The 72089-nt window shown below is 31.4% G+C and overlaps 3 protein-coding genes across 3 annotated transcripts; 2 read left to right on the top strand and 1 right to left on the bottom strand.

Moving 5' to 3' along the window:
• Nucleotides 1-19553: 19553 nt before the first annotated feature.
• Nucleotides 19554-42188, top strand: LOC127736060 (uncharacterized). The gene is made up of 4 exons (XM_052246560.1): nucleotides 19554-19752; nucleotides 23789-23858; nucleotides 31941-32044; nucleotides 40228-42188. The coding sequence occupies exons 2-4, from the start codon at nucleotides 23835-23837 to the stop codon at nucleotides 40619-40621; spliced, it is 522 nt and encodes a 173-aa protein (XP_052102520.1). The 5' UTR covers nucleotides 19554-19752; nucleotides 23789-23834; the 3' UTR covers nucleotides 40622-42188.
• A 4312-nt stretch (nucleotides 42189-46500) lies between these two features.
• On the bottom strand, nucleotides 46501-64132 carry LOC127736059 (uncharacterized). Its single transcript, XM_052246558.1, has 2 exons — nucleotides 63685-64132; nucleotides 46501-48657 (listed from the first exon to the last, which is right to left on the bottom strand). Exon 2 carries the CDS (start codon nucleotides 48646-48648, stop codon nucleotides 47797-47799), a length of 852 nt encoding a protein of 283 aa, XP_052102518.1. The 5' UTR covers nucleotides 48649-48657; nucleotides 63685-64132; the 3' UTR covers nucleotides 46501-47796.
• Nucleotides 64133-68283: 4151 nt separating this feature from the next.
• On the top strand, nucleotides 68284-70266 carry LOC127733745 (uncharacterized; the record flags this gene model as incomplete). The annotated part of the gene is made up of 1 exon (XM_052243060.1): nucleotides 68284-70266. A coding segment is annotated over one exon (1632 nt), but the record flags the coding sequence as incomplete, so codon positions are not given.
• Nucleotides 70267-72089: the final 1823 nt, after the last annotated feature.

Here is a 72089-nt window from a genome sequence, read left to right as displayed (position 1 = left end):
AGGTAATCTATTCCTTTTTTTATTTATCTTTATTAATATTACTTTTACTGTTAAGTCTGTTTTTTTTTTTAGATATCCATTTGACGTGACTCTGTGCTTATGTATCTCGTCATACTTTGAACGACAAAATTATTTTATTTATTAATATTACTTTTACTGTTGAGTCTGTTTTTTGTGATATACATTTGACGTGACTCTGTATTTATGTATCCCCTCATACTTTGAACGACAAAATTATTTTATGTCTACCTGTGCGAATTTCAAACGCGCAATTTTATGCCAGTACTTAAAACCTTCCATCCTTTATGGGTGGATTTTATATAGATAAATAAAATCGTATAATATAAGCAAAACGAGGATTTTAAATTTGATGTATGCCTTTTTGTGCTTCTTCGTTACATTTGTTTGTTTTTATAGTGATTAAGATGATAACACAATGTTGACTGCTGTACCCCTATTTTTGACATTTTTACCTATTGTGTCTGTTTGTTTTGTTCACGCATCGTTGTCAATATAATGGAATTTGATGCGACTGTCATACAAGTGAGAGGTTTAGATAGCTATAAAACCAGGTTCAATCCACCATTTTCTACATAAGAAAATGCCTGTACCAAGTCAGCAATATGACAGTTGTTATCCATTCGTTTGATGTGTTTGTTTTTTTGATTTTGCTATTTGATTGGGGACTTTCCTTTTTTAATTTTCCTCGGAGTTCAGTATTTTTGTGATTTTACTTTTTTTCTAGGGTACAAAATCCTTTCGAAAAATGTAAAGTTTTGTAAATAGTTGATATATAATTAAAACCATATAAATAATTTTCATGTCAATATAGTAGTTATACAAGGCTCCGAGAAAACAACGACCTGATTCAAGCTAATATCCTTAAACGAAAAATAACAGTGGTGGTCAGAAAAGTATATTAACATATGAAAATAACTGAATCACTGGCATTTGTTTTTGGACTACATTTTACAGTAACCATCATGAATTTATTAAGCGATATGATGTGTCGCCATCGACCTCACTAGCGGTTTGTTTTCGCGGTCTTATATCTGTAGATACCAATATAGTCCCTGCTTTGGAATTTCACCGATTGTGACATTATGACTTAGTGTGGATTAGCATGGCGGATGATACATACTTAGTCTTGTTCCTTTTTTGAGTTCATGCGATTTCCTCAGTTTTTATTCATTGTTTCCTTGATTTGTCTTTTCTAAAAAAAGGTTTACGAGATTTGAACATTGCATGTTAAACTACCTTCGTCCTTATTTGGACAAGTCAAAATGAACCTGGTGCGATCAATCAAGTTATTAGCTTTCAAAGATCCCCCTAAGCTGGGCAAGTGTTCATTCAGTACATGAAACTTATGTTTTAAGGAGTGGACGCATATCATCGATCTGAGAGTAATCGTAGTAACTGAAAACTCGAGCGAATCACAATTGTATCTAAACGAACAAAGCGTTAAACAAACTTACTAAAAAAACAGGTTATAGTTTGGTACGCCAGATGTGCGTTTTGTAGACGCAAGACTCATCAGCAGCGCTCGAATTAAAAGGCCAAATTAAATTCAAAGCTGAAAATAATTAAAAGACGTCATAAAAAACCTGGGAAAAGTAATGACAAGATATAAGTATCGACCGGATGCAAGAAAATTAGTCTCGATAGCAATACAAGTGTAATTATTGTACATCAAACAATGTATAATAAACGAATTATAATAAAATATATATTATATCTATAGTACCGATCAGACAATATTCAAGATCTTACTACAATGTTGATTTGATAATCTCTTAAGAAGGATTTTAATGACCTATATGCTTACACAGATTGTAACTCAATTTACGGTGTCTATAACCATGTCTTAATAACTCACCAGTTAAACATAGATTTTGCAATTAAAAAGGTCAAGGACGTCATTACTTACATGGGCATAGCGAACTAGTTTAGAAATACATCGTAAGAAGTTGCCAAAGAAAAATAACCGTCACACAATTTACATAATAGACACTTACAACATGAAACGAAATGGCTTCTCTTTTGTCGTAGATTTTAGTTAGGAGTTTCCTTTCTAAAACAGAATAATATTATCAAGAAAAGGCAAGTACTGCTAATCATATAAGATGTATTTATAATCAGTTCTCTGGGGGTAAATATCTTCAGTATAGTTCGATACCAATTTGCTTAATGTCTAACTTGTTGACATTCCAGTACCAACATCAGAAATGTTATTCTCAAACCTTACTATAAATATAATCAGTGTGACAAAAAAAGCATCCCTGAAATAGACCGTTTCTATACATGTATGTACCTGGTCCAAACATATATCGAAATAGAACAAGTTTAGTCCATATATTGCAGATTTTTTCGAGATATAATTAAGGAAAATCTCTTGTGTATATTTAATGTATGAGCCTTACATGTAACATGTATATCACTACGTATAAGGCATTTATATGATTATTTAATCTTTTAAGTACCAGTCAGCCACAAATTGTAATTCAATATGCTCAAAGGGAACGCGCTACCACATGACTTAATATTGAATTTAAGTTATTAAAGGTTGACGCGTATTCAGTCGAATACCAAACTGAGTTTCTTTTGAGTACATCACAAAACATTTCAGAAAATAATTCATATTACTGACCTCAAAGAAAAGAGTTTTTTTCCCATACATGTTTTTAATTCATCGTGTAGATCTAAAATGGAAAATATTGTTCAACCTTTTAGCCAAAACGAAGTCTTACTTTGTTATCATAATTGACACGACAAATGTGTCATATGAATACCTTCAAGATGTTGATTAAATGTGTGATGTCCGATGATATTTTATAATAAAATCTCGTCAAATTTTATTTTGTAATGGACCAGAGACTCGAAGAGTCGAGGGTTACTATAGGTGATCTATAATCTATACCATCTATACCAGGACCAATACATAAACAGCCAGTCCATAAACTTATATAAAGAATTTTAATTATTTGATTAAACCAAGAAACTTACCGTGAAGCAGATAGTTATTTTTTAACTTATCTTTCTGCAAAAATATTGATAATATTTCTGAGTTATCATACGAGTACTTAATCTATGCTAATGCAATTCTTTTTATCTAGCAAATATAAAGTAGCTGGGAAGAACAATCAGACGCTTTACCATTTTTATTGTTTAATATCGTTTGCGATCTGATGATTGATCGTTGGAAATGAAACAGTCATATCAATTGAAAGTTATAGATAGAAAGGCTGTAATTATTTCCGTTTTAATTCGTTACAAATACATAACATAATTTTTAACTTTCCTATTTCATAAGTCTCAAAATATAAAAGAAAAAAATCAATCTTATATATCAATACGGCCAATATTTGGTGAGGCGTAAAACATTTACAACTGGAAGTGAATATCCGTACAAGCCCATAAGCGAAAATGATTTTTTTTTTTTTTTTTTTTTTTTTTGCATTCGAACGATAAGATATTTCGACAGTAGTTTACAAGTGTTCAAATCCCGTAAATCAATTTAAAAAGAGACAAATCAAGATACTAAACAAAAACAGAGAAGATTGCATTTACTTCAAAAGGAGTGAGACCGGGTTCGTTGACAAGGAAAGCGTCTCCTCCTTTATATGTATCACCGACTATGTGAATCAATATTAAGTCAAAATGTCAAATCGGGAATAGGACACATTCTGTAAAATAACAGATCGTACGACTTTATTAGAATCTTAAGATCTAAGACCATGAAAGTCCTGTTAACGTTAAGAGCTGATTTGATCATTATAGAATAAGTAATCCTTTAATTAAAATAAAGAAAATATCAAATTGACCATGGACATTTTAATCGAAATTAAGTAGAAAGTATAAGGAACTATATCCTTTTTTACGCATTTTCAATTGCTGCTTTGATTCAACGTCATTGGCCACGTCTTGACAACACCTATTGTTGTGTGACGTCAAAGGAGTGCAATTATCAGATTTATTTCACATGTGAATGTATCGGTTTTTATTTCACTGGGAAATCTCGGTAATTCATTGCAACCAATGTAATAATATCATTTAATGATTAACATTATTTGTACTTATATGCCTTGTCTCATTATACGAAGCTCTGTTAATAACAACACGTGTTCACTTTTATTTCCCTAACATGTTACTATAGTGAGGAATCTCAAAAAATCTCATAAAACATCTAAATCAGATATTTGTAAGCTATTTCAAATTTCAAATACAGGTTTTTCTACAACATTTTACTGCCCTTTTTTCAAATGTGAATTCCCATTCACACATATAGTTTTTGACAGATTAATTTTTGCAGTAAACACACTTTTTTTACCAGTAATATCAAACTAAACTGGAGCATTTGATACAACTTACAAAAAATAAAAAACATTTTGAAGGACAATAAAGACCGACACTGACACTGATTAATACGGCAATTTCGTTAGCAACTAAGACTACGAAGGAAAAAATTGATTTTGGTACTGCCAAAAGAGTTTGTATCCCGTGTAAAAAGAGGCAGAAGATACCACAGCTACATAAAAAAGCAAAAGACGAAGAAAAACAAACAAAATCTCGAGAAAAAAGTAGAAGGTATGGCTTCAATTTTACAAATAATAACCTTGGTTTAATAGAATACTCATAGAAAGCATCAACGCGCAATCAAGGAAATGATAATAGGAAGCGTTTATTTTTTGTATCAACTGGAAGATATATACAGCCGAAACTGGAATGTTGTTGCATGGAAATGAAAAATCCATAATGGGAAGCTAAAAACTTCTGTTGGTCGAAAATTTTAGTTCTCAACTGACCCTCATCGTTAAGTTTAAGAAGTAATTCTTCAAGCAAGCTAAACTGTATTTGCTAACACCGAAAACTGGATCTCGTTAAAGTTTGGCACGTTCTCCGCCCTTGATTATAAATTCAAAAAAAAAGTTCCGGTAAATAGTAATGATAAAAACAAATATAATAAAAACATAACAATCGCACAATGGTTATCATTTTCCTCTTAAAATAACACACAATGAGAGAAGCAGACTATAGGTATTGTATGTAAAACTGGTCCAAAACGTTGCTATACGTATAAAATCCTCCGTACCAACCTCAATTTAATTTTATACTTGCTGTAAACCTCATGATCACTGAACATGTCAATTATCCGTACATGGTAGCAGCTTAATCAGAGAAGCTCAGGGAAAATAATTCAACAAAATCGGTTGATATGCAGTAAATATTAACAATTTTGAAATAAAGTTGCTAGATAAATTCGAACTGACCTTATTACGATGTGAACATTAACTGCGAATACATCAAAAAGACAGCACATACCAGGCTGATTTTCAGTTCAAAATAAACAAAATAATGTAACTCATATAAGAGAAGGTAAAATTGGTATATTTATATTGTTTACATCTGAGTATATGGCCTTCAAAAGTTTAATGTAAGTGAATAATTAAGGATGTTGTGCATCTTATAATAGTGTTCATACTATTGTATTGAGCTTAGAAATATTTGTAAATTTTTAAATTAAAGACAATTTTGTATTACACAGTTATGGTGGGTGCAAATAAATTATGCTCTTTAATATGTATAAAGAGTTTTGTGGAATAAACAATCTTTGTATACATAAATTCCCCAAAACGAGAAACAAAATATCATCTTTTTAAAGCATTAATTTGAATCTCTGCACTCCTCCACCCCCTCAAAACAGTTTAAAATCTTTAAAATGGACAATGATATTATCAAAAAGAAAATTTAAGGTACACCTTTTTACGTTCCTGAGATGAAGGCGTGTTTTAGTTGACCAAAACAGTGATTTGAAAGCAAAACCATTTGATGCATCTTCTTGCTTCGGATTCCATTATGTTTATATAATTAGGCTACAAATTGACATAATAACATTAAAAATTCACAGTACCAATTAAAAATATATAGATAAGTGATATACCTTTTATGAGCCAAAACAACACAGTATGTGTGTTTGAGCTTCATCTACTAAAAATATTAAAACATGAGATGAATTTTTTACTTGTTTATTTTTTAAATGTTCTTTCACTCATTTTTTTAATTGAAATTCAGGCATATTAATTATTCATTCATGAAATGTACTAACAACAAAGAAAAATAGGACACACCGTTCTATAACACGCTCTTATTTTTTATTGGAAATATCTTTAGATTCTGTATGTAAATGATTATTTGCCAATTTTTTTTAAATATGCAGCAAATAGTAACATTTTCTTTAACTTCAGTTTAACAAGCTTCTTATGCAGTTATTTCGATAAATATTGAAAATGATACATCATGTATTTGTATTCATGTCTCAAATAACATAGTTAATGAGATAATGTCTTTAAAACTTACGGTTGTGGTTTAGCAGTAACTTTTAATCAGTATGGTTTCTTGTGTAATGTGTAAACAAACTATTGATTGGGTCGCCTTTATCATATGAACAGTCACTTTTTATTGTTCTCGCGTCATCGGTTTTCTTGCTGATATGGTTTCCTATATTTCAATTTCGATGTGATAGATGCGTTAAACATTGTCATTTAACTTTGAATTATTTAGTTAGATTACATCATCTATATAACAGAACCTTAAGTTAAAGGTCAAGGATAGTGCTAGATTCTTTTGGTTCATTCTGAAAAGCTCGTCTGAAGTCAGCCTCGTATAAATAAAAAAACATGAAGGTAGGGAGGGTATCACAGTTAGTTCCCATAGGAATGCCGATTGTTTGTTGAAAAGTCCTTCAAACGCTAAAAAATATGTTGCCAATAAAATATTTTTTTATAAATCTCGATTATGTCAGATTCAGATATATTTTATCTAATTAGAGCGGGGTTTTTTTTTACAAAGTATGATAAATCACTTCCTAAAACAAAATATTTGTTTTTTTCGTTGGCTATTCTTTCTTATGGAACAAATTTGGGGCAAATATTTTAATCTTTCTTCCTAGTAACCCAATTTGAACTGAAACGATCTGAACAGCTCTTAAAAGATTGAATAATAAATTATGAAGTCCTGTTCAGTATTTCAGTCAATTTTCAGGCTTAACCACTGTGGTAAATTAGTACTGTTCAGACATTTCTCTTGTAGTCAATTAAAATCTGTTCAGTCTTAGTTCAGACTGTTCAATAGCTGTTATTTATCTGTATACAACAACATCATACTGAATTGTCTAAAAAGCGTCGAACAGCAGTGAATTTAATGAAAACATGAAAATTAACTTAAATTCTTAACAAGACTTTTAAAAAAATGATGATAAGATCAGAATCACCACCATTTAAGACTGAATGAACTAGTGTCTAAAGTTTATGATGAGAAATAATAGTGTAAATGTACCTATTGCAAGCTGAAAGAGACTTTGCTTATGTGTTCTCTAACAGATCTTTGGTAATTTTTTAGTATCAACATCTGATTCATACCGTCCCAGAATATGTTGTTTCGCTGTTACCATGAAGCCCGGTTTGGATTACTGATAATACAGATGTTAATAATTTGAAAGTAGATTTTTTATGGTATTTGTCAGATTATTCAATATAATGTTGTTTGCAAGGACTTTGGATATCAATTACAGTGAAGGAATATTTGATTCTGTATGTTTTTCTTGAAATTCCAAACGAACTTAAAAAGACCTATGACTGTTCAGGATTGATTTCCTCTTCTTTTGGTGAGTGTCGTGGGAGTATGTTTAGCTTCTCCAAGTTAATTGTCAACACAATTTGTATACCTTTATCAAATAGTTGTGTGATTTACAACGATATTGTTAGGGACTTTGTTTGCAGGTACAACGACATTTTTGTCGTGGCTGTAGGATAGGTACTTAGCGACATTTGAATGTTTGAAGACAGATGTAGGATGACCCTTCTTAGATATAGACCAATGTAAAAGAGAGGCAAAAAGATACAAAGGAAGCAAACAAAATTCATTAGTAGAAGACAAAAACAAAACCATTAAAAAATTAACGAATAACGACAAAAAGAAAAACAACAGCCAATCAGTCTATTTCAACTCAGTAAATATGAATTTTATGAGTAATTTAGAAGTTAAAATGTAAATCTTTATTACTATCGAAATTATGCTAAAATGGTAATAAATGTTTTAAAGTAATTTCAAAAATGCATCATAGAAAAGGATATAAAAGGAAAAAGGTTTAAATATTAATAAGATAGTCAGATATTACATTTTGTGTTGTAACACGTCATTAAACTGTTGAGATAATGTTACCAAATTACAACATCATTTCAACAAATGAATAAAAATCTCCTATTTGTAATTAACTTATATTTAATTAACTTTAACTATGATATAACTATTGTGATATTCCATATACAGTGATAACATAAGACAACTTTTTTTTATCAAAGTTGACCATGGTGTTTCTGATACAAATATACACAAATAAATATTTTTTTTTAAACTATACTTGAATTTAATTGATTACTCCCCTTGCCATTCAGTATATGACTTACATGGATAATACAGAATCGTGATTTGTTTCTGAATTGTTTTATCGATGTTCCAAGACTCAGTTGTCTTAAGTGTTATATCTTAATTGCATTCTGAAGAATGATAGAATTTCAAATAAAGTAATTTGGTGTATTTTTATATTTTGTTATTTTTTATTTTGCAAAAACTAGTATATATTGTCAACATACTTGCAAACATTTCAACTATTTGTAAGATGAAGCAAATGTTGAATTTGTTTAAATAATATTTCAGATTAAGAAACCTAATAAATGTATATCATAAAGTTGTACAAGTATGCTAAAATTGTACGTGCTTCTTATGTTTCCGATCGTCTGTAGTCAAACATTCATTAATGTTTGTATACTAAACGCAAGATTCAATTTATTGGTACACATGGATGATGGAAATTATTCTCATATATAATACTGAATCCATATCAACTGTATATATAAAGAGACGTCTTTATCTTATTTTTGTCAACATTTGCCCTTTATTTTATTTCTTCTCTATATAAAGAATTAATGACTCTCTTTAATGGCATATGGCATTAATGAATGCAATCAGAATTTATCTTAGGAGTTGTTCCATGTGAAAATAAAGAAATAATATAATCACTTGTGTGGGGTTCCTGGGGATAGAAAAAAGAATTGAGAAAGAGTTAAGAATTGCATTGTTCAAACTAACCCGGAGTCGTTATATTCCGCTGCTGTGCTTTGGTTTCATTATCGCGATTTAGAGATATAGATCACGTGGACGGCCTGATTTATTAAGGTTATGTATTAACATATATAATTTAATAGATGTCTCTATTAATCACGTTTAAAAAACCTTATCTTGTCTGCTGTATATTATTACAATATTTTCGCTTGCATTAATCAATTGGAATATTCATTTGATGATTGAATATGATTCGAGTATTGTTCGGAACAAAGTATTCCAGTTTATGACAAATTTTAGCCGAAATAAACACAGTGTGCTTCTTTTAATATGCTGCATCGCCTACATTGTTATTTCGTTATTATGAATCAACAGATACCCTCAAAAGCCTCATTGTTAGAAATAACAAAAAAAAACTCTTACAAATGCACAATACCAATAAAGGTAATTAAAATATAGGCAATTAATTATTTATTATCAGAGACTAGCTTAATAGTTCATTAGCGGGGGAGTATATGAATTAGATTTATTGCTTTGTTACCAATATTGATCAAACATTCTTTTTCCAATTATTTAGTTGTAAATTTCCTGATATTAATGGAATTGCTGCATAAAGAATCAAACGAACACTGTTGTTTTTCTATTTATATTTACACACAAAAGTTCATAGGTTGTAGTTCTTAGTTGATTATTCAACTTATATAAAATTGTATACATGGGTGACTTTTTTGGTATATTTGAAAGTAATTCAAGAAACTCGTTTCAAACGCGTGCACTTAGACATTTGTATCATCAGTTAATCTTACACATGTTCTATATTTTTTTCCGTAAAATGAGCAGTTCTATTGGAATTTTTACGATATTGGTTAGTATAAAATTATCATAACATACAGAGTACACTAAATCTAATATTTACCTTTACAAGATAATTCACTTTAATAGTTGTATTGTTTTATCTTGAGATTCAGTCAATGGTTCGTATGTAGAACTTTAAATATCAGGAGTAAATGTCATATGAATCATTCTTGTTGAATGCATTTCCTGGTTCAGAAAATACATTTCCAGTCATGCAAAAATTCATTGCCTCATATCTGGAATGCTGATTCTTTTTTTATGTAAACGAATACAAAGTGTGTCTGCTTGGTGTAATATCATAAGCCATAATATGCTTTATGCGTCCGATTGGCTTTTTTCGAGATTAAAAATACGCTGTAAAGTAAGATCTCACATGTTTATACCCGGAAGCAGGATAGCAATGTCATATTAGAAGAGCATAATATCCTGTATTCAGAATGGAACCAAAACGTCAGTATTGCTACATTTTTATGCACTTGAAGTACATACAATGTATACTAACAACCCACCAAACAATGATTTATATAATTGCAACAATAATTTATCACTGACAAATAAAAACATCACAGGTACATTTTAAGGATTGAGCTATGAAAATGAGTTCATGGTTGATGCTTACAAGGGGAAAGATATATAAACTTATTCCGAAATATTTTTTTAGGGATTACAATAAATCTCTAGACTGACAAATAATTACACGTTCTCTCTGAATGAACCTGGGATTAATTGTTTCCACTCATTTTGCTAATTTACTGTAACATATATACATATATAATTTTATTTGGTTCTAATTGAAAGTTAGTAAATTTGTCGCAGTTCTATTTTATGTTTATGCATAAATGGAAAGGTGTAGCTGTTCTTGTTCTAAATCTAAAAAATAATGATATGCCCTTTTGTTAAAATTGAAGTTTTTGTCAATTAATATACGAAAACAATTATCAAATTTTAAGCAACCAATCAAGATATAAAAGATCGTTAAAATTTACATGACCAAAATCAATGTAATTCTCTGTTTGTTACCATGTTATTTAAAGTACACATGAGTCTTAGGATACACCATTTATTCCTCGTATCCAGGAACGGTCCATGATGTATCATATTATCAAAAGGTACCTCAAATAAAATCTATTTTCAAAAGATAACTGCTTAAATTGAAAATTGCACTTTCATCAATGGGTTTATTATCAGTGTTTAAGTGCCATACTCAAAAGTCATTCATGATGCATGATGAAAATGAATAGACCGTCTGTTCAAAAACAAAAATAACAGTAAAAACAATGTGAAATGTTTGTTTTCATTAATAAAGTTGTTACATGTTACAGTACTTTGGGACAGACAGGAGTAATAACAAACCTTTCTTATATTGTCCGTTTATAAATTCAGAAGTTATTAAGAAACTAAGCTTTCAACTCCTTCGGGCAAAGTTGATCTTAGAAGGATTTGGCTGTCATTTTATGCCCCCTTTTTGATCATACAGCTTTTCAACTGTTTTTTTTTTATTCTTATACATCCTTGCCTTTCAAATATTTGGCATTTAGCGTTCATAATGAAGTAAAATCGAGAAAAGCGCTTCGGACGCATAAAATTTAAAATGTGTTGTTTTAAATTTTTGAGTTAATTTGAAAATATTCAGTAAACTGAAACAGGTTAAAGCCCTTTTTCCATCAGGAAATGAAGTGAAAATAAAATTGCAAAAAAGTCCTTTCCTGTGCTATATGAAAACAAGGGTGAATTATCGCACCAGTATTGCCTCGCACATAATGATACGGGTCAGTTTGTCAGTGTGCCAACTAAAACTATGAAATGTTTAAATTATCCTATATAACCTTGAATAACAGAAAAAGTGAAACCGCTAAATGTATATGCATTTGATGGCTGTAAAAGATCATTCATATAAATATTTAATCTCTATAATAAAAGTTTTACATTCGGTGACGTAGGAAGTATCGATAAATATTTTATAACCGTATCGATAGGGAATATTCTTCAAGTCATAATAATAAAATTTAAATGATGATCGACCTGGAGACGGAAAAGGGCATATGATTCCTGCATTTGACTCATTGATATATCTGCATCAGGAACGTTCATACCCAAAAAGTGATGTATAACTAGATAAACACTAACAGATTTATTTGATGAAAAGGAGCCTGCAAAAATGACAAACCATATCTAAGGTTACCTTTACCTAAGGTTTCGTTCTTTTTAAATTATGTCTCAATTTGTCATTTAGAATTTAATTGCAAATTCTGTTATACTAAGCTGATGATACCATCAGGAACTTTCAGTCCAACAGCAGCGGTATCGACCCGCTGTAAACGTGTAAAAGAGTTGAGACATGAGTGAGAATTTATCACCTAACCTTTAATTCAATATATCTAACTCCGTGAATTCGTGAAAAGTCAAGTTATGTGATAAAAAAAAAAGCCTTATATAAAAACATTTTGACGCCAGATACTGTTTTGGGGACAATAACTCATATTTAAAACATCGGCTTTACATCAAGGGACAACCCTTACATTATCAACTTCAAACAGGGTTTCAAATGAGATAACCTCATCAATCAAATCAAGAAGTCAGATGTTTACAAATGTAATTTTTTTAGATCTTGATTTGAAGAAAGCATTTCTTGTTTGAAATCTTATTGGAGATGGAATCATTTATTGAGTTAAAGCCTTGTTGATCCTTTACTCTTAGTTCTACAAAAATAAACCAGTCGTGAAGATGAATTGACTTAGGAGGTCATGTTTCTGTTCCTAGGTACATAAAAGAATCTTAACTATTTCATTCGTTCAGATCAATGTTCTTGTTTTCTTTTTTCTTTTTCTTTTTTAATTGAACGCCTACATATATTCGAAATCTTATTGTAAATGGCAACATATACAGTGTTGATTTTCATCAATGGTCAGTATTATACAAATATAGTTTTAAAAATGTACTTTGATAATCAATTATTCATTAGGGTAACAGAGCGTATGTCTGATGTGAAAACCCACAAATAAAACCTCATTTATCTTAAGAACTATCATGTATATGGTTGAATGTATAAATAACCAGTATTATAAGGTGATTAAATTATTTCAATTAAACTTCAATTATACGTTTGATGACCTTTTAAATGATGGTAGACGTTTTCCTGCGGATATTTATATTGACCTGTGACATTTTTATTCACCAAGTTACTAACTTTATACAACAATTTTGAAAAGTATGGAAGTCCTGTCTTTGAATTTAGTACAATGAAACCCACATGATATCAACAGATTTGAATTGTATTATTTAAATAGACATGACAGAAATAGCATCACGTGGCTTGCACGTAGCTTGAACATTCCGCGTCTCAACTGGATAAGTGCCAAATGGGGAATATATACTGAAGGTTTCAAAAGACGGTTACCCGGACTTAAGCATAAAATACATTTTTTTATCGAAAAATATTAACTTTGTGATATTATTTGATTTAAACATAGACGTTCGAGAAAACAAACTTTCAGATATAGGAATTCTCTATTTTTTACTAGTTGTTTAGTAAACATTGTACATGCTGAAAGTTAAAGCAAAATCTTACAGTCACATTGCATTGTAGTAAAACTTGACTTTTTTAATTTGCCTTGCTAATGCAAGTAACAGAGATACTTTCACTTTTCGAGTATTTTATCTACCCATTTATAACGTAATTAAAAAAGTAAAACAGAAATACCAACAACAAGGTCAACTGAAAAAGGGATAGTCTGTAAACACTGACAAAATCATACGTTCGACTTTATCAACCAATGATTGAGTATTTTCTTATATTTATAAGAAATATATTATCTTTTGATCGTTATCAAAGAACGTAAGCTTCAAATAGAATGAGTGTGGAGCTACAATACAATATATTTATCGAGCATCAATCTTGTTAAATTGTACAAATTGAATGCATTTTGGATTGCACAATGTGATTTAAACCAAATTTGAAACGTCTGAACATAATTATTACGATTATAAAACATTTTTTGGTCGATTTCTTGGGGTGAATTTTGTAGAGTTAAAACATCTTTCCTGCAATCAATGCGGATCTGTTTCGTCTCTTTTCGGGCAATATTCAACATTTATCTTCAAATCGACACAAGTAAAATACGTCTACTGAACACTCTGAAAATGGACCATACATATCGCATTGCCCGCAAGCCTAGTCTCTGTTTAGTACAGAATTATCTATATACTTGCAAACACCAGAACAATACTTTATAACTACCTGATCAGATGTATAAGATAAAACCTGATAAAAATGGGGAAAATAAAAGTCATAAATCTAATAAAAACCAAGACCAAAAAGAAGACAACGAAAAGACAAACAAACAGTCTAGAAAACACTACACAGAAAATAAGAGAGTAAGCAGCACGAACCAAACCAAAACTCATCGTACCGGAAGGGTTAGCAATTGCAAAATCTATTTGACAAGTGCTGTTGATTGTATGTAACAAAAGGTGAATTGGTAAAGATAAGTTATTAAAAATTGCAACCAGACTTTTAAGCGAAACCATGTAGGATATCGGGAGAAGAACTGATTTTGATTTTGTATATAGATAGATACACTAAGTAGTATTTGTATTGTGGTCCTGTCATGTGATGTTGTCGTTTTGATGTTTTGTTTGACGTTGCCATAAAAGCGGGAGGTTTGGCATGCCACAAAACCAGGTTCAACCAACCATTTTTTTCTTAAAATGTCCTGTACCAAGTCAGGAAAATGGCCATTTTTATATTATAGTTCGTTTCTGTGTGTGTTACATTTTAATGTTGTGTTCTTGTTGTGTCGTTGTTCTCCTCTTATATTTGATGCGTTTCCCTCAGTTTTAGTTTGTAACCCGGATTTGTTTTTATCTCTATCGATTTATACTACTGTTGCCTTTATTTAGTACCTCTTCTAAAGAAGCAATTAAACCTAATAGTCAGTCATCTTTCTCAAAGGTAATTGCATATCAAACTTTGTATGACTATTAATTGGTATAGCTATTTACAGAAAGCTTGAACAATGGCTTTACAGGGGTTTCCATTGTATTCGCACTTTTCATTGACAATAGACTATTTTCATATAACCGACTTATGACTTTGGATTATATAATTTTTTGACAGGTTACCTACTATGTGGTAATCCAATATATAATCGGTGCAATTTTGGGGGAAAGTTGACTGTTTTCCCATGGTTTTGTCATGTATAGATAACATTAAACAGGTAATCCCCCCCCACCAAATTGTACCGATTATATGTTGGATTTTACTTCTTTTGGTTGCTCTTACCTGACAGAGTACCAGGATGTCCTACCACAGATCAGGTAACCTGTCGAAAAATATTAAATTCTGGAGTCAAAAGTCGGTAATATGAAAATAGTCTCTTAATACATTAGAATACGTATATGTATATTATGTATGCTTATACCATAAAGTGATCAATTATTCTTATATCCGCTGGACTATATGTATTATATAAAGAATGAGAAAGCGTCAAAGGGCAACTAAAAGCTATAAGTCCAATACAAGCAGGCAACACCATGTCCAAAAACAAATACGACGAAAAGACAAAATGTATGCACAAAACACTACACACAAACCTTAACCTAGTGAGTAACACTGAAAACACCAATAGCCGGTGATGAACTCGCGTGCTTTGGAACGGTCAGTTATCTTAGCCCTCTAATTACACTAGCCGTGTTACATTTTACATTGATGGGTCATATCCAGTTGATAGGCTTCTTACAATAATTAAAGATGCATTTATTTTCGTCGTTACCAATTTTCGTGAATTAGGGTAAAATTGTATTTTCTTAAGTATTTGATTTCATGATTTTGTCAAAGTCTGCATACAAGACCATAGACAATGTGTACTTCGTTAAACATTCAAATTCATGGTTTATCTCTACCGACAAAATCCACGAAAGATATCGAATCCACAGTAAAGCGGATTGGTAAATAAGAATAAATAAATATCTAAAATAATTTTGTACAATTTGGTCGTGTGTTTGTTACAAAGTCATGCCTGTTTTCCTTTTCAATTGTCCTGTTTCAATTAACCTTTCGAAAATGGTTCCATTTTATTTATTACTCGACATTTTCAGGAACTCAAAACGTCTGAAAGCAGAAACCAGACGTCTTGTATAAAGTGAAGTTTTTGGTCTTCCTTGTTATCAGTTAATTTATCATTAACTTGTGTTTATTTTAGAGACCTCCTAGAAATAAATCCTTAAGGAGATGGAAGAGTCTGAGCTAATTACCCTTAATCAATACGGAGAATGTTGATGAGACTTTTATAGTTAAAATATTATTACTTCAGCCGTATTTTATAAGTTTGTTATAATTGTTTTGCTAATGATAATCTGTTTTATTCTTATTTTACTATTAGCTCAGTATGATTATCTTATAATTACAATTAATTTTAATTGTAAGCTGTTACACATCTACTTTAAATTAATGATGCATGATAATTATGTTGTCAAAACAATTTGTTACTGTTTACTTAGGCTATAAATGAATATATATTATAAAATTGATTTGCCTAAGTTTTTTTTCTTAACATTCTGAAGGAGATATAAATGTACTAAGTATTCATTTAAATGTATAGGTTATGGTATCATTTGTGGGATACATGAGGGTTCCATAGAGGGTAAAGATACAACATAGTTGACCCCTTAAAATTGCAAAAATAGTAAAACACTATCAAAATCATTTCAGTTCTGATAATACAATCAAGCCATCTAGGAAATGTCGGTTTTAAGTGTATTGTGACGTCATATACATGTTGAAATGACCATTAAAGCCACGTTGTGTTACCACGTTTTCGTCGGTATCAAAATTTTGTGAAATAAGTTTACTTTCAATTTTTTTAATCAACACTGTCTTTTTCGTTTGTACTTGCATAAACAACAAGACGGTTACCACATGTGGAGCAGGATCTGCTGACCATTCCAGAGGACCTGGTTTTTAGTTGTATTCGTTTTGGTCATTCTTTAGTTTTCTATGTTGTGTTTTGTAAACTGTTGTTTGTCTTTTGGTCATGTTTGTTTTGTTTTTGTTTTTGTTTTTTTATGAGTTCGATTATCCCTTTGGTATCTTCCGCCTCACGTATTTTTATAAGTTTGTCTACATCAGTGTTGTCGATAACATGTAAGTGTCTGCTTGTAGAAGCATGGTTGCAAAATGACCTTTGCAAATAATTTAAATTCCGGGAAGACTTTCTTGGTATCATATATAATGATTCGATAATTCTTTCAAATACTTCTTTTATCGTGCAACACAAATTGTTTATTTGGAATATTAAATAAGTGCAGATGTGAGATCTCTCTTAGAATTTGTTTTAAGGTATACTAAGAGACTCTGATTTCCCCTTCATTACGAAAATCTATCACTTAAAATCCTTCAGCTGTTCCAAAGACGTAATTCTGTAAGATATTGATTATTTTGAATTGTGTGTAACTTTTAATTTAGGATTTCAATTTTTTTTTAAAGTCTATTAAGAAAATAACTACGAAAACAGTCTAAAGAGCCTAATTTTATGTATAGACATCAACATGATATGAACCAAATCCTAATTCAAACAAACAGTTTGCTCCAAAACAATGACGTCAATTAAACATTTGTTTGGTTAACCGTGACTTATACATGTTATATTTTGTTAAGTAGAAAAACTAGGTAAAAAATAAGCCAATTTTGACCCAATAGCACAAAATTCTGACATTTCATTGTTGAAGTGTCTGTCCAAAATAATATCAGATCCATTTATCATGTTATTGTGCTATTGTAATTTTTTTTTTCTGTAGAGTGTCTATATCCCATTTTGTTTTTCTTTGTTGACAAAGTTGTTTGTTTTATAGTGATTAAGATTAAAAACACAGTATTGATAAATTTTTGACATTTTAACCTATTATGTCTGTTTGTTTTGTTCGCACATTGTTGTCAATATAATGGAATTTTATGTGACTGTCATAAAAGGGAGAGGTTTTGCTAGCTATAACACCAGGTTTAGTCCACTATTTTCTACACAAGGAATGAATATGACAGTTGTTTTCCATTCGTTTGATGTGTTTGATATTTTGATTTTTCCATTTGATAAGGGACTTACCGTTTTGAATGTTCCTTGAAGTTTGGTTTTTTGTTATTTTACTTTTTATCAATATTATTTATATAAAACTGAACAGATTGAAGAGTGTTAATACTTTTGCAATGTAAGGGGCCAAATGACATGTCTCTTATCGTCAATCATAAGGAGCTGTTTAAACTATTGCCAGCCGTCGTCTTGGAATTTCTACTATATAGAGAAAAATTAAAACACTAACAGTCTAAAGTTGGCATTTCTCATTCGTAATTATATAATCTATCTAAACTTATGTCTCATGTTTTCTTTAAAAATACCGTTACTTTCTGTTCTACCCTGTTCAAATCTATACTAAGACTTGTTGTCTATATTGCGCTATCATTTTAGTAAATAAAAAACAAAAATACTTAAAGAACTTTCAAATGGCAGTACTATTGTCTGTAATTGAACTATGAATAACTTATCGGTCGTATCGAGGTTATATTTATATTGGAACTGATACATTTTATGTCATTAGAAGAAGACAAATTACATCCTTCACTTCTATATAAAGAAAGTAGTATATATTGATGAATCGTGGAACATGCATGCCTACATGCGTGTATAGTATACGATAGGAATTGCATAAAGTCCATGTTAACAATATTCAGTTTTAGCAAAGATTTTGGAGTAATAATTCATGACGTAAAAATGAAAAGCAATTGTTTATCAATTGTATTGCTGTTCTTTATCTTGAAATCAAAGTAAGACTTGAACATTAAGCACTGTAAAGCTCATACCACCTCATTGCAAATTCAAGGCGGCCCTAAATTTTATCACTAATGCGGAGTAAAACTCTGCTGAGTATCGATAATGCTACTTGTGTGTACTGTACAAAAACTACAAATATAGGTTATATCAATAAATTGGAGATAACAGGAAGGAAACTTTTTTTTAAAATCTGTAATAATTGACTGACTCGTAGTTACGTGTACCTACTGTTATCATTCTGGAATAATTTATATCTTTGTTATCTGTCCGTTCTTAAATTACATGCATTACATAGAGTTTAAGGAATAGGCTGTTTTTTAAACATACTGTATCTACCCTACGCGTAAATTGGAAAATTTGCAGAATTGGCTTTACGAAGAACCCATCCTAGTTACTCTATACTTTATTGTGCTTTATTGTATTTTCTTGTTTGACAAAACTATGTAATAACAAGAAAGCCATTACCCTTTCACTGCAATCAAAGCTTAAAGGCATTTGGCTACCTGCAGAAAATTAAGCTAACAATAGTTCTTTATATATGAGTAATTCACCAACTGAGTTATAACTTTTATGATTAAAATATATACCATATCTCAATTATGATATATCATTAGTCCCAATCGATTTTGTATACGAGTATTATATTGCAACCTGTAAATATATGGGGAGCTAATTTTATCACCTTTTATATCAATATCCGTGCAATATTAAACCCACAAGAGAAATATTTTCTCATTTGCGAATCAAACAAATGAAAGAATACAAAGGCCGCTTCGAAGGTATGAAACCGTAAAAGAATCGCCAACGCATTACATGTATACCGGAACTGAATCCTGCTCATGCATTGTATATATGAAGCAACTGATCAGGAACAATAATTTCTTTAAGAAATTTTCCAACTCAAAATATTTACGGAACTTACATTTAATTGTTTCGAAGAATGTATTTCAATTATAAAAAGGTAAGTGATAATTTTACTTACTTCTACAAAATATGTTGACGACTTTATGATAAAATAAAAAGTAAAACTTTAACCTGATTTTTCTGCTTTTAAAAAAGCACTTATAATCATCTAAAGTTCATATATTTTTTCCATGAATTACACGAATATCTGTTATTTAGTAGAAAAAATTTCCAATCAATCACATTTATTTAATTTTTTTTGTCTTTTGTGAATGATTTTTATAAAATGATTCTTATTGAATGTTTTTAGTAGTAATGTTTGGATCGGTTCCCTATGATGTGCTCTGGAGTTATGTCATCACTAAACTATTATATTTTGTAACCTTTTGCATATATCATATATTTGCAAGTCTTACATTTCTAGACGATTTGCCTTGATAAGTTTAAATAGTGACAATCATTACAAGGAAACTTAAATTATATCATGAGATTTATAAGTTGAAAATCGTAACCTCTTACATGTCACTACAAAATACCAAAGGCGGGGAGGGGGCAATCAGAAACCTTCAGTTCAATAAAAAGTTAAGTGGTCAAAAATAAAAATGACGAAAAAACGAGCTTTAAATTAGTAAGCTTCTCTTACCCCTTCAAATAATGCAAATCATGATAAAGTATAAATCACTTAAGGAAGGCAAAGTTCTTTTTTGATGTCGCTGAGACGTAAAATATATACCGAAACAGATATATTTGATAACACATTGTCATGTCACAAACAGGTTATGACATAACTAATATATGAGCAACATTCTAACTTAAACAGACACTTTTCTCACACCAACATCACTGCATAAGACGTTTTGTTAGCAAAATACACGTTTTGAATTATCTCAAAATATAAATCACAAGATCCCAAAATGGAATTATCTTTTAGTTCAGTTTTTATACAAGGCCAAAATCATATCTTATCAGACAAAAGTAAAACTATCAATACTGAAATATGAAGGACTAAGTTTTTGGACATCTGATTATCGTCATACTACTTTTTTTATGTGAGTTCAAATTGCAAAAACAAAACACATCATCATATCGATCATTTTCGCATAAGTAAAAAATATTTAAAAATAGCGTTTGGCTAGGAAGTGAGCTTTATTTGGTAAGTAGCTGACAAACTTAAGATCCCCATACCTTACTCTAGGATTAGTTGTCGTAGAGGACTAAGTTGACCTAACAATATAACGTTGTCTGTAAGGACACTCATACATGTACAGGTTTTTCATCTTTGCTTTCAATTTCAATGGATTATAGAACAGACCTATGATTGTTCAGGATTTGCTCTTTGGTAAGTGTCGTAGGCATATATGTTGAGTTCCCAAGTTTTTTTTTGTGTAATTTAGTTTACACACAAAACAATGTTATTTTGGGACTTTATCTGCGGGGACAACAACTAATTTGTCATCGAGATTAGATAGGTGTTAAGCAATGTTTTCGTCTTTAAATAAATATGGACAGTTGGATAAACTCTGGAGTTAGGAATGCAACGAAACTTAAAGAAATACGGGTCATATATTTCCATTTACTTCTACTAGGGCAATGCCAATACTTGGGAAAATGTTAGTTCCACAACTTATCATCCGTCATTGGTCATATAAGGGCTTTCTTACAATTTGACGAAAGGTACGCTTGACGAATTATACGTTATGCCCCTTTGAGAGATCCTTCATTTGACTTTTGAATTCCCTTTTTATGACATTTTTATGTAATCTTATTTAAGCAAGGCTTTCCGGAACTTCGTCGGCGTATTGCCCAAATGTTTGCCTGTTAAGGACCATCGCTCAACAGGCAATCACACATGTCCAGCTTGAATATTCGCTAAACATAGGCTCTTCAAAAGAAAAGTTAATCTTAACATAAAAGATTGGGCCCAATCACGTGGCCACCCCAAACGACTACATCTTTGCATTACTTAACCTAACAGAGTACCAAGGCAAATATATTGGATATCTATATGCGTTAATATTTTCAAAAAACTAATTCAATAAATAAAGGCAACAGTAGTATATTCCGCTATTCGAAATTCATAAATCGATTGAGAAAAAAACAAATCCGGGTTACAAACAAAAACTGAGGGAAACACATCAAACATAAGAGGAGAACAACGACACAACAGAAACTCAACACTAAAATGCAACACACACAGAAACGAACTATAATATAACAATGGCCATTTTCCTGACTTGGTACAGGACATTTTAAGAACAAATGGTGTTAATTAATGACTACAAAAAAAAATCAAGTGACAGCTATGGTTATGTCACGTGGGTTATGTGGTGTATTTGAAAGATCTTCCTTAATGATAAGTTTGCAATTATTAAAGTTTCTTTCTGACATTTATTGTTTTATGTTCAAATGGTTTGATGGGATAAAGTGGTCTCTGGATGTCTACATACCCTAGGATTATTCATCCGGATTTCTCTAAATAAATTTTATTCTTGTGGTGTCATGAGGAGTTGATTATTTTAAAGTTTAGGACGACGACGGCAAGTAATGGCTATGGATGAGCTAAATGGATACAGTTCCTTGCATTGAAATTTTTACTTTATTTACTTCACAAGTCGATCATAAATAAAGAATTATATAATTAAACAATTTGACAAAACATATTCAACTCGACACAGAAAAAGCAAACCTGATTATCCATGCGCTATGCAAATTTGCGTATTTATGTGCATGGTCACTCCTTGATTTGTTTTGATTTTTTTTTTTTTTTGGCATTTGATTTCTTGGTTAGATTATTTTATAAATCTAGAGAATATTTGCTTTATGACCAAAATGTATCATACCACTGACACACTAACTTTGATAATTTGTCAATGTGCAGCCTTATGAATTTCGTGTTCTAGTGGTGAGTTTGGGTAAAGCAATCATCTACCTGGTTTTGTTTTTTTTTTTTTTAAATGTGCATGTACTTTGACAAAAATTAAGGGAAGGTAAATGAAGGGAAACCTCACATTATGTGGATATCATGAAGTTTATGAATTGGTTGACATTTAAAATTGATTGATTGGTGTTTAACGCCACTTTCAACACTTTTGTCTATTTCGTGGCGGCCAGTTTTAATTGTTTAGGAAGCCGGAGTGCCCGGGGAGAATCACCGAGCTTTGGTATGAAAACTCATTAATAAGACATGTAAAAAGAAAAATATCACATTACTTTGACTGTCAGTTATTTAATAATATTAACCGTACCAATTTTATTGTACCAGATGCGCATCTGGACAATGAATGTCTTTCTGTGATTAATTTGTTTGTAAGGAAGATGATAAAGCAGTTTAATTACGTGCGATTCCAAAGAAACCATTTGAGTAAAGCCTCAGTCACACATCAGGATTGTTACCAGCGTCCTTGATATGACCATTCCCGATTAAAAAGTGTCAAAAGTCGGAACTAGATTATGTGAGTTGTGGCTTGAAATGTGTAAAACCTTTGTTTAATCACGACAACAATCAGATATTGTTCAGGAAGAGTCCCGATTATCCCGTTCTTAATCTGATTCTGATCTTCATTTTATCTTTTGCATGGTAAAAAAAAAGACCAAATATGTCCCAACAGCGTCCCGATTTTCCTATATGAGATCAGACAGTGGACCGACTTAGACATTGTTACAGTTTTGATCCGACACAGCAGAATCTGTAACGACATAGTCACGATTGTAATCCGACTTGGCAAAATCGGATGAGTTTCCCGATTGTTACGCACGAGACGCACCTAACTGTTGGAGTGCTTGGTCGACCTATCCGACCATCCGATTCTAAAACGAACGTATACGACTTCGTTCAGACAATGATATGGGATATGAAACTCCAGATTTTCGTAATGCTGTCTGCTCTTATGCAGGTACCATAATCGGTTATGTGTGACCGCCGCATTATACGCGAATATCCGTATATTTTTAATTTTTTGATATTTGAAAATAAACCTTGGTTTATTATTTAATGAGATAATGTTATATTTTAGATGAGAGTACTTCCATAATTCGAAGAATAATTCATATTTGTAAACCTAAATGTGACATTTTACATCCTTATTTTTTTCCAGGTTTCTAGAAGATAGGACATTCCTTACCATCGCCAATGATTGAACTATGCACATACTCACATTTGTATGGGTAAGTTTCTTCTTTTAATTTTTTATGTGATACCATAAAACAGCTAGAATATTATATAATTATTTGTTTAATCTCATAAAGATATCCAGAATTTCTAATTTTAAAGTTACAATACTTCCAAGTGTGGAAGCAAACGGTGAAAGCAACATTTATATTAAGCAAACGCACCTAATCATTGCTTGTATAAAACCTTGTGCCGGTTATTCAATAACTATTCAGCACGAGAAAGTTTTTTTACATAAATCATATGATAGATATAAGCAGATGTAATATGAGTGCCAATGAGACAACTCTCCATCCAAGTCACAACTCCCGAATACATTAAGAAATTAAAAAGACCCTTAACTTTTTTTCTCAGACCTCGTGTGAATATGTCTATACTTTTTTTGTCCGATTTTGTCATAGAGCTCCTCATTTTTTTTATGTTATTTATACATCTTTGGATTTCAAATATTTGAAATTGAACGTTCTTGCATTTTGATGAAGTGAAATCCAGATATATTTATAGTGTTTTTTTAGAATGATAGTATTCAGAAAAAAAGTACAAAAATAACGTAATTGAAAGAAAATTAAAAATTAAAGAAATTCTATCTTTTAAAGCGAGCTCTATATTCCATTTTAAAAGAACTAATATGATCAATGTATGCTAGCTTTCGTCTTTCGATATACTCTTTACATAAAAAAAAAGTATAACAAAAATACCGAACTGCAAGGTAAATTCAAAAAGTGGAAGTCCATAAAAATTTACAAAATCCAACATCAGACTTTATCAACCAACGGAACGAATCGAAAACAAGTGTCATATTTCTGACTTGGTACAGGCATTTTCCTAAGAAAATGGTAGGTTAAATCTGGTTTTATAGCTACCTTAATCTCCGACTTGTGTGACAGTTGTTTATAGTTCCGTTATATTGACAAAAGTAATAAAACAATTAGCTAGTTCGGAAGTGCATCCTTAGCCTATGTTGTTACAATTTGGTAAATATCCGAAGGTCAATAGACCATATAATCTCTAAAAAAGAGAAACATAACGTAAAGTTCAGTTTTCAGTGACAATTCTGAAATGCAAATTATCAATATAGTCGAACGTAAATTTGATGGATAATGATGTCCTCTTTGTCTAGTCTTGAGAAGGTAAAAAAACATGAATCTTGAGTGTTTTTAAATCGTAAAAAGGATCACGAAAAATACATGATATATTGGATATACTATGACATTTCACATATGAAGGCACTGATATGACAAAAAGTTGAGATAAAGAATATCATAGCTTTAGCCATAGATAAATGATTGCATTAAGAATAGGATATGTTGGCCGTTATGGTGTATGAGATGTGTAGTTTCAACATCAAATATCACGATGTAGAATATAGAAGATTTACTATTATGAACTTTCGAATTCTATTCAGCAACGTTCAAGCAGCGCCTGCATATAGATTATATACCTACCAGTTATACGATATCCCTAAGAAATATGACAGTTGTTGTCCATTCGTGTGATGTGTTTTATCATTTGATTTTGCCATTTGATTAGGGACTTTTCGTTTTGAATTTTCCTCGGAGTTCAGTATTTTTGTGATTTTACTTTTTCCATAGCTTGCTGTTATGATTTTCTTTATAGAGGGTTGCCGCTACTTACAGGAAGCTATTGGACCAAGGGTTCCTCCTGGCCAAGTTAAAGTAGTCCCTTTGAGAGTTTTGCTCAGTTAACCCATATAGAATTTCTGTTTCAGATGACCACCATTTCAATTGTCATAGCTACGTTTCAGTCTTCTTTTCTCCAATTTTGATATCACGGAACATGGCTTATCATAAATTATTGTTATTATGACTGAATAAACAGGATATTAATAAAAATGATATCCAGTATCAAATATCTAGATGACATTTTGTTGGAAATCAATCTCAATACTTATACACGATATAAGCTTCATGTTTGTCATAAACAAAGAGATGTGGTATTATTGCCAATGAGACAACTATAAAATAGTTAGTTACTGGCTCCTAACCTGGGACAACCACTTTTTTAATTTTTTTTTTTTTTAATTGCAACAATCATTATAAGAAATCTATCATTATCTAGCTATTTTTCAAAGTTTAAGGATTAAATAATTTTCATGTACTGGGGTTTTTTGTAATAAGGAAATAACTTAAAGTTATATAAATTAAATTCAACAGTCCACAATTATATCAATCAAAACATATGTATTGAATAGGATATTTTACATTGCACTTTTCGTCAAAGCTTAATATGTCTAAAGTATTATATATGCGGACTTGATAATAGCATGTAAATGGTACTGATTTTATAAAAGGCCATTCATCTGTCTTGTTTTGAAAGTTTGTTTGTTTTTGTCAATACCAATCACTAATATAACTGAGAAGACATTTCGTAAAACCCGGACAAAGTCAAATTGCAAATGATTTACGGTAGGACTGAGTGTGAAACATAGTTGATTTGATGTAGAGAGGAAATGAATATTCAAAGAAATGTGTAGATTGTATTCAATTTATCTTGTCATCACGAATAAGCACATTAGTGGTTAAAATGTAGCATTATCGGCGATAATCGTTTATTGAAGGTGTTGTCGCTTTTTATTCGACTAATTGTTTGTCTTCGCCCTTTTATTCATCACAGAAACAATATGTTAATCCTTGATTTTTACATAAATTGAAAATTTGATAAAATATGCTGCTGATAAGAAGTAACCGATGAATGTCAAGGTTGGCAATACAATTGGCCGAACCAAAGCAGAAGATACCAAGGATACAATTATAAATCATATTCGAAAAAAACAGAAACCGCCATGGCCGCCATATCCAGTATCAAATATCTAGATGACATTTTGTTGGAAATCAATCTCAATACTTATACACGATATAAGCTTCATGTTTGTCATAAACAAAGAGATGTGGTATTATTGCCAATGAGACAACTATAAAATAGTTAGTTACTGGCTCCTAACCTGGGACAACCACTTTTTTAATTTTTTTTTTTTTTAATTGCAACAATCATTATAAGAAATCTATCATTATCTAGCTATTTTTCAAAGTTTAAGGATTAAATAATTTTCATGTACTGGGGTTTTTTGTAATAAGGAAATAACTTAAAGTTATATAAATTAAATTCAACAGTCCACAATTATATCAATCAAAACATATGTATTGAATAGGATATTTTACATTGCACTTTTCGTCAAAGCTTAATATGTCTAAAGTATTATATATGCGGACTTGATAATAGCATGTAAATGGTACTGATTTTATAAAAGGCCATTCATCTGTCTTGTTTTGAAAGTTTGTTTGTTTTTGTCAATACCAATCACTAATATAACTGAGAAGACATTTCGTAAAACCCGGACAAAGTCAAATTGCAAATGATTTACGGTAGGACTGAGTGTGAAACATAGTTGATTTGATGTAGAGAGGAAATGAATATTCAAAGAAATGTGTAGATTGTATTCAATTTATCTTGTCATCACGAATAAGCACATTAGTGGTTAAAATGTAGCATTATCGGCGATAATCGTTTATTGAAGGTGTTGTCGCTTTTTATTCGACTAATTGTTTGTCTTCGCCCTTTTATTCATCACAGAAACAATATGTTAATCCTTGATTTTTACATAAATTGAAAATTTGATAAAATATGCTGCTGATAAGAAGTAACCGATGAATGTCAAGGTTGGCAATACAATTGGCCGAACCAAAGCAGAAGATACCAAGGATACAATTATAAATCATATTCGAAAAAAACAGAAACCGCCATGGCCGCCATATCCAGTATCAAATATCTAGATGACATTTTGTTGGAAATCAATCTCAATACTTATACACGATATAAGCTTCATGTTTGTCATAAACAAAGAGATGTGGTATTATTGCCAATGAGACAACTATAAAATAGTTAGTTACTGGCTCCTAACCTGGGACAACCACTTTTTTAATTTTTTTTTTTTTTAATTGCAACAATCATTATAAGAAATCTATCATTATCTAGCTATTTTTCAAAGTTTAAGGATTAAATAATTTTCATGTACTGGGGTTTTTTGTAATAAGGAAATAACTTAAAGTTATATAAATTAAATTCAACAGTCCACAATTATATCAATCAAAACATATGTATTGAATAGGATATTTTACATTGCACTTTTCGTCAAAGCTTAATATGTCTAAAGTATTATATATGCGGACTTGATAATAGCATGTAAATGGTACTGATTTTATAAAAGGCCATTCATCTGTCTTGTTTTGAAAGTTTGTTTGTTTTTGTCAATACCAATCACTAATATAACTGAGAAGACATTTCGTAAAACCCGGACAAAGTCAAATTGCAAATGATTTACGGTAGGACTGAGTGTGAAACATAGTTGATTTGATGTAGAGAGGAAATGAATATTCAAAGAAATGTGTAGATTGTATTCAATTTATCTTGTCATCACGAATAAGCACATTAGTGGTTAAAATGTAGCATTATCGGCGATAATCGTTTATTGAAGGTGTTGTCGCTTTTTATTCGACTAATTGTTTGTCTTCGCCCTTTTATTCATCACAGAAACAATATGTTAATCCTTGATTTTTACATAAATTGAAAATTTGATAAAATATGCTGCTGATAAGAAGTAACCGATGAATGTCAAGGTTGGCAATACAATTGGCCGAACCAAAGCAGAAGATACCAAGGATACAATTATAAATCATATTCGAAAAAAACAGAAACCGCCATGGCCGAAACGAATAAAAACTGTCGACAAAATATTACACAGAATCTAAAGACTTCAAAATAAACAGAAAAATGATCTCCACGACAAACCTGGACTTGAGCGTCAGTCAAACTTATTATTTTAAATATAAATGACAAACTCAAACACTCCTTCTGTGGCAATATCCCTTTTAATTGCAGGTTGTGTTGTTAATAATTTTTTCAGCATGTAGAAGTCAGAGAACTTTCTGTATGAAATATTAAAAACTCACTTCAACTTGTATAGCGTTCAAAGTTAGACGAAACCTTAAGATAACAAAGGGATATTCAAACGCATAATTCAAAGGAAAACTGACAACCCCATGGCAAAAAAAACCCCACTTAAAACAACAAAAAGACAAACAACATGTATCACTAAAGACTGAGAAACACGAACTCAACTAAATTAAATATGATTAACAATTGTTTTAATGTGATCCAAAAAGCTTATTTTAATGAGAAAATTTGTTTTCGATTTATAAACTGCAAATCGTTTGAACTTTGAATGAGTTTTGTTTTTTTATTCAAGTACGCTATGATGCTTAGTCATGTTAGTTTTTATGACGTTTATGGCTTTTTAATCCAAATCCAAGTCATTAAGGTACGATGAAGTGCTTTAGGTGTTTAAACTGTAATAATTAGTCATAATCTGTTGAGAGACCATGTTTATTCAAATTCGTTAAAGGTAATTCTTAACAATTGGAAATCGTTTTGGTTTCAGAAGAATAATAATAAAAATCTTTTTGAACTGAGAGAGCATAATATATTTGTGTTGTAAATAATAAAATCATCCTAATAAACTAATTACTTGAATGCCTTCTTTTCATATGTTATTAGAAGGATAGCTTTATACTTTCCAAAAATATATGTTCTCTATAAATAAGTTAAAACATTACCTTGATTTTAACATTACTGTTTACTTTTTTCTGTTTTGCCGTTAACGTTATAGAATGAAATCAGTTATTTTGAATTGGACTTTTAAGGCTTTAATTTGAAAATTAATTTAATTCAACAGAGTTTTTAACATGATTCTTTATAAAAATAAATATCTGAGATTCAGGTTTGTTATACTGATGTATTTGAATTATTTGAAATTAAGAAAATAAAATCCCAGAACTACCAAAGGAAAAACATCGGATACTTTTTAAATAACATCCATCTGATTTTCTTTATTTACCATTACATATCCTATAATTTTGGTACAATGTACTAGCTGAAATTAAGGGTAATGACTTGATGAATGGAACATTTTTCTGCCTATTGTAACTATGGGGTTCCTATTGCTAAAGGTGAAGTCATTCCTTCAAAAGTTTTATAGACGTCATCGTAATTGAGTTGACTGTAGTAGAATACCTGTGTCGGATGACCAGAGACTATCATCCATTTTCATCACCAAATACGACTTAAAATCAAGTATTAACCGTTCTAGCTCCTGTTTGGAGTTTCTGCAATAATCGCAGTTTTTTTGTTGTTTTTTTTTTGTTTTTTTTTTTTGTTTTTTTATTTATGTAACCTTAATTTGTATCTTCCTAATGAATTTATAAATTTGAACATCGGTGAAAATGTATAACAGAAATACCGAACTCCAAGGTAAATTCAAAAAAAGGGAAGGCCATTAAAACTGACAAAATCAAACGTTATCAATCAACGGAACGAGTGAAAAACGACTGTCATATTCCTGACTAGGTACAGACATTTTCCGAGGAAAATGTAGATTAAGGTATTCGAATCTCATAAATCGATTAAGAAGTCAAATCAAGGTAACAGTTACAAACTGAAGAATTGCATGTATTACAAGAAAGCGAGACCATTTGCTCTGACAGGGTATACTATTGTTGCATTGATACATATATATACTCATATAACATCGAAAAAAATATTACCAAGCATTAGTCTTAAGCTGAATTGTTCATAGTGACAGGTTTGCAGAGCCATATTCAACAGATATGAGACGAAATTCGGACGTGACTGAGTAGTGTTCAGACAAGTGTAATTTGCTTTCATATTGCATTGTTGAAAATTATTGGGGTTCATTTCACAATATACAATGGATTAGTGCAATTTAGAACTATTTCCTACAGTTTACATACAAATAAAAACATCCAAGCTCAGATTTCAGAATTCGATGGAGTAATATTCAGTGCGTAAATTGATCAAGACTCGTTATGGTGGGTTGACCTTGCAATTTTATCTTGAAACATACTAGTCGACGAGGCTTTGTCAGAATTTGACATTTCAATCTGAGTTTTGTAAAGATCTGGTTTGTTACTACAAGATAATATCTTAAAGTCGAAATGTTAATGATCATAGAAAACAAAGCATTGATCACTATGATTATAGTTCGACAAGGATTATTTAGAATTCGGTGAAAAAAATTAGAGGCTGTAAGTGTTTTCCACTGATAGGTGGACACATGAAAAGGTAAATGCATCTATAATATAAATGTTTATGTGTCGTTTTCTTAGAAAAAGGCCAATAATATGTCTCACGTTTACAGAGTGAAAATAAGGTGATATACTAGTACATGTTAATTTTGTTTTATTGTGACTTTTCAAACTCTTTCTCTAGAAACAGAATCCATAGAATATATTTTCTTCATTATGTTTTATTGTTTAATTAGTGTTCAATTACATCCATGTTCCTCTTTGAGCATTCTTAAACAGCAGACAATATAGGATTTCATTTAGTGCTTCAATAAATCACTAAGTTTAATTGTCATTTACAAATAATTTAAATCACAGTCGAATGACGACAATTGAAATCACTTTCTCTGGCTTTAATCATCTTTTTGTGGCAATGCTTTTTTACAACAATACAATTAAAGGCTAACAAATGTGGCTGTAAATTCACACAAAAAATAAGTGTAAACAATTAACAGAGGTCATTGGTAATTATAAGATGATTCAACTGAAATTTATTTTAAGATTGTTTATAACGTCGGTTGAAATAATAAAGTCCGCGGAGCATGATATTAAATAATCAATGGTTTCACAAACGCAAAATCCATAGCGTTTATAAGATTTCCAATTTGAAATAATTTTAACACAGTCAATGTGTACTTAATATTACATTACATTTATGGAACATTGCCAACCTGACATGCATAAATATTGAAGGCTGTCTGTTAAATAACAAAACGTCATTGCGTCAAAAACATACGGTCGCTTACAAATTTGTTGCGTCATATATAAACCTCAATATATCAAGATCATTTCAATTCTTATCGTGAAATTAGTTTAGCATTTCAGTCATATAACTGGAATGTTGAGTCCCTTGTTAATTAGTTTGTTTTGCTTTTCCAAAAAATATCATGAATTTCAAATATCATTCTGTATTGATTGTAGATTATTCTTTGGACATCCCCCCTTATGAGTCGTGCAAGAATAGATTCAAGAACAGACATTGATAGACACAATAACTTATTAAGAGCAATACTTTGGGAAGAAAGGTATGTATTTTAACTTCAATTACATGCATCTTATTTCTGGCATTGGATTTTTCTATACCAATATAAGCCGTATCCCCTCCTTGTCATATTGGCGTTCGTTCGAACTGTAAAAGCTTCATCTTGAAACATTGTGTGCTGTGTGCGTGAATTGTGGATTATTGCCTTTGTTGTTCATCGACTTGCAGTTGTATTACAGTTTGTAACTGTGCTAGGTCTGTATTGAAACATCAAGTGCATTTAAAAAAAAAAAATCGTCGATTCATCGATTCATTTGTTTATACATAACGTTTCTTTCACTCCAGTTTTATATATTGTTAATAAATATGAAAGTGATTTCAGTTGTAACTTATAGGTTTTGTATTAATTCTCAGCTCTAAAGGAGTCCGTCAAAAATTCTCTAACGCGGGAAATCAAACATATTTCATAGATATTTTTTTTTCAAATATGCACTTCTATTGGGGGCCCCATGTATTTTAAAACATAACAAACTAGCACGAGGTCCTTAGTTTATCTCCCACACTTTAATAATAGCGTTTGTAGTATCATAATTTTTCATATCTCTTTTATGGTTATGTATCTTGCTGATATTTGTAATTATTTTTGATATATTTATCTGTAATAAGTTTGAAAGTTTGGAGCTAATATCAGTGATAATTTCATTCTGTTCTCTGTTGAATTACTTCGAAATGTCAATGTAGTAGGCTGGTTTAGAACATTATCTTCTTCCCCGCAGTCTTTGGAATGAAAAAAAAACACATAATTGCAAAACATATGATTCATTATATTTTGTTCAGCTGATATCATTCATAAAATAAAGACGCGGTCAAGGACAATGAAAATAGCAATGTCAAATTGCTGTAGAGGCCTCACGACTTGACCATAAAATGTAGTCCCTTTTTTTTTACAGATGTAGGGCTAGCACATCCTTACCATATATGATAGAAAAATCCTCCTCCATCTACAGAGAATCACCGTATAAAAGAGAATGAATAACAAAGCTTCCTTCTTTAGAAACATATAAAATACTATTTATTTTCACTTTGAAGTGTTTGTTTAAGGAATGGTGATATATTTTGCATTTAATAATCTAATCAGAATAAATGATAACCCTGAAAAATTCAGAGCAAAAATGTCATCGTTGGGAGTACATTTGAGGAAAGGTTCAACAGAAATATGCCTAAATTGTGCAATTTACATTTTTTTCAGAACTACAAAAGAGGTCTTTATTTTAAGTATCCTTTCCCTCAGTAACCTTCATTTATTTTGGGTTTGATTCTAGTGTAACTGACGAGTCTTGTGTTATCGTCTGGAATACAATGTTACAAGTCTGGTATCTTTGATGAGTCTTTTTTTACATGTGTAAGACAAACCATATGAAGACTATTTCAGTGCGCACTACATTCGACGTCTGAAATACACTTTATCAGGTACATCTAGTCAAAAGATTTGAAAAGGGTAAAATTCTAAAAATAATTCAGGGCGTTCAAACTGTTGGAGCCTAAACATAACTGTCAATTCTGTTTAAGGTCAACTCTGCCTTAAGGCGTTGTAATCTTAGTTTTTGTGCAATCCAATTATGTAATTTACAAAAGTAAATTACACACAAATATGTATCATTTACAAATTGGACTGTGTTCTATTTATAGATCTTTTCTGGAAACGGACACAAGTAAACGATCAAAATTCAAAATGAAGATAAATGGTAGAACTTTTTTTTTCTTATCCGATAGCTCATTCTATCAGGTCAAAAATCTCTATTTATGATTTTACTGACCCACAAAAAAATACTTAATATGCATATAATATCAAAGGAAAGAGTCGTGGTATGATTGCCAATTACAAATGCTATATTACCTGCACTGTAAAAATCCTCTCTTCAAAAATAGGGAGAACTAAATACAGATATAATATTTACAAACGAAAATTACACGGAAAATAATCGCGATAACAATATACACATAAAAGAACGAATTGAGATGTACACATATCCGTTTGAAGAATATGATGTTATGAATTATTTTTCAGAATATGTTGCATTTGTCTTCTTGTAGACTGTGTGTGGTAATATATACATTGAATCACTACTTTGTTATGGAAGAGTTCGTCCGCATTAAAACGTTAATCCCATTGTCGGATTTATAAAGATGATGGGGAATTTATTCTTGTTTAATTCAATTAGATTATCATTTTCGTCTTAAGTGCGTACTAAACAATTCTTGTTTAATTCTATCATTACTTAAACGTATAAAACATGCCAAAACCGTAGGAAACATACAGGAATCAAATCATTTTACTAATCTTGTTATTAAGTATAAGAAGGCATCGATTCAATATTAAGTATCTCTGTATCCTTCTTACAACATAGGACTTACTATAGTGGGAAATTCTGGATTGTCTCATGTAAGATTTCCCTCTACGTATTTCAAACCATATAAAATAAAACTTAACATTTTGAAAACAAAGTCTTTTAAATCACTCAGTAACACATGAAAAAGAATATAATAGGTGCACGGAACTTGAAGGAAGCATAGAGAATCGAAAGTTCAAATAACTTGCAGAAAAGAAAAAGCACGGCGATGGAACAATTAAAAAATGCTACATGAATTTTCAACAGGGAAGTAAATACAAAACAAGCTTTGAACTTTTCCATCGCCTTTCCTTGTAAACGACATCTTAAACAATATAAGTCCTTTGCATTCGACGAAAGATGCCTTTTGTAGGAAACTGAAAGAAACATTCTTTTCTGAATTTTCATTTTGATTTTGACATTTCATAGTTTCAACTTGACATTTCTCAATACTAAGTTGACAATTCCAATTTTGACGTTTCACACCTTTATTTTCAAACTTTACGTTTCTTTACCGAGTTGAGAAATATCAAGGTAGAAATTAAAAATTTCAAGTTGGAACTATAAAATCAAGCAAGAAAAAAAACAAAAAGACTCAAACTACCAAATTTATACGTGTATATATAATCTATAAAATTAAATTTAAATTCGCTAGATTTTTGAAATATATAAAATAAAAAAAGTTATGTTTCTATTTAATATTCAATTTTATGTACATGTGTGGATCACCTGAACGTTTAAATTGGGCGGGAGATACCAACGCGACAATCAACGGAATTAGTTTTGTCTGAAAGACAATGTGGTACGAGTTTGAATTATCCTCAAATCGTTTATTCCCAAATATCATAAAAATGTACAAAAATTCAAATTGTGAGCTTTCAATAATCATTTAGAATAATTTATTAATGTGTCATACTGTTAACAAACCAAAGAAGCTTGGCAGTTAGTTAATATTCTGGAACTGTGTTGGTGTTGAACCAAATGCATGGGTGTTTGACACTGCTTCTTTCTGTGTAATCATACCTTAGATAAATTGTAAAGGCTATTAATGATTGTATAGGTCTCATTATTTTACTATATTCTGTAATCTACATTTTTGTAATGTTTTTGTTGTCTCAAATAACAATGATACGTGTAAATTTTAAAAAGCTGAATGGTAGATTCAGATCGGCAACAGAATATTCAATTGAAAAAGGTACATTCTTTCTACTTTGGAATAATTCTGAAGATAATCAGGAGACCTTCAGTCATCGTCTAAACAGCTATTGAACAGTGTCAAAGAAATACCTTTAGCAACCATCACATTTATTGAGATAAATGGTTTTTCGTTTTACGTCATTACATTGTCAGTTTGTTTCGACTAATACGTTTGAATGTCCCTTTGGTATCTTTAGCCTCTCTTTTGCCTCATGGTATTTTGTGACGCCAGCAAAGCAATGTTTTATAGTTTATTTAGAATGATCTCACTTCAGAAATAACATCGCGTTAGACGTTTGCCATTTACATGCGGGTGTTTTTTAAACATCATGATTCGGAGACATTTAATAAATATCGGCTTAATACTCTCTTTACCCTAATCCTCCACCAAATACAGAATGAAGTAGGCAAAATCTCCTGACAAACGATTTAAAAACATAAAGAGTAGCAACTGTATCATTGGCATTATCAGTATGATTAAGAATATTTTAAATAGTGTTAAAAGTTTAGGAGAGTTTGCTTCTTTTAATATTTTTCGAAACATTAAAACAGTTTTACTCCTCAAAATCCTACTTACAATATAGACATCCCCTATGATTAGCGGGAGACGAAAAAAACGAAAGAGACGTTTTGTATTTTATTTTGTTACAATCAAATATTTAAAACAAAATGTTTTCAAATGTAACAAAACCAAAGGCTTAAATATCATGATCTATTTTTGGGGGGAATGTAATAGTATTGTACCGTTTTAACCTCTTTAGTTAATTTATAAAGACCTTCCAACAGGGAACACGACGAAGAAAAACAACAAAAGCCATGTTTCTGTTATCTATTGGTTGCAAAATAAGTAGTGTGCAGTATTTCGTTGAAATGTGATGTCACGAAAATTCACTCATATAGATTTGTTCGAGACTAAATGTTTGGGAGGTAAACTATAAAAATGCAAATGCTGCTTCGGAATTTGAGCTATCCATGTTTGTATCACTAATGAGTTTTTATAACCACATGGTCGACGCCACTGCTAGTGGACGTTTCATTCCCTAGGGTCCAACCAGCCTAGTAGTCAGCACTATGTGTTTACATGAAATGCAATTGAAAAGGTCATTTTCTGTCGATAAAATTTTTAATTATTAGAAATATTAAGTATTTCTACCCTCAGGCAAGGATTGCCTTATTTATTTTTTGGTTCAATGCTCTTCAACTTCGTCTTTTGTTTGGTCTTTCAACTTTTTTATTCGAGCACCACTGATAATGTTTATGAAGATCAAATTGGCGTCTGTCGTTCCAAGTTATAAGCCTGGTATCGTCAATGATTTTTTTTATCTTTATGGCTTATGTACAGGCTTACATAAGAAATAATAAAGCTTCGATTCCTTCCTGTGACAGCTAAACCTGTTTTTTTGTTTTTTGTTTTGTAAATTTTTAGCTTTGTATGATAGATTTCTGTATATTACATAGAATTTTTGTTACTTTATTTGTACCATTACAAAATATTAACTGGTATTAGTCTTTACAATTCATACATATTCGAAGTTGTGTGTTAACTATTTCTAATATTCTAAGCTATATAATTAGAGAAATCATAAAACAAATTATGAAATAACATGATGCGAGTAAGAGGAAAACAAACTAATTTACAAAATGTACCTAACTATTTGTATGTTTGTCTAACATTTCTCTAAGGTGCGTTCTGGTTAGATTTTATATTTTTGCACGATGCGTAGACAAAGCCTTACACGAAATGCTGTAGTTATTTTTCATATCATTTATTTTTTAAGTCATATAATAATGTTTTCCTCTCTTTCATTTATTATATTTAGATTCAAGTTAAAGTTGACTCAATACATTGAAATAAACTGATCATTTTGTGTTGACAAAATAGCTTTGAACGAGATTTATTTTTGCGTTGGAGGACATCGGGGAATTTGTCATGTCTGTTTGATCCTTAGATCTACAAGTTATATAGCCTAACATACAATCGACTTTACACGCTTCGTTATAATAGGCAAATTCAGATCGTACATTATTATTTTATTAGCACTTAATGACGCATTTTATACGATACTCAATATTTATATGATGATTAATACAAGTCAGAAGTCCCTAACAAAATGTAATTACAGTTAATAAGCAGCAACTGCTAAAAAAACAACAAAGCAACTTTTTGTTCGATTTGTATTATAGGCTTAGTTTTTGGACGACATTTAACTGTACCGAAGATGTATAAACACCCAATAAATAAACTATATAATTGCGAATTGAATTTATTTATATCATTGCTATTATTCAGTAATTAAAACTGGTAATGTCATATAACAAATGACAAATTTGAAGGGGATATAATATTATATGAATGCTTATCAATTAGCAAATAAACTGATAATATTACATGCAAAATGAAATTTTTGATGGAGATACATATGCATACATATCTATCAGACAAAGGTACCTTGTTTTTAGCAAAGAATCTTCTTAAAAATAAAAAAGACAGTTGACAGTCGATGAAACAAAACATAAAAACACAAGATTAAAACAAGTTCTGAGGTAAGTGGACGAAACATTTGTTACCATTCTTCTAATCCAAATCATGTATTGACCATCAAATATGATTAGTTGGGTTTTTTTTATCTAATGGATTTAAGTTGAATAGTTCAAATGTGATGGGCAAAATAATCTATAAACAAAGATAATATCACGGAAATTAAACAGCACCAATTTTTTCTTTCCAATATGCGCATTTTGACAAATAATGACTATCCAATGCAGACCAAAGCTACATATTTCTGTATTCAAACTTTAATACTAACGTTTAAGTCGTAAGTAATAAAAAAGGGCCCAACAATGTTGAGACATGCACATTATAACAGCGGATGACCGTGAGGACATTCCGATGTTATGTTGCCACAGACATTTCTACCCACGTGACTTGCGTTTTTGACTGATAACCGAACGTAATTCGTATAATTACGCGGCTATTATCGAGTGCAAAATAACATTCCTTATCGCTTGTTATATATTAATTTCATCAATAAATATTCATGAAAATAATTTTTAAGAACATAGATAAATGATATAAAAATGATTTGTCGTGAAAATATATTTATCAATAACAAATCAAGAATACCGAACATTTGTGTTAACGCATGCGGAAGAATATCTCAAGAACGTTTTGCAACAAACGCGGGAAAATATGAATGCCTACTCAAATCTAATCTATTAGAAAAACGAATTATTATAGAAGAGTGTCCACCATGCACTTGCACTGCACTATCATTAGAATAGTAGAATAGAATGATATACAAATGGATGAAAATTATATATATCTGTTATACAAATATTAATATAATATATAACAACAAACCAGAGTATACTGATAACAAATGATTACTACAATATAATAGTTATTACGGTGAGGTTGAATTCCCTGTCATTTATTCATCATCCACACACGAACTTGTTTCAGAAAAAAATATATCTATGTACCTTAACCTAACTTTCAGGTATAGAGGCTCTATACCTGAAAGTTATGTTAAGGTATTATCTTTAAGAGATGTGATTTTTTTTTTCTGAGACAAGTGCTTGTGACCATCCACCAGAACTTGCGGTCATCCGAATGGATGTTCAGTACTTCAGTACTTTGATTATATTGCTGGTATAAACAATTTGTTTGGAACTCTATCATTTTCGTTGTTGTCCCGATCGGTGAAATAACCAAATTCCCAGTAAACGCATAATAAAAAGACCCGAAGAAGTTATTTAACTTTATTTTTTACCGTTTTAACACATAAAACACAGTTACTATTAAATCAATGCTTTACCAAACAGTACTAGCAGTTACCTAAAGCTACCTTAAAAGAGAGGCGAAGGATACCAAAGGGACATTCAAACTCACAAGTCGAAAATAAACTGACAACGCCATGGCTAAAAAGAAAATCAAACTATAGTACACAAAACACAACATAGAAAACCAAAGACTGAGCAACACGAACCCCACCAAAAAAGTTCCAATCGTAGCCATGGTTTTCTATATTTGCTACTTCAAAGTCGTTATCATGCAGCAATTTTGTTTTCTGATGTCTCAAACTACTATAATGATATACCAATGAGTATTTCCAAAAAGAAAAAAAAAACATCAAATATGAAATCTTTTTCACAGTTCTCATTCAAACATGTATCAACCATACGATACAATTCCATAGAATTTTGACATCGACGAAATTGTAAATACCGTTATTTTCAAGCTTTGTCACAATATTAAATAAGCAGTAAGAGTTCCAGTCAGAAAACAATATGAGTAGTTGAGAATTTACTGAATGCATTTTTCAATTATGAATTTGTTGGTATTGATGACTGAGCTAAATTTTCTTCTGTAAAAGTTCAACTCAGTGTGACAAGACTATTACTTTCCTTGGAGTGAAATTAGTCTTCGAAGCCAGAATAAAGTATTACACATGTACTATTCGTGTCTATAAACTATGTCTATTTAAACAAATCAATGTCGACATACACGTACAATGGATAGTCTTTAATCTTTCCAAAATTCAAGGAAAGTGATATATCAACAGTGTAGTAAGCAGGTTCTGTCTAACATTAATACATTTCTAATTTGCTTTAATTTTACTCTTTTTTATCTTTTCAGACAATTCGAAGATATAGAAAAGAGAGCTTATGATTCTTTAGAAACCCATACACATCTGTCACCTTGTTGTCCAACAGTAAAGCGAAGGATAGCACCCCGTGGTGGGTTATCCAGAGAAGGAAAATTGCTGGAACTTTATAGGGATGTTAATGCTGTTCAAAGATTTTACGAAACGATTTGTCATCCAGCAGTAGCTGACATGCCTTGTCGTTTTATAGACCCAATATACAGATCAAAGTGTGTACAGAACTACACATACATGTATGCTATTGTGAAAGATTTTAATGTGACGGAACCTTTTCGAGTTGATTATATGCGGGTAAAATCGGGATGTACATGTAAAGTAGAGGAACATTCGTCTCCTGCAGAAATTATACAGATGTCAGGAAATTAGCAGTCTCAAGTACAATGTCATTTCAATACTGTTTCAATCTGTTCAACGGGAATTAGAAAAAAAAGATTATTCTTCCAATAGAAATTAATTTCATTGTTTGCTGTTGAGGCTATAATAGTAAGATATATATTTAGAAGACAGAAGTATGGAGATAGCAAACATTACACAAACTATTCTTTCAAAGGCGGGGGTAGTCAATGAAATTAAGGAATAACAGCTGGATTGAATAAATGAGTTTTGAATACGAAATATATAGATGATGGACTTTTCCTTTCATAACGATTCAGTTTTTGATTCTAATTATATTGAATTTTAGAATACTTTAGTCTATTCAATTACTTATATGTGGTTGGTAACTGTTAGTATGACATTTCCTGTGCTTAGATGATCAAATATTGGATATCTTTCTATACATAACGTCACATAAAATCTTGATCATAAAGCACAGAGTCGGTTTAACATTATTTAATTTGCCATTGTTTCGTTTTTACTTCAATTTATATAATTTTAAACTCTAAACATAGCAATGTTGTAATTAAGAAACGATCCACAATTATATCTCCTCTACCCTCAATTTGAATTTGTAATGTAGTATTTCAGAGGAAATATTTTTGTTTGAATCTTTTGTTTAGATGAGAAATAAAGCAACGGAATAATCCAAAATAAAATCTTATATGAAAACAAATACAAGTTCCCATTTGGTGGCCTTGGGCTGTTTTATGCTTTTTGTCGGATTGTTGTCTCTTTGAAGCATTCCCCATTTCAATTCTCAATTTTTTCTTTTCTCCTTATTATGCAAAACGTATAATTTTCCCTTTTTAAGTTTGAATTCATTCTGGGAGTACTTGAAAAACAAACAATTTTGAAATCAAAATTATGTTGCGTTATTTTTGAAGACTTAACAAATCTTATCTGCAACGTGTTATAATGGACAAAAACTCAGTGGTGCTTTAAAAAGAGATGTGGCAAACTTGAACACGTTGTTCTGCTAAAATAATTTGATACTGTGACGTCATTTTTGTTTTAAACACAAAAACAAGTTTGGTTTTGGTTTTCACAAGAGAATGGAAACGGGCGAAAGAGACAATTCGAAAACATTGTGTTTATTTATTTACTGTCTTGCTTACTTACTAACATACTTTTTTAAATCTATAAATCATTAATATTTAATACCAAACGTCATGAAAAAAAAAAGAAAAAAGATAACAATGTGATAATATTTATTTATCTTTTAGGGAAACGCCCTCTATAAAATAATGAGTAATGTTCAAGGAAAACGTCTTATGTTCAAATTTGTTTTCTATCTTTTGATAACAAACAGTTATTCGTTGAATGAATGAAAGTGGCAACTGCAAAACAATAGCTTCATGAATTGAAAAAAAAACTAGCGTTGCAGGACAAAGTTTTAAAATATATATATACACTTGATTAAATTCTAATTTATCTATGTACATTTAAATTCTAATTTTTAAGATTACAAAATTATAATAGTATGCTTCCATTACAAATATGATTTATCAGTTGCTGTACATCTTTGTTAATCTTAAATAAATCGCATTCTCTTGTTTGAGGACTTTTATTCTTCATGGTAGATGCAAGCAGTGCCTGGTATAATTATGTCACCTCTAAGAAGTAAAGCGAAACTACGGAATGCCATTGGAGTCCATAACCAGTTTTTAGTTACTGATGACGTAGTTTTATCTTTAAAATGTAGCGGTGCTTCCCCTGACCTACATTGTAGTTGGTAGATATTTTACCGCCCGTCATTGGCTATTATCCCAAGAGCTCTGGTGGTGCACTGCTAATCCCCGACGGTATCACCAGTTCAGTTGTCATTGCTTTGGTACTTAAATGTATCGCACTTCATGTCTAAGCTTCACATAACACAACGAAAGTTACAAATGTATTATAAATGGTAAATAATACCTGGATATATATAGACGACATCATCTCTATATCTATAATACCGATTTTTCCAATGAAGAGGGGCGTAAAAGGGGGGAGTATCTGCACGGAAGAACGCGAAATAAAATTGCCATTTTACGATGAACGAACAATTAAAAATTTCTTGCACGTTGATCTTTTTACAGATTTCACGAAACACGGTGAATAACGAACCTTTTTCACGGCTGCACGTGAAATACAAATGGCAAAACACGTTGCACGAAAATAACCCTTTACCACCTCAATGAAATTCATCCTGCTGAACTTACTCGAATGAATAGTTTAAGACCTTGATATTATAATGCATGGACGTATTTACACTTGTATGTAAATTTTCCGCCATTACTAAAAATAACAAAAGTTCCAGCTAAATTTTGAATCACAATTAAAAAAAAAAACTTGACGTCATAATTAAAAAGTGATTATTGTTTGACGTCAGAAGATTATTCGGAGACGGATCTTACGTCATTCGGAGACAAAATTCGGCTAAATAACAAAATTGTTCTAACGATATTCTTCATGTCAAAATTCAGGACAATATGGACGACTTTTCCTTCTCTTGGCTTCTCCTTAGAACGATATTACATAGTTAGATATATCCGTGTCCTCAGAGACGTCACAGACAGCAATGAAAATATTTGTTTACTTTGACTATGGACAGTGGTATGACTATCATAAACTGGTTATGACTTTGCAGGAATGTAGAGACAGGTGGTATACAACGCCAAACTTTTAATGGCAATATTATACACTTTGTTTACTCGACATACTGAAAATCATATTTGCTGTTGCTATCGTCACGTATAGTAAGCTGTAAAACACATAGGAAAACAAAATGTGAAAGAAATCAAAAGAGAATACCAACTGCCTGATGTATACTACTATAATAATGATAAAGAGAGGCGAAAGATACCAAAGAGACATTCAAACTCATAAGTCGAAACTGACAACGCCATGGCTAAAAAAGAAAAATGACAGACAAACAACAGTACACAAAACTAAAGACTGAAAAACATGAACACCACAAAAAATTGGGGGTGATCTCAGGTGCTCCGGAAGGGTAAGCAGATTCTGCTCCACATGTGGCACCCATCGTGTTGCTCATGTAAGTATAAACCCGGTGATAAGTCTAATATGGTGGGTCACATTCGGGGAAAAGTGGACGGGAACGTAGTTACGACAATTGGAACATATAAAAAACCATTATGGCTGACAGCAACCAACGACAACCACTGGAATACAACCTCCTGGTTTTGTACCGCCACACAAAGAATGATGCGAGGTTAAAATAAAAAAAGAAGATGTGGTATGATTGCAAATGAGACGACACTTCACCAGAGACCAAATGACGTAGAAGTTAACAACAGCAGGTCATCGTACTGCCTTCAACAATGAGCAAAACCCATACCGCATAATATGCTTTAAAAGGCCCGAAATGACAAATGTAAAACAATTCAAACAAGAGAACTAACGGCCTGATTTATGTGCAAAAAAGTAAACAAAAAACCTATATGATATACAGTAACAAACGACAACCACTGAATTACATGCTGCTGTCTGGAGACAGGCACATAAAGAATATGGCGGGGTAAAACATGTAATCAACATGCCATGTCATTTTGACTGTAATGGATAGTTTTCTCATTGGCAAACATATCACATCTCCTTACTTTTGTATAGGATCAACCTGTAAAATGCAGTTGGAAAAGCTATGGTCTTTAGATCGGTAAATTGCAAAAAAAACACTTCCTGAAAGCTAGGTCAAATTGAAATTACAACCAATGAATACCCCATGTATTACAGACTTAAATATAAATCAGTACACCGCCAACGGATTAAGTTTTATAACGTCATATAAAGCATAGCTAGATAATACTATTAATTATTTATATAACTACTACATTTTATATTAATTAGTATTGTAATATTCATTGTTATTGATAAATGTTATATGAGTATTATTAACCAAATCTAATTCTATCCTATTTTGGGGAAATTTCAGAAATTCAAATGTGACGTCACTTTTTTTAGCGTTGATCTCTTTGGCTAACTCGGCTGTGAATTTTTATGTGCTGGTTTATGTTGTTTTATGTATCCGTTTTTATTCTGTAGTTAGTCACCACTTCGGTGTTATCATGTATATCTATTATATAGTCATTTTTATAAATTTACTGTTTGCAAAAGTATGAATTATTCTATATACTAAGGATTTTCTTATCCCAGACATATAACCTTAGCCGTATTTGGCACAACCTTTTGGAACTTTTGGTCCTCAATGCTCTTTAACTTTGTACTTGTTTTGGCTTTCGTACTTTTTTTATCTGAGCGTCACTGGTTAGTCTTGTGTGGACGAAACGCGCGTCTTGCGTATTAAATTTTAAACCTGGTACCTTTTGTTAGCTATTATTCGTATGTTTCTCTGTCCTATATGTTCTCCCATTTATTTGTATTGTAGTCCTGTCATGTAATGTTGTCATTTTAATGTTACATTTAACATTGTCATAAAAGCGGGAGGTTTGGCTAGCCACAAAACCAGGTTCAACCCACCATTTTTATCTTAAAATGTCCTTTACCAAGTCAGGAAAATGGCCATTGTTATATTATAGTTCGTTTCTGTGTGTGTTACATTTTAATGTTGTGTTTCTGTTGTGTCGTAGTTCTCCTCTTATATTTGATGTGTTTCCCTCAGTTTTAGTTTGTAACCCGGATTTGTTTTTTTCTCAATCGATTTATGAATTTCGAACAGCGGTATACTACTGTTGCCTTTATTTAGAACGATCATGTGCAATGGCAAAATTCTAAGTTAAAACATGTGTCAAAGATTGCCTTGGTAATTGTTAAAATTTTGCCCAAAGGGGAATATGGCGCCGATAGCAGATATCAGCAGATAGACTATAATTAAAGTCTCATTTAAAGTTATAATCCATTTTTTTTTCAAAACTCTTGATGATTTTGAGTTCGGCAAAATGCTGCCATATTTGGAGAAAATTTTAATATTTTTCGGAACTTCCTATTTTCGTTATTAGCGCTTTCAGTTTTCAGCAATGCAATAGTTTTTGTTAAATTCCATAAATAATCACAGGATACAAAGCTCCAAAACACGATCTCGGATTTTTTATATCGCGTCCTTTTACGGAATAATGGCTGGATTCATTTTCGTTCCAACGACACTATGCTTTGCAAATATTTAAAATTGATTTAATTTTAATTTGATCTTATTTCAAAATATAAGACACGATTTTGTAAAATTATGTATGCTCTTCGTGATGAAACAGACATAAATCTCTCTCTTAAGCTGATAACGCTACTTTTGAATTAAGATTCGTGTATTTTCAGTATTCTATCCAATACGGTTATAAAGAAACATGCAGCTATTGGTGGATTTACCAACTCTTTTTGGTAATGCTTTTTGTTGACCTCTCCTTTAATATGGTACTCCATTTGACTTAATGTCTTGTAAAATGACAAAGTTATAGCCATTTGTATTCAACCACCCCGCATTTTCCTGAATCACACTGTTGAGTTACCTTAATTGTTTCTGTTAAATTTATTCTCAACTTTTTCAATTAGAAAAAAAACTTTTAGATAATGTGCTAGTCTTTCGGGGAAAAGTTATTGTGACTAATTTCAAGAATTGCACATTAGGACAGAAAGAACGATTTCGAATGCAAATTATCTCAGGCATGATATATTCTTTTTTAACAAGCAGATAAAATGTTTGCAATAAATTGAGGAAAGGCCAACGGTAGGTCCTTACATGTTCCATTTTGTGTACAAGAAAAGCCAAACAGGAAGTGCTAGTAAAGGTTGTACCATTTAACATTTTGGTTGAGATTTGATGGTTAACCATGCGTGATAATACATACTAAAATCAATATAACAGTGATCATGGTAATGAATTTGACATTTAAGTTCAAATAATATCAAGAAATGAATACATTATTTGCATATATTTTATTTGAAAAAAGCCTTTGAAATGAAAGAATATTAATATAAAACCACAAGGAAATAGGTGCTAATATATTACAGGTCTGATTTTTAATGATCGTATGCACATGTGTACTAGATTCTTACAATTGTCGTTCCTCTGTTTTGGGTTTCGTCAAGTGTGAAGAGAGATTTTGTTTAATTAACTGTAAAAATTCCGTTCTTAACAATGACCGAGCTTGTCTCTTTATAGAGGCTGAAGAAAGTTTCTTTGTGCTTGAGGTATATGATCTTCAATTATATAACTATTGGCATGTTAATACTTCCGATAAATATGTACTCCTTCATGCACTTATGTATGTTTATAAAAAATGTGATGTAATCTATCCGAATCGATGACCTTATCATAAATTTAATATATCCTGCCAAGATATCTAACAAATAAATAATATATCTAACAAATGTCTTAGTGGTGTGTCGAAATGTGTTTTGTTTTGTTTTTTTTTTTTTTGTTTTGTTTTTTGTAAATGAGGCTGTCGAGTTTGGTTTCTTTGTCCGATTTTTCATAATTTGTTTTTCATTATATAACCCTGCATATCCGTGCTTCAATACACAGGTTAGTGTGGCATCATAGACTTCGCTTCAATGAACAGGTGAAGCATTTTCAGTGAAATAGGAGCTTTTGCTCTGTGTTGAAGGTCTAACTGTGTATTTGAGATAAAGAACAGCAAAAAATTATGTACCATCGCGTTTGGTTTTGTCAACAGTGCGTGTAGAAATTTTGTGTATAGAGTTAAGACATCGCATACCTTTTTTCATTAAATATTAAAAATGCTTGCATATTGCATATTTTGATAATGTTGTTCAGCATACTTCTTAACGTACAATCGAAGCTTACAGTTTAGAAACACAAACACACCTAATACAGAAGAGGTCTATGTTTTTCAATATTTTGTCCCTTAACAGACATAAATGTTCGAAGTATAAAATGTCTCGTCCGTTTTCTAACATCTTTTGGTCATATCAATACACCTTAGTGTAGGTCAATACAGAAAAGACCTTCTGATTTTGATTTCAATATTTAGGGGTTGTAAATTTTTAAGAACTGTGGCCAAAATAATATCAAACATTCACTAATAATTACTTTTTAATAACGCTACTTAAACATTTTGAACTTGAATGTGATGACATACTTTATATTTGATTTAAACAGCTCGAAAAAAAAATTAATTTTATTAAGTTTAATTTGAAGGACCTTAACATGTCGTTATGCTGTAATTATGGTAGTACGGAATATCTGGATCTTATAGCTTTGCTTTCTTATGAAATTTATGTGTTTTGCCTCTTTTCTCTTTTTGAAAATTTCGAACGGCTTCCATGAATGATTCATGATAAGTTAGATATTCGTCTTTATGTTTGAAAAGATGTCCTGCATGTACAGAAGAGTCCCAGCACACACTTAAAACTGGTGGGGTCATTCTTTGGTGCCAGTCTGATACCATAACATCGATCAGACTATGATCACATAAATGATCATTCTTACAACAGAAAAATATACTTGGAACTAGAGCTTGTTGTTCTTTAAATGTCTTCATTCCTTCCTTATAGAAGTCAACCGTTGTAGATTTTGTTACTATAAAGTACAAGGCCAATAACTGTTGTAATAGTACCCGGATAAACGAACTTTGAGTAAGACCATATGATACACCTATTCTCATGCGTTCATATGACCCGTATGTTATACTATCAAATACATTTCCTACTAAACGTTGACTAAAATTCCAGTATTTCAATGGGTTTCTATTCATTTCCATTAGACACGATGTGTAATTATAGGAACCGATCGATGTACTATGAATAAGAAGAAAACGGTAATGCGATAGTTCTGTACATACGTAGTCCAGCACTGTCCTTGCTAAATTTACAGACGTGGGTGGCCACGCAAAGTGTTTAACATTCCCTGGAACATGAAGAATGTCGTATCCTAATGAATGATACAGTTCAAAATACTTATTAATATCCTTCTGTGACGCTCCTAACCAACTGAACAAAATAACTAGTGTTTCCTTGGCAACATCTTTAGGCGGGGGCAACTTAGGATATTCTCTGAACTGAAGACAAGCTGTGGTTACAGTTGTAACTTTAAGGTCATTCATTCTCTAAATCTGAAACAAATAATTAGGGTCAGATTAAGGTTGAAGACTGGTTATGCTTAAAAGTTTGATGTCATATTACTGTTTTGCTCAGAATCAAATCTGTTAACCGTATTGAGATCTTTTAACTGTGTTGCAAAAAAAACCATATTAAATACATTATGTATACGTATTAATTAGTATATTATGTCTATCATGACAAGCATTTCTCGTTATTAAAATTGCCTAGCTAAAACAACTCCAAGTCTCCATGCAACTTTACAAGAGCATTTAATTTATTATTAAAAACCAAAAATCAAGATACAATACGGAACTGAGACCGCTAAAACAGAAAAAAAAGGTGAATAACCATGTAGATCCAGGAAATCATGACCGTCAGATTATCACACAGGAAATGATACAGAATCTGTAACATTCAGAAAAGTCACATGATGTAACTTGTAAAATTTTCGAAGAGTTTACTTCAACTTTTACATAAAGAATCCTTCGAGAGGTTTGATGTAAGCAACAATTCTTTATCAAGAAAATTCTTAAAGAAATATAAGCTTTTGAGTTCTAGTTCTATTAACAGAGAGGTGTAATTATATATTAGTGATCTTATCGCAGCGACTTAAATGTCGTTTCCCAAAATGTAAAAAATAGATTAAGATGGAAAAGTTGTAGCAATTTCTGTTTCAGCTCTAACTTTTAGACAAGGTACATGTACATTCTGTACGCATAGGTATAATTCATTGTACATTCTGTACACATAGGTATATTGCATTAAAGTCTAACTGAATGAAAATAACACCTTATAAATTCGATTTCATTTAGAAACGCTTAACTGGAGTTACCGTCATTAGAAACGCTCAAATCCAAATATGTGAAAGACATGGGTGTATAAGTACTCTAATACGCGAGAAACTATAAGACAAAAAAGGACTTAAAGATAACATCTACCTAAGCCTGGGGGAGTAGGAACCTTATTTTTATCTCGTGTTTTTCATGTTTAATAGAATAGATCGTCATCAATCTGTTTTAGTAGATTACAAAACAACAAACTTCTACGTCATTTTGTCTCTGGTGGAGAGTTGTCTCATTGGAAATCATACCACATCTTCTGTCTCTGGTGGAGAGTTGTCTCATTGGAAATCATACCACATCTTCTGTCTCTGGTGGAGAGTTGTCTCATTGGAAATCATACCACATCTTCTGTCTCTGGTGGAGAGTTGTCTCATTGGAAATATTACCACATCTTCCTATTCTTTTATAATCATTTGTCTCATTATGATGTAATGTATCTTTGTCAATAATTGTCTATTCGAAATAATTATAATTAGAAAATAGTCGAGTGTTTGTTATATATAAAGCAGGAAGTACTTCCAATGTAAGAGATGAGTTCAGTGTTGCTTTTTCATACCCCTACTCAACAATTCAACTTTTATTAATTCATTCTTAACTATGTTTAGGTAATAACTTTTGCAGAAGCGAATCGATGATTTTCTACAGAATGTTTTAACAAATGTATGTCTGTGGTGTACGTGACCATCCGTAGATGTTAACTGTCAATTCTGTAAAAGGTGGTAGTACCTGCAACCTATTTCACTGTAAACATCATTTTCAAAAAGTGGTTTGTTTAAACCATTAAAAGTATAATAACAAAAATACCAAGGAAAATTCAAAACGGAAAGTCCCTTATCAAATGGCAAAATCAAAAGCTCAGACACGTCAGACGAATGGAAAACAACTGTCATGTTCCTGACTTGGCACAGGCATTTCCTTTATATGTAGAAGATGGTATAAAAGTAATAAAGACATACTGGTCGAGGACCAGTTACCGTCACTTTTTGTCAGTATATTTCATTTATCTTCATAACGTGAGAAAATTTAAATCTATCCTTTGACAAGGAAAGTGGTTACCAAAACTACTTTAATACTTCAATTGGTCAGTATTTAATATTGACCAAATTTTCGAAAAATTGACTTTTACGGCGGCCGATTTCGTATATACAAATACACAGGTCGGAGAGGGGACGTTATTTAAGGAATGACTGTAATATATTTTCTGTCTATGAAGAAATAACATCAAAAATGTGGTGCACACTGAATAACCCTCGTAGCGGGTTATTTTAACGTTTTCTGTGCCACGCGCCGATTTTAGGCCGATTTGTAAATACTACGTTGACTGCCACGGGCCGATTTTTGGCCGATGTTTTTTTTCATTACGTCGAACAATAGGCTTCAGTGACGTTGCCTCTTTTGTGTACTATGGGAGTGGCTACACAGACGAAGAACTGTGCCGTAACAAAACGTAACGTTATGCATGCAAAGTGCTTTCAAATTTTCATTTTAGTTACGTCGGCCATACTTTCATAGAGTATATATATAAATTATTTCAATTTGTTTTCATTTTGTGGACTTTCTGCTGATTTTTCTGTTTTGTTTTATATAAAAAAAAATCATATTAAAGAAATGGAGAAGTTTCACTCATTAATGATAGCAGTCGAAATGTTTAATTACTGAAACCAATTTTGTTGCACTGTATGTGCACGTTTCATCAAATAATGAATCTTCAGTAATGGTCCAGATCCGAATTATGGAATTATCAAACAAACAAGAAGCCTAAAAACGTTCAAAGAGCGATTTCAAATACCAGAATGACCGAAAAATCAATTAAAAATACCATCTAGGGAAAAGTAAAGTTGAGTAATTAAAGCGCTTGTCGTGATCCTACAGAGCCATCTTTATGGGAGAGGATGGGGATTTGATGCATTATGAATCATTTATTCATGTAGGTGTGGTGGGTTGTCTTATGTTCTCACTTCTCCATTTTAAAACAATACCTGGTATTACAATAAAAACGTTTTTTTTTAATCAGAAACAAATAATATATTTTTAATCAAGATTCAACACACTAATGATTATCTTTACAATCCCGGCGCACCCCCTTACTGCATACTCGACACACTGTCCTACTCCTCCTTCGACCCCCGTAACCATTCCTGTCTGAACATACATCGCAGTCTTTCTCTCGATGACCGGGCAACTTCATAATTCCATTTTTATTCTTATTTTGTCTAAATTGTCTTGATTTTCGTTTCTTTGGCGAGATCCTCAATAAGCTGTTGCGTGAAAACTAATCTTGACAGTTTAAGGTTATCCGATGTATTTTAATGTGTATGCATTGATAACCATACGGTGCATAAGATTAAAAAACTACCCTTTTCCATAATTTTAAAGTCTTTAGTCCATCATTATAACTCTCTGTCTTCATATCCATAGGTACTTGGGGACAAGACATTTTTTTTTGGCCCTCTCCCTTTTTTCCAAAATCCATTATTTTATCGTTTTCTATTAATTTCAATTATTTTCGCGTTTTTTCTGTATTATAAGAACACAAAATGATAAATATACTATAAATAACTTGCATTTGCTATTTACTATCAATTCCATGTTTACTATCCACAGTTGTTACTGATGTATATATTTTTTGGAAAATAGGGGAAGGTAAAAAAAAATCGTCCTGTCCCCAAGTACATGTACCTATGATCATATCAGCCAAATATATGACTGCTTTATAAGTGCTTGAAATGAGTCCAAAAATTTGCACAATGTTACTGGGGTCATCAACATCAACAAAAACTTCTCAAAAAAATTAATTTGTCAACACAAAAATGAAAAAGGAATGTGTCCACACTACACGGATGCCCCACTCGCACTATCATTTTCTATGTTCAGTGGACCGTGAAATTGAGGTCAAAGCTCTAATTTGACATTAGAATTAAAAAGATCATATCATTGGGAACATGTGTACTAAGTTCCAAGTTGATTGTACTTCTACTTCATCAATAACTACATTGACCAAAAACTTTAACCTGAAGCGGGACAGACGGACGAACGAACGGACGCACAGACCGGAAAACGAAATGCCCCTGTAGGTGGGGCATAAAAATGTTGCAAAAACGAAAGTCGCGTGAATCTTTTCACCTAAAAGCAATCAAAAATTAGTACGATGTTAAAATTTTGATCTTATTTTTCTGTAATGACCAATTTGAAAATAACTTACTTTTGATTTTTGACTATTGTTTGGTTGAAATCCACATTGTCGCCACAAAAACTAAAATTTCTCTTAAACCCGGGGATTCATTTTAAGATTATATCTTATAAAAAGTTGCTTTGTATGGAAAGAAGTGGTGCTTCATTTGTGTTGTTCAGTGTATATAGGAAAAATCTCTTTTTCTCCAATAGCGAGAAAAGAAGGACAGTGAATGCAAGTTTTCTTTTAGAATATCAAAGTAATGATATAAAGTGTCCTTTTTATGCAGTCTTAAAAAAACTATATTTATTGTTTTTTTTTAATCGCATTAAAATGCCGAATTTTCTCTGTTTAATTTATTGATGTAAAGTTTACCAGAATTTAACCCCAATCACTACCAATTCCATCTATACATTATCTCTTTCAAAAAAAAAAATAATAAAGACCGCAGAGTGAACAAATACGGTGTTTAGTTCTCTTGATTTTGCCGCTATGGAAACTTTTTTTGCAGCACGATTCGAAGATAATAGTTTTTGATTTGGTAAATTTCTTTATAATACAACCCCATAACTCGGAAACGTAAAATCTAAAATTTAAAAAAAAAAAGAAAGGGAGCTCACGTCAATAGATATTAACAATTCACCAAAGTTTTATGCAAATTGGTTAAAGCGTTTTTGAGGTAATATCCGATATGTTGACGACGGACGGACAACGGTATACCATAATACTTCCCATAAACGGGCGTATAAAAGTACACTCCTAGATTATCAAATAATCATGAAATATTTGGTCTGGTAATCAAATAATCACTAAAAAACGTCCAAGTAATCACATAATCAAAAACCCCGTGAGGAAGCTCAACTATCAACTGTTTGTTTGAGCGCTGTGGAACCATCTCTTCGAATTTAAAAAGAAATAAAAAAGTTAAAACCTACCTATGCCCCTGAGATTTTTAATAAAATTAATTATAAAAAAGTACAATTTACTTCTACGTATACAGAAGCAAAACTTCTCAAAATTGCCGTTCAAATGCATTCACTGAAAGACGCCGTACCCTTTTACGCAAAATCTTATGACGCGACGTTATTGTTATCGTCACTGACGGCAAATATTCTTGTGTACTTTAGAAAAAAAGAAGCTTGGCAGTAAAAGGAAAATTGCAAAATATTCCCTGGCACTGAAAGAGTTAAAGTGTGCACCACATTTTTTGTGTTATTTCGAATAGACAGAAAAAATATTACAGTCATTTCTTATAATTTAATTCTAAATTCCATTTTAAACCGGAGTAAACCATGAAAAAACGTTGATGACGTCACGTTCACATGACAAAATTATGTCTATGAGCTGATAAACAAAACAACGTCAGCCAATCAGAAGACGCGTTACATCCAAAATTAAATTATATCTGTAGGGATAGTGTCACGGTCTCCGAAGTAAAAAAAAAACTTGAGAGAGATCCGTAGGTGGCCTGTTGCAAGACAAAATCTCTGCCCTTCCATCATACCCTTATTTTAACCCTCTTGCTGCCGAGTTTTTTTCTTGCTTTGTCGCGCCAAAATCATCTTGACGTTTCATATCTGTGACGTTGCAAAACTTGTGCCTCTCTGTAGAACAGCGCTTTCCAGCCGTCCATAATTTTTCCCGCGTCAATGTAGCCGTAATTATGAAAAGCGATGTAAAAGTAATTTTTTGAAAACTATTGCTATAAGATTGTTATAAACGATGTTTTTAATACAATATTATTTAAAAATACAACTTTAAACCTTGAAATATATTTTTTTTTATCTTGTCTTTAAAAAAAAATGAAAATAATATACCCATTGCTACTAGCTTTATAAGCGCTTTTGTTTTATCTTTGTCAAATGAAATGCATAACTGATTTTTATCCACCTCTAAAATACTAAAATATATTTGTCCTTGTTATCCGATTAGCTTAGTAAACCTTGTTATAATTGATAAATACCGTAAAAAAATCTCTCAAATAATTATATAAACAAAACAACGGCCCCAATAAAAATAAAAATAAAAACAATGAGTGTACAAATAAAAATAAATAAAAACTCCGAGCAGCCGATTCTATGAACTACTTCTTGTTGTAAAGTATCAAACGTGTCAAGATTAAAATTTTCATTCCAAGCCTTGTTTCGGTAGGCGAGAAAATAATATTTATAGACGTTATTATCCATATTCATTTTGTTTATTTTTTAATCATGTTTATTATTATTTTGTTGACCACTTATTGCTCAAAATTTTAGAGAAATGTTTGAAAATACGAATTTAAAAAAAAACAGAAAAGCGAGGAAAGAAATTCTCTAAAATTAATTTCTATTGTCTACAAGTGAACCTGAATCAATAATAATTCATTTTCATTTTCTATGATGAAGTACACACTGTAATTGGCATACACGAAATATCATTTAAAATCTGTTGATTGACAAATTGTTCTCTTCTCAACGTTCAGTGGCAAGTATTTCATGCAATATTAAGGACATCTGAAATTTAATGTACAATAAATCTGTTGCTCAGTGGGTCCTACAAAGTAAAAGATCTGTGATGAATGGCTGAAAATTGAGGTTGTCACTGGGAAAGGATGATATGTAGGATAGGAAAAGAAATCATTGGGTCACCTACTAATTTAACATCCCCATTTCGAATGAAAATAAATAGTTTTAGATTAGTGCTTCAATGATGAAACGGGTATAAAATGTATTGAAATATCGTATGGCAATACAAGTATATCGGGTAACATTTGTGTACTTTTACAAAAAAAAAATCTTCACTGAGAATTCAATCGCGGCATTTGAGCCCTAAAGAAATTTTCCAGTTCTCTTAAATAAAGCGTGCATTGTGAATATTAATATTTCGCGTAAACAAGTATAACAGTTACCTTTTCTGTGATTATTTATTAGGAATGCGATTATTATATGAGATATTCTGATTGAAAGATGTATGAAAAAAACGTTTAAAAAATTTCTCGAAAGTATGCAACATTTTACATGAAAATGACGAACTAGATAATTAGTAAACACGTTAGATAAGTTGGCATTATAGTACTAACAAGCTTATGATCCTGTATCATTTTTTGACATCCGTTTTAAGTATACAAATAATGCATTTTATTCAGTTTGCTTCATTCCCGCCAAAATCGTCCTTTTGGCGCCGTCTTTTGACGTTGTCAGTGCCCCTCAGTATTGTGACGTTACCATGGACCTTTGGCTGTCAATTCCTGTCCTGTTTTTACGTACGTTTTCCGGAACAGCCTCAAAATATTACGAATTAACATCAAGTTTTGACAAAGAAATTCCATGCGCGTATAGCAAATAGATCTAATAAGGTTGATTGATTTGTTTGTGAGAAAACTATCGAGAGATTGTTATATTGTAGTATTTGTAAGGTAGTTTAGCTAAGAGAAGGATAGTTTTTTTACTAGCAACGAAAATAGCATCGTAATAGATAACAACTCAAATATACATTGCGCTTGAATAAAGATCAATCGAAAGTTCAGGCATGGGGTAATCGTAATCAGTTATTGGAATCAGCTGTAATCAATTACATTTTGCAATAAAATCACGTGTAATCAGTAATCATGTAATTTCTGATTACAAGTAATCGTAATATAATCGATTACAATGTAAAAATCAGGTGTAATCATGATTACTTGCTGATTACAAATTTTGTATATGAAAATTGTTTTTGATATACAACATAAAAATAAGAAGATGTTAAGTATAAATAGAAAAAATATCAAACTAGTATTCACTATGATTGATCATACATGTAGTTCAATATGATTGATCATATCTTCTATATAACAAGTTTAGTATAACCAAGTTGGGCATGTAGAGTGGAAATGTGCGATTTATTTTGTAAACAGTTCACTAAAGGAATTTATCTTTCCACATGATTCATTGTGAGATTAAGTCCTTGTGATAAAAGAATATGCTTTGAAAGCATTTTATGTTCCCTGATTGAATACTTCTGATATTAACTCTAATTTTAGTTTAAATAATATTTTTTATAACTACAGGAAAATTCAATAGCATAGAACATTAAGGGAATTTAGTTCCAATTTTGACTTTGATGATCAACATAAATGAGCCCACTTAATTATTAATGGAAATTTTATTTTTTTTTTGCAATTTGCATAAATTTTGTTTTCCATAAATAATTTAATATGTGCTTTTTAACTATAGTTATTTCAAACAAATATATACATTATGAAAATAAACTACTTATAACTTTATTTATATTGCAATTTAGACAATTAATTTTTCATACCCAAGCTCACGTATTGTTTGTCAAAAATATGGAAGTAGTGATTAACACCTGTAAAAACATATGTTTGTGTCAATTATATCCCTACAGACAATAAAATTACTTCATTAATTTTTCATTATTTGTTCAGGTTTTTTTGTTAATTGGAAATTTGCAGTTGGCAATATAAAAACAGTGTTATTTCTTTTACAGAGAAAGGACACTTGTCTATGTTATCAAAATTTACAAATGTTACAGAGTTCCGTGTTTAAATTATTAATACGAGGAATAAATAAAAGATATGAAAAAACACAAATTTTCACAAAAAAATTAAGTTTATAAGAAATTCTTTAATATTACAATATACAATGTAATCATAAGTAATCCAACCAAAGTAATCATGATTACTTTAAAGAAAAGTAATCTAATGTAATTGATTACATTTGAATATAGGTGTAATTGTCACAGTAATGTAATTGATTACATTAAATTTGTAAAGTAATTGTAATTCAATCGATTACATTTTAAAGTAATTACAGACCCATCCCTGGTAGAAACCGTGCACCATCATAATCATTATCGAAGACTCGTGTCACGCACCTTATTGTTTACATTTATTCCTAGCATCATTCTAGATTTTAACACGTTAGTACACTGTACCAATTATTGTGTTGTTCGTCTGATGATTAATGGATATCACAACAAACATTGATTTGTTTTACTAACTTTCATCATTCATATTTTGTAACGACTAACAACATGAAGCGATTAGTTTAGTTTTATAACATATCTTATTTACAAAGGTAGTAAAAGGGAGTGGACACAAGTAATGAAAACATTAGTAACGTCATATCCCTATACGAATACATCTGATTATGATGAAAACATAATAAGACTGCATGCATTACAAAAATAAAACCATAACTATGCAGAATACAATATAATATGAAATATTACATAAGACTGGAATGGAGTGAAGTAGGAGAAAGTAGGAATTCAGAATTTTAATTGTTTGTTCTGAATGTATGTGTTATTCTGATATAAGATTGTACAGACTATTTCTATATTTTGCTGAAATGAAAGGTCACCATCACCAGCCAATAGAAGCTCAATTGATATACAATGTCTTTCTGATTCTTAAAACAATATTTCTCTTGCCCTTAATGTGATGAGAGGAGCTAAGTCGGATCGGTTTGGGGCCGGAACGACCTGATACCAAAAGTCGGTAGTCTATTCTCAAACGTGCATGAATATTATTTAGTTTTCTATCACCACAACTAAAGAAGGGTGGCCATGCATATTAATTTAGTTTTCATCTTTCGTTTGAATATGTTTTTTACCCGGAAGTAAAACAACTTGTAATATGTACAAACTTTCTGTACAGAGTACTATCTTTTTACCCGGCAGTTAAACAACTTGTTGTAATATGTACAAACTTTCTGTACAGAGTACTATCTTTTTACCCGGAAGTAAAACGATTTGTTGTAATATGTACAAACTTTCTGTACAGAGTACTACATTGTGATACCAGTTTTAAATAGTATTTTTGTCGGCTCACTTCGGCCATCGTACATTTCAGCTTGTGCTTGCACAGTATATTATCTTTTTTTCTATACGTGTGTGGAATTTACTATTGGTATCAAAAATAATTCCGAATTGTTTATGACTGGAGACAATTTCTACTGCTTATGAAACAAACAAACATCTGCTACCAGTGAATTTGAAGATCTACGGAAAAATATATTGGCTTTAACTACTCAAATTCGTTTCAAAATTAACTTACTTTTGTGATGCACTTATCTGATGTATCACATGACGAATTTAAAAAAAAAAGGACAATGTACATTGTATGTGTAACATGATACTATAAAAATGTGGGATGTTTTGTTAATCGGAATATCATTATGCACCATTAATGCACTAACAAGAGATATACAGCTTTCATTAAAAGCGAAAGGATGCTAGCATTGGAAAGTATATACATAAAATAGTGGGTTTAGTGTATACAACACGCATTTCTTAAGTAGAAGTTGCGGTAAAAATAAATTAAACTTACCTTGATTCCATTTTTGCAAATTGTTAATTGTACTTATATTTACGACGAAACGGGACAAATAAAGGAATTCGTCCATTTTTTATTATCAACAAAACTATCAACAATGATAAAAAAAAACTCAAATGGCCGGATTTCACAGAATATTTATAAAACATTGAAGAATGCGATGGTATATAATGAATGTTTAGATATAATGAAATATAAAACCGGGGAAATGGGGAGGAGGATTAAAATAGTTCCGTTATTTAAGGTGTACAACCTTACAGGAGCGTAAACTTTCATTGAAGTTTCAAAATTTTAAGAGAAGTTGATAACACAAAAGTCGAATCGTCTTTTTAAAATTCTGCTAAAAACGGACTTAGTTTCAAAGCCTGGATAAATGTGGAAAATATCACAATTATTTCATAGAAGCAGATTTCAATACAAGTGTAATCAGTGTGTGATGTTTAAATAATCTGGTGTTAAAACCATCACACAAAATTGGTTACTCTTTCGAAAAATTTGCCGAAAAAATTAGGTTGATAAGACTGTAAAATTGGGAACAATTCTTCAAACAATTCCATAATACCAATTGCTAAATTTTAATACGTGTATATACACAAAAGGTACCGACTTTTATGGAACGCCACAGCTGTCTTATGTGAAACTCTGATATTACTTTATGTTGTTTTATTATTACTTGATGATATTTTGTCTTTACTTAATATGGTTTTGACATTACGTAATGATCTTTTGATATAACTCAATATGGAATAGTCATTACTTAATGATATATCGATATTACACGATATGGTTTCGTATTGACTTGATATAGTTTTGTCATTACTCAATATGGTTTTGTCATTACTCGATGTGGTTTCACCATTATTTAATGTGGTTGTGTCATTAGTCAATGTGGTTTTAACATTACTTGATGTGAATGTGACTTAACCGTTATGTAGTTGTTTCATTACATGATGTGGTTTTGTTATTTCGTAATGATGATTTGCCTATTCTTTTATATGGTTTTAACATTACGCAATGATGTTTCAAAATTTGACGATTTTACACTACATGATGTGTTTGTTTCATTATTTGATGTGGTCCTGTCATTCTTTGATGTGGTTATCCCATGATTACTTGATGAGGTAAAACCACGTGACCAATTCGGAAAAAAATATGTTCTATTTTTAAACAGATTTCAATATATCGTTTTTTAATGTGCTTTGGATGGGTATCGCTATCCATTGAGTTAAAGTTCAAATTAAAGTTCGAGTGGTTGTTCAGAGTTATTTGGTATGAAAAAGGGGAACGACAGACAATAATAAGAAAAAAAGTATTAAAAAGTTTACAGTATTTCGGACATAATTGGGATATCCCCAAACCACTTGGTCCTGTTGTTTTTATCCTAAGTTCTCAAACGGAAGCAGTATTTTTGTAATAAATTTGTAAAATATTCCACGGAACCCTGTGTCTCGCCTGATATTGCTGCTGTAAGTGTAAAAGCGTCATGTTGATCGGCTGTACATTTATCTATACATTTATCGGTAAAAAAAAAATAAAATAAAAAAATGTTTTTCTGTAGATACTTTTTCTTGAAATTGAGGAATAACTCCTATACAAGTTTTAAAACACTTCATGGAGGTTTACAAATTTATCATGTCAAAACAGTTTAATTCGGTTTTATTTAACTAAAACAAAACTGTATGGTTTTCAACATTGAGCAAAACCCATACCCTATAGTAAGCTATAAAAGGTCCCGAAATGAAAAATGTAAAAAACCTAGAAACCTGACGATCTATAGATAGATAGATAGATACTTTATTCTCTAAAAACTAAATACAAGTTTACAGAGAAACATACAATATAAATTCAGATACAATAGTCGAGGTAAACAAATCCAGTATGATATTCTAAAAGTAATATACATGGCATACATGTTTAGTAACATGTATAATGAAAGGTTAAACTCAATAGAAATTAAAAAAAATGGAGATGGAGACGCCGACGCCACTATCGACGACGAAATATAGGTTTGTTGTGTCTCACTGCCGCTACATTGATGTCGCAGGCTCGACACAAATCAAAAGACTTGAACTTTATTGTTAACAAATGAAACACTTCAAATCAACTCACACTAAAGTTACAGGGAAACGGGGGGAGGGGGGCTCGGACTAAGCGACAAAGCATCAATACTATAAAATAAGAATTCTCCGAATTTTTTTTAGCGTTAATGATCATTTGAACGTTTACGAATATCAATCTTTTATTTGTAATCAATTGAATTCCCTGATCTACCTCGCACTAATTGAAAAATAAACTTTTTGGAATATCTGTTTCATATGTGACGACGGACATGTTCCAGTGGTCGTAACCATAAAATCGTCATCTTTTCCTTGAATGTAAACTACCAAATAAAACCAAATCACTGGGTTTGTACATTCTCGAAAAACACGACGGGTGCCTTTCTGGAGCATCCGAGATCACCCCGATGGATTTATATTACCCAGTCATACCGATCTATTGAAACAGCCAAATTAAACTGTTCTGTATGCCACCGCAACTGAAAGTTGGGGGGGGGGACATATTGTTTTACCCCTGTCCGTCCGTCCGTCCGTCTGTCCGTCCCATTATGGGTATATAGTTATTCCGCATAACTCCTCCTACAGTTTGATTCCTAGGAAGTTTTCTCTTTACTGTCTGTTTGTACATATATTGAAGGTGTACATGTGGTCAGGGTTTTTATTTTTATTATCTTTTGCTCTTTTGGGAGATAATTGAACTTTTTTTTGTAATTTTTGGGGTATAAGCGGTTAAATGAGTTGAGTGCGTGGGCATCACTTTGTCTAGTTTACATTTTTTTTCTCGTGTTGTGCTGTTACACAACTGTAACAGTCCGATGTAAGGTTAGGATTTAGCGCTCACATACATGTTAAACTCCGCCACGTGCAATTTCTTTATGTACCTGCCCCAAGTCAGGAGCATGAAGTTCAATTGTTGTCGTTGTATAAATGTGTGTCATTTTTTTTTTGTAGATTGTTTATTTATAAATAAGACCGTTTGTTTTTTCGTTTGAATTTTTTCACATGTTGCATGGTGGCCTTTTGTAGCTGACTATACGGTGTGTTGAAGGCTGTACGGTTGCCTATATATGATTTCTTACATCCACTGCATTTAAACTCTGATGGATAGTTGTCTCATTGTCAATCACACCACATCTAACTTTATTTCAACTTCTATGTTGCGTTTTGTATACTGTAACAGTGTTTATCTTTTGTACGCATACCCCGGAGCCCTCTTTTCGGAAGCCCGAGCAAAAGTCCTTGTTCCGCGATAGAAAATTTAATTACGAACTTATATAAGATAGCTCGAATTTCAACTCAAAATCTTAATTAATCTAAATGAGACTTAAATTCGAATCTTACTCAAACTCTACCTCAAAAAGTGACTCAAATTTAATGTTGTAACTAGAACTCTACCTCAGTTAAATGTGACTCAAACTCGAAGTCCAACTCGAGACTCAATGCTAACTAAAACTTTAATTCTAATAATGACTTGAATTCGAAATCGAAGACTAACTCAAAGTTTAACTCAAACAGTAACCCGAACTTTAATTTGAACTCTAATTCGATGGATGGCCACACTCATCCAAGGCACATACAACATGGAAATCTATCTAAAAATAGAACAGGTTTTTCCGAATTGGTCACATGATTTTACCTCATCAAGTAATGGGATAACCACATCAAAGAATGACAGGACCACATCAAATAATGAAACAAACACATCATGTAGTGTAAAATCGTCAAATTTTGAAACATCATTACGTAATGTTAAAACCATATAAAGAATATGCAAATCATCATTACAAAATAACAAAACCACATCATGTAATGAAACAACTACGTAACGTTAAGTCACATTCACATCAAGTAATGTTAAAACCACATTGACTAATGACACAACCACATTAAATAATGGTGAAACCACATCGAGTAATGACAAAACCATATTGAGTAATGACAAAACTATATCAAGTCAATACGAAACCATATCGTGTAATATCGAAATATCATTAAGTAATGACTATTCCATATTGAGTTATATCAAAACATCATTAAGTAAAGACAAAATATCATCAAGTAATAATAAAACAACATAAAGTAATATCAGAGTTCCACATAAGACAGCTGTGGCGTTCCATAGACTTTAACGCCCGAACGTCTGCAGGTGCCCGCGGCATCACCTTTTTTTTGAGTAACCCGGCAAAAAATAACTATAATCTTAATTAAAGACGATTAGCCTAGATACTATATATAATTTTAAATATACTAATGTTTACATAAATATATCAAGATCGTTTTATCTGGCTAATCTAGGCACTGTGGCCCTTCAATACATATTTAACATGACTTTTGTATTATTTATACAATTGTAAACGGATTATTTAGATCTTAAGCATTTTTATTATATTCATATCCTATAATTATACAAGATCATAAAAATATATAAATACTCTATTAGTCAGCAAAAGGGAGATAACCAGTAATTTCAATGTGATTGGATTAGTTAACTTTTTAAAAGAGCTGTCAGGTCTACCCATCCGCTCGAAATATAACGATACATGGCATTTCATCATCACTGATCAAAAAACATGTCTCTAACTTATTCAATGCTTCTATCTTTGTTTTGCTTAATATTATATTGGAGAAACAAGTAAATATGATACACCTACCTTTCTTATCACCAAATAAACAAATATCGGACAAGAGAACGAAAAATTTACGGAATAGCGTTATCAGTGGTAGCTAATGTTGGGGACGGATGAGTGAAGGGTCTGGATTGGGTTTACAGAATAAAGAATAATGGGCAAAAAGTGAAGAATAAAGGCCAACAAATATAAAGAATAGAGAAAAAGTAGGATAAAAAAATAAAGAGTAGAGAATAACGTGGTGCTGAAATCTAAAGTATAGAGAATAATAAGCCAAAATAAAGAAGAGAAAAGGGGTCTAAAAATTAAAGAATACAGAAATAGAGGACCCCAATCCACACCCTCATCACTGTTTATACCTGCAGCGTACTTTAATTGCATCAGGTTCAAATAGATCCGAATGATGTGATTTTTGGTTAATGTCAGTGGCTTGAATTACCCCATTATATTTCAATTCTTTGTTCGAATTAATGAATATGCTTTCATTCATGGTTGTTGAACACTGTTAAGGTAACCCGTAAAATGAGTAGATTGTGGATAAACGTCGATGAAACAGCAAACCAACAACAAAATAACAAACGATATTTAGATGACAACATACATTCTTCAACTATAGGCTGGTGTTTATAAAAAGTCAAATTCTAAATCAACCCGAATCTATTAAGTTGTTATTGTTCACTGTCGCCCTTTCAATTTTTGGTTTATATAAGTATATACAAAGATTAAGAAAGTAACAAGAAAAAAATCTAAATCATAAGTTGAAAATGGCAAGACAACACCATGGAAAATTCTGTATATAATAAAATTGAGAATGGAAACGGGGAATGTGTCAAAGAGACAACAACCCGACCATCTATATAGATTTACTGGATCACAATTAATCGAAATAAAGAAAAGTTTAAATGTCTGTTAATAAAATTGAGAATGGAAATGGGGAATGTGTCAAAGAGACAACAACCCGACCATAGAGCAGACAACAGCCGAAGGCCACCAATGGGTCTTCAATGCAGCGAGAAACTCCCGCACCCGGAGGCGAATGACTGACTTGTTCATCTTGAAATTGATCAATTTCGTGTGATAAGAAATTTGCATTTATTTTGAAATTTGCCAATATATATATATTTCTGCTGTTTGAAAACCGGTCATTTTCTCGAAATCTCAAATTAAGTTCCGATGACTGGAACTTTATAAAAGATTCATTTATTATATTCCTGCATAGAACACTCGTTTGACTATTATAGCATATTACTCTTTCCTATTAGACCTTTTCAATAACTCTCGACACCGACTAATGACACCTACAGTTTACAGGTAAAATGAAGGGGTCGTCTCAAAACTAAAAATCATTCATGAATAGTATTATTTTTACACCTTCGATTTATCGTTTTACACTATTTTGACGAAAGAACATATTTCAAACAAATATGAACTATATCTCTCTCTTTTGTATAGCATTCTTATTACATGTAGTTTTACGTTGAATTTATTAAACCTTCAAGTAAATAATTACTGCAATCAATTCACATAATCTGCCTTTTTTTCTTCTTAAATTTCATTATTATGTGAGTATTTAGATAAGCGAGTCTGTCAACGCAGATTGTTCCACATGCCAATTGCGATTAATTCGCTTTTGTAATGCTATTTATGAAATTTGCTGAAGCAACATTGTAACAGGACTACCGTCCGTCCGCTAGAGTTGTGTTTCTCAACCGTTCGTCACGTCACTTGTTGTACACATTCAATTTTGGGAGGGGTAAAAGCCTATTTGTTTAAAGGTCAAAGGAAAAGGCCACATCGATAATTTAGTTACGAGAGACTACTCCGCTTTAAGATACCATGTTAAAATTGAGATGTTTCCTACATTAACGGCACCATCTTTTTCTGCGCCACATGCGCATTTTTACAATTAATGTCTCTTCAGTGATGCGTATGGTATTTATATCCCAACAGAGCTTGTTGTCATTGCAGTGTCTTTTTGACAGCGCCGAACTGATTGACCGTTATAGGTTGTCCGTGTCCCGAAAGACGTGAACATACTTTTTTCTCCTGTCGTAGATTCCTTTCCTTTCCTTTCCCTGTTCCTGGAATATGACCTTCGTGTGTCTTGCAAGAAGCGAGAACTGCTTACCCTTCCCCTTTTCAGGACATAGCTTTGGTCTTCTACTCTTTTCTATTTTTTCCATGCATAAAGGTTTTTAAATTTCATCTCTGACCATACATAGGTGAGATTTAAGATCCCAATTATACTAGTGAAACCCCGCCGCATGTTTTATGCGCCTGAAACAATTCCTAAACAAGTTGGTCATTGCAATTGGTAAGTTTTTGTCACAATAGAATATTTAGTTTACAATTTGATATTTTGACATCATGCTTCGCTGTCATATTTAATTCCTTTTTATTCGATCAAAGATAGTAACTTTGTTTCCTTTTTTTTTTTTTTTTGAGGGGGGGGGGGATGGAGATTGGGGTCTTTAACCAAAATGCAGACTATGCGGTAACTGAATGTCTGTTTTATATGTTGCATTGTGTGATTTTTTTTCCTACTGCAGAAGTCATAAAAAATAGCAAGAAAACGAAAAAAAAAAGCTTACGATTTAAATCTGAATCTGAATCAGAAGAGACACCAAGGGCCTTTAAAAATCTTGGTATCTATTTTGTTATGAGTACCATTGAGACATTGGAAGCCAAAATTAACAGACATTATAGAAACATGTACCGCCCTAGTCAACAGATATAAAACATTGATTAATTAAACATCTACTACAAAAATACAGGTATTTTTTTTTTTTATTTTTTTTTTTTTTCATTTTTCAACTCGACGTCTAAAAGAAATGAAACATTGTAGTCCTTCCTTTTCTTCGTAGTCAATTCACAAATAAATTTAGTTTTGATAAACAAATACCTAATAAACAAAATAAGGTACGGTACACAACAATTGCTTATATACACGTCATGTTGGATAGTGGCCTCATTGGCAATCAAAATAATCATATGCGATCAATAATATTTTTAAATTTTATTTTTTGAGACGACCCCTCATATCTCACATGTCGTAGTCGTTCTCAACTGTAGGTATAGACAATTGTTGAAAAGGTCTATTTAGGTTATCCCCCTTTCACTGAAACATCTTTTCTGCAACGATATCAAAGGCAACTTTCATTTATTTACATTGGTGGCCTTCTGCTGTTTTCTGCTCTTTGGTCGGGTTGTTGTCTCTTTGAGACATTCCCCATTTCTATTCTCAATTTTACTCTTATTTCTCTTCATCAGCCAGTCCATATGGCGCACATGGATCGGGACATCAAGCCGATGAAATTATTATACCTGAAGTCATCAATTTAAATTAACAATATCGTTTTGATGAGTTGTACAGCAGACTAATGACACTAATGTGCAGATATACAGTCGTCACTCCGTACAGATATACAGTCGTCACTCCGTACAGATATACAGTCGTCACTCCGTACAGATATACAGTCGTCACTACGTACAGATATACAGTCGTCACTCCGTACAGATATACAGTCGTCACTACGTACAGATATACAGTCGTCACTCCGTACAGATATACAGTCGTCACTCCGTACAGATATACAGTCGTCACTCCGTACAGATATACAGTCGTCACTCCGTACAGATATAGTCGTCACTCCGTACAGATATACAGTCGTCACTCCATACAGATATACAGTCGTCACTCCATACATATATACAGTCGTCACTCCGTACTGATATACAGTCGTCACTCCGTACTTTTACTATTTTCAAAAAAACTTAATTCATTTACACCGTTTTTGTAGAAATATAAGACTGGTTTTTGCTGTTAGTGTATAAAATGTTTTGGTACTATTTAATTTGAGCCAATTATCAGTACAGCATAAATAACCAATAATTTATGTCTCTTGGAACCTTTTTTTTATCATATAGCTTCTCAGCTATTCAAAATGTGTATTTCCATTCAAATTTGGCATTGGAGTGTTCCCTGATGATGATTATTTTTATTTATCTAAGACTTCATGAATACCCCTGCTAGTGTACGCCTAGTCCCCGAGTGTACCATTTGCTCAGAAGTCAGCGCTGCGGTATTTACATGATTTTTCATAAATTCTCCGATGATAAATTCAGGCCAAGTTAACCGTAGATGGATTTGGCTATCTTAGGAGCCTTTATGTCATATAGCTCTTCTATTATTCCAGTGTTTATACACTATTATTCCAGTGTTTATACACTATTATTCCAGTGTTTATACTCTATTATTCCAGTGTTATTCCATTGTTTATACACTATTATTCCAGGGTTTATACTCTATTATTCCAGTGTTTATACTCTAATATTCCAGTGTTTATACACTATTATTCCAGTGTTTATACTCTATTATTCCAGTGTTTATACTCTATTATTCCAGTGTTTATACACTATTATTCCAGTGTTTATTCTCTATTATTCCAGTGATTATATACTATTATTCCAGTGTTTATACACTATTATTCCAGTGTTTTTACTCTATTATTCCAGTGATTATACAGTATTATTCCAGTGTTTCTACACTATTATTCCAGTGTTGTGTTTATACTCTATTATTCCAGTGTTTATACTCTATTATTCCAGTGATTATACACTATTATTCCAGTGTTTATACACTATTATTCCAGCAGTGTTTATACTCTATTATTCCAGTGTTTATACACTATTATTCCAGTGTTTATACACTATTATTCCAGCAGTGTTTATAATCTATTATTCCAGTGTTTATACACTATTATTCCAGTGTTTATTCCAGTGTTTCTACACTATTATTCCAGTGGTGTGTTTATACTCTATTATTCCAGTGTTTATACACTATTATTCCAGTGTTTATATTCTATTATTCCAGTGTGTTTATTTTCTATTATTCCAGTGTTTATACTCTTTTATTCCAGTGTTTATACTCTATCATTCCAGTGTTTATACTCTATTATTCCAGTGTGTTTATTTTCTATTATTCCAGTGTTTATTTTCTATTATTCCAGTGTTTATACTCTATTATTCCATTGTTTATACTCTATCATTCCAGTGTTTATACACTATTATTCCAGTGTTTATACTGTATTATTCCAGTGTTTTTACTCTATTATTCCAGTGATTATACACTATTATTCCAGTGTTTCTACACTATTATTCCAGTGTTGTGTTTATACTGTATTATTCCAGTGTTTATACTCTATTATTCCAGTGATTATACACTATTATTCCAGTGTTTATACACTATTATTCCAGTGTTTATACTCTATTATTCCAGTGTTTATATTCTATTATTCAAGTGTTTATACACTATTATTCCATTGTTTATACTCTATCATTCCAGTGTTTATTCACTATTATTCCAGTGTTTATACTCTATTATTCCAGTGTTTATACTCTATTATCCCAGTGATCATATACTATTATTCCAGTGGTTATACACTATTATTCCAGTGTTTATACACTATTATTCCAGCAGTGTTTATACACTATTATTCCAGTGTTTATACTCTATTATTTCAGTGTTATTCCAGTGTGTATACACTATTATTCCAGTGTTTATTATCTAATATTCCAGTGTTTATACTCTGTTATTCCAGTGTTTATAAACTATTATTCCAGTGTTTATACTCTAATATTCCAGTGTTTATACTCTATTATTCCAGTGTTTATAAACTATTATTCCAGTGTTGTGTTTATACTCTATTATTCCAGTGTTTATACACTATTATTCCAGTGTTTATATTCTATTATTCCAGTGTTTATACTCTATTATTCCAGTGTTTATACACTATTATTCCATTGTTTATACTCTATCATTCCAGTGTTTATACACTATTATTCCAGTGTTTATACTCTATTATTCCAGTGTTTTTACTCTATTATTCCAGTGATTATACACTATTATTCCAGTGTTTATACACTATTATTCCAGTGATTATACACTATTATTCCAGTTTTTATACACTATTATTCCAGCAGTGTTTATACACTATTATTCCAGTGTTTATACTCTATTATTCCAGTGTTATTCCAGTGTTTATACACTATTATTCCAGTGTTTATACTGTAATATTCCAGTGTTTACACTCTATTATTCCAGTGTTTATAAACTATTATTCCAGTGTTGTGTTTATACTCTATTATTCCAGTGTTTATACACTATTATTCCAGTGTTTATACACTATTATTTCAGTGTTTATACTCTATTATTCCAGTGTTTATACACACTTTGCTTTCAATTGTTTGTTCTGAGTGTTCCTAATGAAAGTAACTCCAGGATAACACTTCGAACGCACCAAATTTTAAAAGTGTAATTTTCATTTTACTGCATGGGAGATAACCATCAAACAGCCTTATTGTTTTGATTATTATTATTGTTATTATTATAATGTCATATATTGAGTTAAAGAGATAATTAAATGTTGCTTAAAATATGAATGTAATAACTAATTTTATTATTGTTGGTTTATAGGAGTTTGTGTCATTCATCGACTCTTGGGTGGCATTCCATACTGTTATCATTTACGTCAACCAGTTTAGGTGCACATTTGTCTCCCTTTATAACTCTACATCCTGGAGGTGGTTGAAATACACCAGCGTTTATTCCAATTCTGAAGAAAAAACGATTTATTTTATAAGAATATAACTTAGGCAAGCCTGTCTCTCTATATTATCAATTTGACTAGTATAAAACTATTCACTTATGGAATTAATTTTTAATTATTTTAACAGTGTACACGGTACGTATAGGTCATGAATATCAGTACACAAATATAAACGGAAGCCAAATATTATGATGCGAAGATAAATGATAATAAGTAAATTATATATTAACAGGAATTAAACTTATCCTGTGTATTCCATTTATCAGACATTACTGGTTATTCCATGATCCCACGAATTGTCTTATACGTTCCCAAAGTGGGAGAACTAAACTTTTTTTTATTATCATTACTATTAAACCGTTTGGTTCTGTTAAATCCTATGTGTAAAACTATGTCAAACAGGGTTAGTCCTCTAGTAGCTTCATTCTCTGATTATGAACGATTCCCACTACTTTTCCAGTGCAATAAAAGACCACCTACACTGTCTTATTTTGACACATTATCGAACCTTTATTTTGACACTTTAAGTTTTATACATTTTGGATCTTTTTTTGCGTACTGAATATGCTTAACACATTTGCCGCTGGACATTAAAAAACCAACAATTGTTTTATTATATCCTTCTAGTGTTTTTTCCTATTACCTTCATTAGCATCATTTTAGGCATGTTTTACTTTTGAAAATGATTTAACTAAATGGTACATCGAGAGAATAAAACCAAATTTGATTAAAACGTGTATTATAAATGAGTCCTTACCCACAAATATGCATACCACCGTTAGCAAGACATCCAATTCTAATGCAACGCTCAAAGTCTTCTAATGAGTCATTAAGTGCAACAACTCTGTCCTGGTACGTGCAGTTCTTTGGATCTATGGAATAAAGAGTGGAACTCTGCTTAAATTAGTAACCGTTTAATTGAGACTTTCTTATTAACCAAATTTGACTCTAAAACTAAGAACATTAGTTTGAGCTGCTTAATATGAAATATTTTGTTATTTTTGTGAATTTTCCTCACCTTAGTAGCGATTTACCAACTCATCCGCGTATGGAGTATACATTTCTCAACTCATACGATTTTCAGGAGCTTGCAGCTGCTACTCAGAGTTTGTAAAAAGTTATAAGTGCCGGAGCAAAAATTAATGAGACAGGGTTTTGTGAAAGAACGTCTCGTCATTTTTCTTAAAAAGTTCATTGGAAAGTACCAAGACCTAAGAGATAAATATTCAGTGTCTACTTAACAAATAATACAGGATGGTTTTGAGTTATAGATTCTATAGGTGCTGACTCTGTGTAGCATTTTATCTACTTTACAGTTTTACCTTTATTTGTCTTTTTACTTTTATGTTTAATTTGATCGTATGCCTCTTGGCGTGGTTCGGTATATATGCATCCAGCTTTCAGGTTTTTGAAATAAATGTATAAGATGAAGATTTTTTATTATTATAATCATGTACTCTACATTCGAATTACTACCCAAGAATCTTAAATAGCTACCTTACTAGACAAAAATTAAAAACCCCATGTTTTTTGTCGTTCCTTATGAGGATGGGTCAAGAGATGCGTTTCGGACACACGAAGTTTTTACAGTGTTGTTTTCATTTTGTATACACTTGTATTTATATTTTACTTATTTTGTATTTTATCGGGAATGTGTATATGTCATTATATAAGGAGCCCCTTACGGGACCCCTTATGTGCCATGTAAATATAAATATTTTCATTTGCCGGAAATTTAATCTGGTGCGCAATAGTTTGAAAAATCACGACTTTTAATCTCGTGCGCAAGACATTTAAAAACTGGTGCGCACAACTTTCAAA

This window comes from Mytilus californianus, unplaced genomic scaffold, assembly GCF_021869535.1.
Source record: "Mytilus californianus isolate M0D057914Y unplaced genomic scaffold, xbMytCali1.0.p SCAF_3, whole genome shotgun sequence".
In the NCBI taxonomy this organism is placed as follows: domain Eukaryota; kingdom Metazoa; phylum Mollusca; class Bivalvia; order Mytilida; family Mytilidae; genus Mytilus; species Mytilus californianus.
This window is presented reverse-complemented; position numbering and strand designations above follow the sequence as displayed.

Bases quoted from the DNA above. Each gene is read 5' to 3' on its own strand.
- LOC127736060 (XM_052246560.1), top strand. From the start codon at position 23,835: ATGCACATACTCACATTTGTATGG. The intron at 23,859-31,940 runs GTAAGTTTCTTC...TATTGATTGTAG, and splicing joins ACATACTCACATTTGTATGG to ATTATTCTTTGGACATCCCC. The intron at 32,045-40,227 runs GTATGTATTTTA...TTATCTTTTCAG, and splicing joins GCAATACTTTGGGAAGAAAG to ACAATTCGAAGATATAGAAA.
- LOC127736059 (XM_052246558.1), bottom strand. From the start codon at position 48,648: ATGAATGACCTTAAAGTTACAACTGTAACCACAGCTTGTCTTCAGTTC.